Source organism: Eschrichtius robustus, chromosome 15, assembly GCF_028021215.1.
Source record: "Eschrichtius robustus isolate mEscRob2 chromosome 15, mEscRob2.pri, whole genome shotgun sequence".
NCBI lineage: Eukaryota > Metazoa > Chordata > Mammalia > Artiodactyla > Eschrichtiidae > Eschrichtius > Eschrichtius robustus.
The window spans coordinates 61,110,770-61,171,717 of NC_090838.1; the positions used below are offsets into that span (position 1 = coordinate 61,110,770).

Here is a 60,948-nt window from a genome sequence, read left to right on the forward strand (position 1 = left end):
TAGGACACAGACATCCACAAGCTTGATCTTTCCCCCTCCTTAATTCACACTCAGGCTCACATATTGGTCCGTCCATCTCTTGTGTTTCTTTCACACGTCTGGTCATTAAACAAGGATCATGTCACTGTAGAGTTCACTTCTCATTAGTCAACAGGAAGAACATGGAATCCTGCTCCTGAGGGCCCTGCCACTGCTATTCCCTTTGTGTTATTACAATTACACGGATGCGCTCGCCTCCAGTGACCCATAGATGGCACTATTACCTTTGGCTGGGCACAGCAGGACTGTGCTGCTTAGAGTAATATTTTTACTATGGGTGTGAATCTGGTCCTCCTTGCAATTCTGTAGGACAGAGTGATAGATATGAAGGAATCCTGGCTTTCCAGGGATTCCAGACCCCCTCAATAAATGTGGCAAGTAATACTAGTAATCCTATCCCTACCCCTTCCTCCCTAGGCCAGTAAATGGATAAAGACTTCAGTAAATGGATAAAGTTGCCAGATTCTTTGAACAGAGAGACAGGTGCTGGCTTCATGGAAGACAGACAGCTGCGGGCCTTATCCCCACGGAGCAGACACAGAGGATCAGTCGTGGTCTTTGGGACCTAGACAGAGTGGAGGTGGCCCCTTTCCCACAAACTGTTGCATACACCAAGCCCTGACAAGTTAGGTCCTGAGAGTCTAGAACCTCTAGAAACACCAGAGTCCCCTGTTGTGAGGAGGCCCCCCCAAAACAGGAGTCAGGCGGCAGTGGGACTGCACACATCCTTGCTCCACCAAAGTTGTTCTTACCAAGGTCATGGTGAAATGACCATTTTGTTTTTGTTATGGTCTGAATGTTTACGTCCCCCAAAATTCATATGTTGAAATCCTAACCCCAGTGTTACGGTATTAGCAGGTGGGGGCTTTGGGAGGTAATTGGATCACGAGGGTGGAGCCCTCATTAATGGGATTAGTGCCCTTATTAGAAGAAACATGAGAGATGATTTCCCTCTCCACCATGTGAGGGTACAAAGAAACAACAGTTGTCTGTAAACCAGGAAGAGGGCCTTTGCAGAACCAGACTGTGCTGGTACCCTGGTCTCAGCCTCCCAAACTTCAAAACTGTGAGAAATAAATGTTTGCTGTTTAAGCTGCCCAGTCTGTGGTTTTCTGTTATAGATGCCTGAACTAAGACACTTTCCAAATTCAATAGGCACTTTCCTCTCTTTGTCTTTTTTTACCTCTTTGCAGCATTCTATCCAACCCCCACCCCCTTCAAACTCCCTGTGCCCTTGGATTTTGTGGTCCCACATGCTCCTGGTTTTCTCCTATTTCCCTGGCTGCTCCTACTCAGAAACCTTCCTGAGTTCCTTTTCTTCTACCTTTCCCCTAGTGTCGGTCTTCCTTGTAGGTCTAATCTTGATGCTCTTCCCTGCTCTCCACACAAATTCTCCCTGGGTAACCTTCCTTCCCTCCTCACTCCCCGATTCTCTCTCAACCTAAATCAGTCAGCCAGACTCCCCTTCACTTGCTTATCACACAGACTCTTCAAAGGCAGTAAAACCTGAACCAGACCTCAACATCTGTCCACCACAGTTCCTATGCCCTCCCCGGCCCCCAGGTCTGCCCCTGTCTGTGTGTCCCCAAGTCACCTAAACGAGAAACCTGAGTATCACCCTTGACTCCTAGGGCTCCTAGTTTCCTAGGGCTGCTGGAAAAAAGTACCACAAACTGGCTGGCCTAACTTAGAACAACAGAATCTTTTTCCCTCACAGTTCTGGAGCCCAGAAGTCTGAAATCAAGGTGTTGGCAGGGCCACTCCTTCCAAAGGCTATGGGGGAGGATCCTTCCTTACCTCTTCCAGCTTCTTGTGGCTCCATGTGGTCCTCAGCTCGTGGCAATATCACTTCAGTCTCTGCCTCTGTCTTCTCATGGCCTTCTTCTCTGAGTCTCTGTGTGTTGTCTTCTCTTATAGAAAGACTCTCCTTGGGTTTAGGGCCCACCCTAAATCCAGGATGATCTTGTCTTGATCCTTGACTTAATTACATCTCAAAGACGCTGTTTCCAAAGAAGGTCACACGCTGAGGTTCTGGGTGGTCATGAATTTGGTGGGGACATTATTCAACTCACTAAAACTCCTTCACTTCCCTCGACAATCTAACAATTCTACCTGCCTCACACAATGGATCCACTCACTTCTCTTCATCCACATGGTCAGGCCACCACTTCTTGGATCATGGCACCTGGTCCAGGTCTCCAGGCCTCCAGCCCTGCCTTCTATCCACTCCCTACACAGCAGCCAGAACAGGTCAAATCCTGCTCCTTACCTCACAACCTAAAATACACACACACACACACACACACACACACTACACAGTCCCTGGGAGAAAGCTCAAGCTCCTTAGCCAGGACCCCACTCCCTCTGTAAACTGCTTTTGCCTTCCTCTCTGCCTTAGCCTCTAACAACTAACTGTCCACCTGCTCTGTACCTCTCTTCCTCAGGCTCCAAGCTTAACTAGACCAAAAACGCTCACGCTGCCCATGCCCAGGTCTCTGCAGATGATGTTCCCTGTGGCTGAAATGCCTCTTAGCCTTCCCAGACTAACCTCATTGCCCGCCTTCACCACCTCACTGACTCCTCCAAGTCTCAGGTTGGATGCGAATTCCTCTCTTAGATATTCCTGATCCTAGTCACGGCAGATTCCCCTTGGGGCTCTCCCAGCTCCCCAGGCCACCCCCAGCACAGCCCTGGTCCTACTGTACCATGTGTGTTTCCTCAGGCCCTGGGTCATGTTCACCATGCGGCCTCTGCACCTGGCTCAGAGCTGGATGCAACAACAAATAACACATTGTGAGTGCCCAGCCTATGTCAGGGGCTGTCCTCAGCATTTTACTTGCTTTAACTCATTTACTCTTCATAACAGCCCTGTGAAGTGGTTAGTATTATTCCCATTTTTTTAGATGTGGAAACTGAGGTGCAGAGAAAGGAGGTAACTTATTCAAAGTAACAAAGCTAGGGACTTCCCTGGTGGTCCAGCGGTTAAGACTTCACCTTCCAATGCAGGGAGTGTGAGTTCTATCCCTGGTCGGGGAGCTGAGATCCCACATGCCATGGGGCCAAAAAACCAAAACATAAAACAGAAGCAATAGGCTTCCCTGGTGGTGCAGTGGTTGAGAATCTGCCTGCCAATGCAGGGGACACGGGTTCGAGCCCTGGTCTGGGAAGATCCCACATGCCGCGGAGCCAACTAGGCCCATGAGCCGCAATTTACTGAGCCTGTGCGTCTGGAGCCTGTGCTCCGCAACAAGAGAGGCCACGACAGTGAGAGGCCCGCGCACCGCGATGAAGAGTGGCCCCCACTTGCCGCAACTAGAGAAAGCCCTCGCACAGAAACGAAGACCCAACACGGCCATAAATAAATAAATAAATAAACCCAAAAGTTTAAAAAAAAAAAAAAAAGAAGCAATACTGTAACAAATTCAATAAAGACTTTAAAAATGGTCCACATCAGGGCTTCCCAGGGCAGTGGTTAAGAATCCGCCTGCCAATGCAGGGGACACAGGTTCGAGCCCTGGTCCAGGAAGATTCCACATGCCACGGAGCAACTAAGCCCGTGAGCCACAACTACGGAACCTGCTCTCTAGAGCCCGTGAGCCACAACTACTGAAGCCCGCGAGCTTAGAACCTGTGCTCTGCAACAAGATAAGCCACTGCAATGAGTAGCCCATGCACCACAAGTAAGAGTAGCCCCCGCTCACTGCAACTAGAGAAAGCCCATGCGCAGCAACGAAGACCCAATGCAGCCAAAAATAAATGTAAATAAAATAAATAAATTTTATTTATAATAAAATAATACATTTAATATTTTTAAAATAAATAATAATAAATATAAATAAATAATAATTTTAAATTAAATAAATAAATAATAAATTTAATGTTTTTATTTATTTATTTATTCTGTTAGGTCCTCATCAAAAAATCTTAAAAAAAAAAAAGCTATTAAGCAACAAATCCAGTATTCCAACACAGGCAGTCTCGCTCCAGAGTCTACTCTTAACCATTATGCTATAGTCAAATATTTATGGAAATAATTAATTAGTGACTTCATTAGTTAATTCGTTAGTTAATGTAAAATGGAGACACCAAGGTCCAGAAAAGTTAGCTAATTTTTTCCAAGGTCACCTAGGGAGGTCAGAAGTTTGACTTAAGCCCCCAGACTCCTAACCTGCCTGAGTTTTGACAAACCTACCAGAAGAGAGCGAGGGAACCAAGAGGTGCAGGGCTTCTGCAGGTGCAGGATGCCTAGGAGGGTGCCCAAGAAAAGAGGGTCACTCCTCCCTTGATACTCTGACCAGAAGTTCTTATTATAGTCAAGGCAGAAGTCCTCCACCACAAAAGAAAGTCACACAAACAGTAAGTGCCTTCTGGTGCAATGCAAGAGGAAGTACCCAGCACCACTCACAAGCTTCTATTGCCAAAAAAAAAAAAAAAAAAATCAAACCAGAACCTGGTCAGGCCTCCAAATCTAATAGCCAGGTTAAAGGAAGTACAGGGGATACAGCAACATGATGAAAGACACCAGAGGGACCAACAAAATCCAGAGTGGAAAATTCAGAAGACATGTGATCTAGTTCACACACACACACACACACACACACACACACACACAGAGGTAGGTGAACAGTTATAGATTTCAAAAGCCCTAAACATGTATCAAACAAACAGAATGTGTGGAGTTCATTTGGAAGCTGATTAAAGCAAGCTACCTATAGAAAGACACATATGAGATAACACAAAAGATGTGAACAACGACTTGATGAACAATGACTTGATGATGTTAAGAATTAGTACTAATTGTAGTTATAATTATTGTGGTTTTTCTAAAGAGTTCTTACTTCTTAGAGATACATACTGAAGTATTTACAGTAGAAATTATATAATATCTGGGATTTGCTTTAAAACAATTTGAGGAAAAACCATAGGGGTGTAGATCAAATAAGATTGGTCAATTGTTGACGCTGGATAATGGGTGCATGGGGGAGGACATTATACTATTTTCTCTACTTTTGTATTTGCTCAGAAATGCAGAAAAAAAGGCTAAAATAAAAGAGTGCCCAGCACAGTACACGAGGCAGCCACAGTCAACCAGTCAGAGTTAAAATTATAAATCAGCCTTCTCTGGGTGGGAGTGTGGTAATCCTGGGAAGGAGGCTGTGAACCAGGAAAGAACCCAGGGGTCTGGTTAGGGCCAAAAGCCTGACCTTTAGAACCTGGCTATTTTTATAGAATGCATTTTTCCTTCCTTCTTTCCCTTTTTCTTTCTTTCATTTTCTTTTTCTTCTTTTTTTTTTTTTTGCATATATACATATATATATATATATATACATATGAAAACTTTTTATTTTTATAAGGGAAGGATCTCTTCTTTTTTATTTTTTAAATAATTTTTATTGCAGTATAGTTGATTTACAATGTTGTGTTAGTTTCAGGTGTACAGCAAAGTGAATCAGTTATACATATACATATATCCACTCCTTTTTAGATTCTATTCCCATATAGGCCATTACAGAGTAATGAGTAGAGTTCCCTGTGCTATACGGTAGGTTCTTACTAGTTATCTATTTTATATATGGTAGTATGTATATGTCAGTCCCAATCTCCCAATTATCCCTCCACCCCTTTTTCTTTTCTTTTTCTTTCTTTCCTTCCTTCCTTCCTTTTTCTTTCTTTTCTTTCTTTCTTTTCCTTTCTTTCTTCCTTTTCTTCCTTCCTTCCTCCCTCCCTCCCTCTCTCTCTTTCTTTTAATATTTATTTATTTATTTTGCTGCACCAGGTCTTAGTTGTGGCACGAGGGATCTTCATTGGGGCATGAGCGATCTTTTTTTTTTTTTTTAAGTTGCAGCATGCAGACCTAGTTGCGGTATGCAAACTCACTGTTGTGGCATGCATGCAGGATCTAGTTCCCTGACCAGGGATCAAACCCAGGCCCCGTGGAGTCTTACCCACTGGACCACCAGGGAAGTCCCTCCTTCCTGTCTTTCTTTTCTTTTTTTTTTTTTTTTTGTCTTTTTGTTGTTATTGTTATTCTCCTTCAATCTTTGGTAAATTTCTTTCATGAAAATTCGAACTTCCTTCAGCTGTAATTAGTGGAACCAAGGAAAGCTGAGTTGGTTTGCCAAATGTTGGGACCTCCAATTCCCTGTCCAGACCTCTTCTCCTCCTAGCTCCCAGCCTGCTGGCAAACCTGGGCTTTCCCTCAAAGCAGGAGACTGGGAGAACCCTCTCTGGGGAATCTGACCAGCCCAGAAGCAATATCTTCAAGGTGATGAAACCGATAGATTTCTCTGAAGTTTTTAAGAGGAGTTTTGGAGAGTTTGAGGTTGAATATTTTAAAGTACATAGAAAACTAAACAAACAAGAAAGAGAAAACAATTATTAATTTTTAAGTAGTACAGGAAAGGAAAATACACATTGTGACTCAGCTGTGAATAATTTTTACTTATTCGTATTAATACTGAATTGATGTGCCATATGTTATTTACTGGTTTTCAATGATGTCCATTTCTATTCCTGCTATGTTCTCCCCTATGTCGCTGGGAGTGGAAAGCTAGAAACTATATTTCCAGATTTGCATAAAACTTAGGATCTGATTGTAATTTTAGATCTGCCACAGAGACATGATTTTTCATTTTTGGCCTATCAATAATTTAGAAGTGTGCTGAAACCCCCAATAGGGATGATGAATTTGTACATTTCTTCCTGTAATTCCGTCAGTTTTTTCTTTATCACCAGAAGCTATGTTATTAAGTGCATACATGTTTAGAACTGTTATATCTTCTTGGTGAATGTTTTTGTCATTTTCAGTGTCCCTCTCTATCCCTAATAATGCTTGTTGTCTTAAAGTCCCTTTGGTAGGATATTAATATGGCCACACCAGCTGTTTGTTGTTTGCCTGATATATCATTTTCCATCTCTTTACTTTCAGTTTGTCTGTGTCTTTATGCTTTAGGTGTCTGGGGTTTTTTTCTTTTTTTTATTAAAGTCTAGTTGATGTACAATATTACATAAGTTACAGGTATACAACATAGTGATTCACAATTTTTAAGTGTTATATTCCATTAATAGTCACTACAAAATACTGGCTACATTCCCTGTGTTGTACAATCCTTGTAGCTTATTTATTTTATACAGAATATGGTAATTCCCTGGAGGTCCAGTGGTTAGGACTCTGCATTTCCACTGCAGGGGGCATGGGTTTGATTCCAGTCAGGGAACTAAGATCCCGCAAGCCACACAGCATAGCCAAATATAAAATAAAATAAAATAAAAAATAAAAATATTGTATACATAATAGTTTGTAATTCTTAATCCCCTATCTATATCTTGCCCCTCTCCCATTCCCTCTCCCCACTGGTAATCACTAGTTTGTTCTTTATAATGTGTATCTGTTTTAAAAAACATATAATTAGGTTTGTTTCTCCTTTTTTGAATTGTTTCTCCAAAAGTGTTTTCAGTATAGGTCATTCTACAGCATATACTGAGAAAAATATTTATTATGCCCTGATATATATTTTTTTTAATAAATTTATTTATTTATTTATTTATTTTTGGCTGCGTTGGGTCTTCATTGCTGAGCCCGGGCTTTCTTTAGTTGTGTCGAGAGGGTGTTGCTCTTCCTTGAGGTGCGTGGGCTTCTCATTGCGATGGTTTCTCCTGTTGCGGAGCACAGGCTCTAGGCGTGCGGGCTTCAGTAGTTGCAGCACGTGGGGTCAGTAGTTGTGGCACGTGGGCTCTAGAGCTCAGGCTCAGTAGTTGTGGCACACAGGCTTAGTTGCTCCGTGGCATGTGGGATCTTCCCGGACCAGGGCTCGAACCCGTGTCCCCTGAATTGGCAGGCGGATTCTTAACCACTGTGCCACCAGGGAAGCCCATGCCCTGATATTTGAATGACAATCTGCCTACATATAAAATTCTAATTTCAAAATTCTTTCCCTTGGACTTTCCTGGTGGTCCAGTAGTTACAACTCCGCACTCCCAATGCAGGGGGCCCAGGTTCTATCCCTGGTCAGGAAACTAGATCCCACATGCATGCCACAACGAAGAGCCCACATGCCGCAACTAAGACCCAGCGCAGCCAAATAAATAAATAAATTTTAAAAAAATTCTTTCCCTTCAATATTTTAGAAATACTGCTTGATTGTTGTTTGTATCTGGTGTTACTACTGAGAAATCTAATGTCAACCTGACTTGTTTGGAGATCATCTACTCTTACTCTGTGGAAGCTTTCAGAATTTTCTGTCTTTATATTCCTAAATTTTACTATAATGTATCTAGGACTGAGTGCTTCCTTAACACTCCTGCTTGATACTCTGTAAACCCTTTCAAACTGAGGTTGTTCATCTTTTTAACGTTTTAAGAAACATTTCTATTATTTTTTTCAAAGATTTCCTCTTCTGCATATTTAGTTTTCTCTCTGTCTATGACTCCTGTTATCTGGATTCTGGCACTTGTATTTCTACTGCCATATCTCTTTTATTCCAAATTTCCTACCTATTTATCCTTCACAGCTTCCTTCTAGGAGGCTTTCTTAATTTGATCTTCCAACTCACTCATTGTTTGTCAACTGTGACTGTCCTACTATTTATCCCATCTCTTGTGTTCTTTGTTTCAATTATTATATTGTTCACACTTAATATTTCCTCTTGCTTTTCTACAATTCTTTATTCTTACTTCATCTTACTAATACCTTCCCTTGTCTCCTTAAGTATATTTATCAAGCTTATCTTCAATTTTTGGTTGTCCACCTATTCTAATTCTTCAAAAGATGTATTGTCTCATTTGTTATTTTCTTTTAAGATAGTTGTTCTCCTCAGGTTATTTTGGCCTGTGAGCTCATCTCCCCCACAGAATTCCAACTACTCCATCTGATAGTGAGTGTGAGGGAAGGACTGATGCTCAGACCCTAGACCTTGTCAGCCCTGTGAGCACAAAAAAGAAGGAGTGGGGTGAGCCCTGAGTTCTGAGCACCTGAACCACAGGTAATCACACCTGTTTTCTATCACACCACCAGGCAACTTCTCAAGTCAAGGCTTGAACTTTAGACCCCATGGAGAAGCAGCATTGGGCAGAGGTGGTCTCCCTGGAGATCGGGCATATGAAGGAGGAGAAATAGAGGATAAATGCAGGAGTCCAGTCAGTGGCCAATGATTTTCCCAATTACCCCAGCAAGGGCTGTGTTCTGCCCTAATAGTACCCCCATGGACACCTCCCCAAGACATACGGGCCATTTTCACAGACCAAGGGAGCAAACAATGGTGTCCCAAAGCAACAGGGTGGGGGCAGAGCAAATGGAAATTAAAATAATAGTCTGCCCAGGACTTCCCTGGTGGCACAGTGGTTAAGAATCCACCTGCCAATGCAGGGGACACGGGTTCCATCCCTGGTCTGGAAGATCCCACATGCCGCAGGGCAAGTAAGCCCATGTGCCACAACTACTGAGCCTGCGCTCTAGAGCCTGCTCGCAGCAACGAAGACCCAACGAAGCCAAAAATAGTCTGCCCAAAGTTAAATTGACACCTCCACCTCTTTGCAGTTTTTTTTTTTAATTTCTTTTATTTATTTACTATTTTTTTGGCTGTGCCGGGTCTTAGTTGCGGCATAAGGGATCTTCGTTGTGGCATGCAGGCTCATTTGTTGCGGCATGCAGGATCATTTAGTTGTGGCAGGCGGGCTCATAGTTGTGGCATGCAGACTTCTTAGTTGCGGCATGCATGTGGGATCTAGTTCCCTGACCAGGGATCGAACCCAGTCCCTCTGCATTGGGAGCATGGAGTTTTACCCACTGGACCACCAGGGAAGTCCCTCTTTGCAGCTTTTTAATGGCAGGGTTTGAAGGAGCAGTTCCAGGTTCACTTCAAAAATCACAGTCCTGTCCTTGGCTTCAGGGGGAATGCTTCCACTGTTCCTCCAGTAAGCTCAGGGCAGCTCTACGCGTACTGATACAGAACCATCTTCAAAATACGATAAGTGAACAAGCGGGGTACAAAACAGTACGGTATGATGCCGTTTGTGTAAAGAGAGTGGATGTGTGGGTGTGTGTGCATTTACCTGTATATGTACAGGACACCCCTGGAAGGTTACACAAGAAACTAACACTACTGAATGCCTCTGAGGAGAGTGCCTGAGTGACTAAAGACTGGGGTAGGGAATTTAAGCTGTTACACTTTTTTGTAACTCTTGATTTTTAAACATGATTTTTTTAAGTTGATAAATATCTCAAACTTACACGCCGTGTCTTACCTTCAGGTTCCAGGGACCCCACCCAGCTTGCAACTAATGTCTCAATGAATACAACACTTCCCAGGTCATCTCTTTTTCTTTTTTGGCCATGCCACACAGCTTGCGGGATCTCAGTTCCCAGACCAGGGATTGAACCCAGGCCACAGCAGTGAAAGCATGGAGTCCTAACCACTGGACAGCCAGGGAACTCCCAACACTGCCCAAGTCATCTCAGCCTGTTGCAACCCTCCCCATTTTTCACTAGCCATCAAAAACACCACATCTTTCATTCAGCCTTTTCTGAACACCACAAGAAGACTGTCTCCCTCCTTTGAACTCTCAGCTCCCTTTGGGGTCAACTGTTTTAAGGTCCTGGTCACTTTCCACTACCTGTTAGTTACCTGCATATCTGTCATGCCACTGCTCAGTCATTCATTTGGCCTTGAGTAATATTAGCATTCCATTTTATCCTGAAATGGTCCCAGTATCCAAAAACACCACAAATTCCTAGTGGCATCCTCCAGGCCCAGTTTAGATGACTCTCACTCACACAAGCCACACACTTACCCATATCAATGTCCCCTGGTAGCCCCTGTCCTGGTCAGGGGTCTACCACATCCTAGGCCAGTGACCTGAGGACCACCAGGATTCCACATTCAGATAAACCAATGAATTAACGGCCATGGGCCATTTCCTCCAATTTTGCACATACAACAAAACTGAACCACAGAAACCAATAGTCCAACGTGGCCAGATTTAGGGATGAGAGCAGCAGCCTCTGACTCCCCTCTGTGGCTGATCTTCTGGACAACAGTCTTTAGCTAGGGAAATCCTTCCCACAAGACAGAAGAGGGGTCTGGGAAAGGCCTGTCCTCCTGATCCTTAGGGGGACCAACCTTCCCCTGACATATTTCATATTCCTGTTGTCATGTTTTATTTGTTCAGTTAAAGGTAATTATTGTCCTCTTAAGTTGGCAAACACAGTAAAGAACTGTCACCCCATGGTCTTGAAGGACCTAATCTCCCACATTGTGCCAAGAAGTTCAGGAAAGGGACAGGTGCTGCTTGGAACAGAGCAGACCCAGATGCACACATCAGAACTGCTACCCACCATCTCTCTTCCCAGAGCCCTCCTGCATAGGAAAAGTCCACCTGGTGGGCTCCAATAGATGCTACCAAGCTTTGCTCAGGTGCAACCTCTTGGTGACCCCTAACCCTCCTAGCACCAAGCTTGTACTTTATACCCAGAATTATTCTCCTATACGTCATCCTGCATCATTTGCTCCTATGTCTGTCTCCCCTCCTAGACACGCAAAATGGCTTCTAGTCACTAAGAGGAGGAGGGCGGTGACGTCAGGCCACGGGGAGGCCTGGGGTAGGGACTGCCATTGTTCACTACATTAAAGTGGGTGTTTTCATCATCCTTGGACCCTCAGTCCTCGGGACGTACCTCAGGAATGAACATAAGACGCCCCTTGCCCCGGCCACAGTTCTCTGGGCTCCCGGTCCTAATGGCCCTCGCTCCCGCCCCCTTCCTACCCCTCGGGAGGGACCGGGGTTGGGCGAGTGCACTCAGGTAAACCAGAGAAATGACACACGTGACCAGCTGCTCGGCCTCTGTCCGAGACATTTCCCCCGCCCCCCGCCGCTAGCCGGGACCCTGGGCGTGGAGGGGAGTCACGGGGAACCGAGAGGGCCGGCGCCCACCCCCAAGAGCGCATGCGCAGGGAAATGGCAGCTGGGCGAAACCCCCTCGTCGCTGCAAGTCCCTGACTAGCAGGGAGCGGCACGAGGCCGCTTACCTGAAGGTGGAGACAAGTTAGCGGCGTCCGGCTGGAGGACCGGCGGGCACCCGACTGCGGCGGCGGGAGAAGGAGAGAAAGGAGGCCCCCCCCCCGCCTCGCGGTAACATTAGCGGAACGACAGGGACGGGGTAGTAGTGCGCATGCCTGGCGCACGTCCCGCGGTCCCTGACCCCCAGGACGGAGTGGTTACAAGCTCGCCCCGCTGTCACTAACGTACGACATGGGTGGGGTCCTGTGGTGCAGAGGTGAAGGATACGGGCTTTGCCCTGAAACTGAACGAATTTCAGTCTCACTGTTTACTGTGTAACTTTGGGCAAGTTGTCGAACCTGCCTGAGCCTTGCAAGGCTTCCCCGTGTAGTAAATGAGGGTAGTAGAGCCCATCTCTTTGGGTCATTATGGAGCTCATAAGCTCACGACAGGTGCTTAATAAATGTTAGCCCTTATCAGCACTTTTCTTATTGCATCATAACTGCCTGTCTGCGCATCTGTCTCCTCCCCCGCCCCTGCCACTAGACCCACCACAGGCGCTCACACTGTGAGCTCCCCTGGGTAGATAACACGAGTCAGTCATCGTGGTATTACCTGGCCCAGCACCAGCCCTTATAAAAAAATAACTGCTCAGGAAGTGGGTGAGAAGCCAAGCAGCTGAGTTGGGATGAGGCTATGGCGGTTCCACATAGGGCCCTACAGAGTCCTGCCCAGACCTCAGTCCAAATCAGACACTCAGACCCTCCGACTCCAGCCCCACAGAGCTCTGCTCTATCCAGGCAGCCTGGCCTCCCTACCGTGTGAAAGGAAGGACTGTCTCTCTCCCAGTCCCCAGTGGCCCATCTAGCCCACGCTGGCTGTTTAGTCCACCTGAGAGTGCTTTGCCTGCACCTGGGTCTCCATACACTTCCGCCTCTGGCTCCACCTAACTCTACCTGTGCTTGTGTCTGTCACAGGCTGTGGGTTCCAAAAGGAGCAAGAGAGAGCACCATCTCTAATTTCTAACTCAACTGCCAGAAGTTGGTATATCTAATTAGCCCTCCTCAGCTCTCTGCCAAAGAAAGCAAGTTGAAAGCTGAACCCAGCTGCTTCAGCCTGCAGCCTGCGAAAATTCTACTCTTCACTGCACAATCCCACTCAGGCCCCGCTGGGTAGGATCTCCCCAGAGAGCCTGGGCTGCCCTCCCTGGGGGAAGGGAAACATGTCCTCTTCCGGAAGAGATGGCTGGGGAGAGAGAAGTCCTGGGGACCCTCCCCTGAACAATTTCATGAGGCTGGCCTGAGGCCAGGGAGCCCTGGGCACTGGCTCTCTTGGCTCACAGACAGGTCCACCTCTAACCCAAGCAGCACCTCCGTGAAAATGAGCTTAGGCTGGTTTTCAGTTCCCATTCACCTTCTGGGCCAGGCGACCTTGTACGCTGCACAAACTGCCCAACTACGTGGCAGAAAACTGCATCCTGCCAATCCCCATGGAGAGGAGAAATTCAGACTGTGAATATGTCTGTGATCAGCCAGATGGCTACTGTTTCACCTCCACACTCCAGGGCCATGGAGGGGGGAGGGAGGAGGGGAAGACAGTCCTTGTTCCTATGAAAATATAACACTTCTTACTCCCATCAGTGGACCCACAACTCCACATGGCTCCCTCCAGAGCCTCTGACTCTGGACCTGATGGAGTCTACAGGGCAGTTTCAGGAAGCTTGTCAGGGGGCCTCCTCCCCAACTGCCTGGCATAGCCTGGCCAAGATGGTTGACTACTCCTCTGTGCTCAGCTCTATCTCCTGGGCACCACCTTCTACGCCTCTTCACATTTCCAAAACCAGGAGCACTTCTCAGTGATGCCTACTTTCTTCCCAAACTCTTGTGTCTGACTGAGTCCCAAGTCTCCACTACAGACTTGAGGACATTGTTACATGTGACTACATACACTGTCTTCAAATGTACACTCTAAATTAAAGACAACACCTCTAGAAATTCATCTAAAGAGATGTGCAGAGATGTGTGTTCCAGGATGGTTATGGGAGCATTTGTTTGCGAAAACTCCTGAAAGAGCCCAGATGCCCATTAATAGGGAAATGGCTTACTACTTTATAAGTCACCCAAGCTGTGGACTTTCATGCAGCTGATGAAAAGATTTTCAAGACATTTTAAGTGAGGGAGGAAAGTTGGAGAATAATGTGAAGAGTCAGATCCATTTAGGTCTTAAGGAAGGAGAGAACCAACATAGCTAAATGCTTAGGGACAGACCTGGGAAAGCCAAAAGACCACCAAGCACTTGGAGAAATGCTCAAGATTATTAATAATCAGAGATATGAAGATTAAAACAAAATATCCCCTTATGCCTCTTAGACTGGCAACTAGAGAGTCAGACATGCCAGGTTGGGGGCGGAGGGGATACGCAGATACAGAAACCTGTATGCCCTGCTGGTGAGTGTGGACCGGAGCAGCTATCGGACAGCTAGCTGCCAGTGTTTAGGCAAGCTAGACATTTTCATATCGTGTGACCCAGAAATTCTAATCATGGGTATAGAACCCAAAGGTATTTCCCATAGGTGCTTAAGGAAACCTGTACAAGGATGTTCATTGTGGCATTATTTGAGGTGGCAGGGGAGTTGGAGCCACCTGGGTATCTTTCCCCAGAAGAGCAGATAAGTAAAACGTGATGGTCACACACTATGGAGTGTTATACAGCAGTGCGAAGCAACAGATTAGGTGTGCACAGAAAAACAGGGATGGATCTATAAAACCGTAATGTTGCTCTTCCTTCCTGAAAATTCTTCCCAAAAGCCATTACGTGGGGCCAGAAAGGCAAACGTCCACACAAGGGAGCGTGTGCGCCACAGTTATCCAGCAGGGGGGTTGGGATCCAAGTAGGGAGACCCCAGTGGTCCAGTCCTGAGTGTCTGAGCCCCAAGAGGGTGAGAAGGGCCCCTGCATTTGGACCAGGGGGTGGGGGGAGGCACGGCAACAACAGGAAACTGGTTACAGGTCTGAGAAATGATCAAATAAACAGATTGAGGATACTAGGAGCCAGGTTTCTCACTTCAGAGAAGGGAGCTACAAATACAGAAAAGAAGAGCCCTGTGGTGTTGGATTGGAATTGGAGCTATTGGTGTGAACTTATGGGTCTTAATAAATGTAAGTGTAAATGTGTTATAGGTGCATTCACATATTCCCTGGCTCTGTTCACTGAGAGGGTCTTGTAGCTACAACCCCCAACAGCAATGGCCATGGCTAGGACCCAGATCTTCGCTTCTAAAATAACATTTTCCACTAAGAGAACCAGAACTCCTTGGGGAAAATGGCTGACTCAAGAGCTAGAGCATGGAAAGGTACCAGGTGAAATTGAAGCATCTTGTGCCAGAAAGTAAGGAAGTGCTCAAAGAATGATAAGCACATGTCAGAAAGAAACAGGAATTTTTTGACAAGGGTGCCAAGAGAATTCAATGGAGAAAGAATAGTCTTTTCCAAAAATAGTGCTGGAGCAACTGGATATCCACAAGCAAAATAATGAAGTTGGACTCTTCCCTCACACCATATACAAGAATTAGCTCAAAATGAATCAGAGATCTAAATGTAAGGCCTAAAATTATAAACCTCAGAAGAACACATAGGCCTAAATCTTCGACTTTTGATTTGGCAAGGGTTTCTTAGATATAATACCAAAAAGTATAAGCAACAAAAGAAAAAATAGGTAAATTGGACTTCAACAAAAGTAAACACTTTTGTGCTTCACAAGAACACTATCAGAAAAGTGAAAGACAACCCACAGAACTGGAGAAAATATTTGCAAATCATGTATCTGATAAGGGACATATCTAGACTATACAACAACATTTACAATTCAATAATACAAAGATAAGTAACCCAATTTTAAAATGAGCAAAAGATCTGAATGGACATTTCTCCAAAGATATATGAATGGCCAATAAGCACATGAAAAGATAGCATCATTAGTTATTAGGGAAATGAAAACCAAAACCTCAATGAGATACCATTACACACCCACTAGGATGTCTATAATAAAAAAGACAGGTAATTACCAGTATTAGCCGGGATGTGGAAAAACTAGGACCCTCATACACTGCTGGTGGGAATGTAAAATGGTGCAACCACATTGGAAAACAGTGTGGCACGTCCTCAGAAAGTTAAACACAGAGTTAACTGTTTGACACAGCAATTCCACCCCTAAGTATATACGCAAGAGAAATGAAAGCATATAATCACACAAAAACATTTTTTTAATTGAAGTATAGTTGATTTACAATGTTGTGTTAGTTTCTGGTGTACAGCAAAGTGATTCAGTTGTGTGTATATATATATATACTTTTTCAGATTCTTTTCCATCATAGTTTATTAGAAGATATTGAAAATAAAAAACTTTTACAAAAATATTCACAACAGCATTATTCATAATAGCCAAAAAGTGGAAACAATCCAAATGTCCATCAACTGATGAATGAATAAACAAATTGTGGTATGTCCACACAATGGAATATGAATCAGCATTAAAAATGAATGAAGTTTTTACCCAATATCTTGTAATAGCCTATAATGGAATATAATCTGAAAAAAAGAAAAAAGAATCACTATGCTGTACACCTGAAACTAACACAATATTGTAAGTCAACTATACTTCAAAATAAAATAAAATAAAAGCTATGGGACTCCCACCTGGGAGAGGCTTCCTAAAATTTAAATTTAAATTTAAAAAAATTTTTAAATGAGTGAAGTAGTGCTACATGCTACAATATGGATAAACTGTGGAAACACTATGCTAAATGAAAGAAGCCAGTCACAAAAGACTGTACATATTGTACAATTCCATTTATATGAAATTTCCAGAATAGGCAAAGCTATAGAGATAGAAGGTAGATTAATATGCAGTTGCCTGAGTCCTGGCAACATGAGAGGCTTAGGAGTAGATGACTAAAGGGTATGAGGTTTCTTTAGGGAGTGACAAAAATGTTCTAAAATTGATTGTAGGGATGGTTGCACAACTCTGTGACTATACTAAAAACCATTGAATTGTACAGTTTAAGTAGGTGATTTGTGTAGTGTATGAATTATATCTTCATAAAGCTGTGTTGTAAAAAGGCACAGAGGCCAGCTTGACGGGACTCCCACTGACTACACTTGGGACACCTTGAAAGTAAATAATGAAGTAAATAATGATAGTAACAAGTTATAGCCCTACTGAATACAATAGGAATCCACTGGATTTTTTGATATAAACAATGAATAGAGAATTTGATAAGTAGCAGGATATGTACATAGTCTCAAAGTTATTCCCTGAACAATACACATTAATTACAATGGAAAAAATAATTTTACAGGGAGAAATGTAGCAGACACCACCTTATACGATCAAAGTTAACATCACCAGTGATGGGATTAATCAAAATTATACCCCACCTGGTTAAGATACAGTGAGAAGAATTCAACATCACTTCACTGATATTCCTGCCAAAAATGGATAATCTGAATTGAATCGTGAGGAAACATCAGACAAACCCACACTGACAGCCATTCTACAACATGATAACTGGCCATGGAAGTCAAGATGAGACTGCACTGTTACAGACTGAAGGAGACTGAAGGAACAATGACAACTCAAGGCAACACACAATCTTGACGGGATCCTTTTGCCATGGAGATATTGTCAGGACGATTGGTAAAGCTTAATAGGTCTGAGCAGTTGATGGCAATAATGTTGAGTTTATGATTTTGATGATTGTATCGTGATTATTGGGGAGAATGCCCTTGTTTGTTGTAAATACAAAATAAAGCATGTGTCAGCAATTCATGCTCAAGTGGGTCTGGGGTGCTATAAGATCTTTATACTTGACAACTTCTGTGTAAGTTTCACATTGTTTAAAATAAAACAAGAAACCATAACGTGTATAAAACAACTGGTCCCTATTCTTCAGAAAGGTCTATGTTACAAAAGGCAAAGAAAAGTTGATAAATTGTTTCCAGCTAAAGGAGACTAGCAAGAACTTGAAAACAAAATGCAATGAGTGACAGAGGATTAGATCCCGGACCATAAAAAAATAATAATATAAAGAACATTATTGGAATAACTGGCAAATTTTGAATAAGATCTGAAGATTATATAATAGCATTGTATCAATGTTAAATTTCTTGATTTTGATCATTGCACTGAGGTCATATAGGTGAAGGTCTCCTTTCTTAGGAAATACTGAAGTATTTAGGAATAAGGAGGCATAGTGTCACTTATTCTCAAATGTTGCAACAACAATAATTTTAGAAATACATAGGGAAAGAGAAAGATAAAGTAAATGCAGCTAAGAAACGAGTATACTGGAGTTCTTTGTACTATTCTTGCAACTTTTCCATAAATTTGAAATTATTTAAAAATAAACTTTAAAAAATAATGTAAAAAATGAAATATAAAACCCAATGTACATGAGTGAAACACACACAAGAAAAAGACACAATGCATATTTTGTGAGAACATAAAATGACAAAGATATACACAGTAAACAGAACCCAATGGTTCCTTACTGGGCCAGGGAGGAGGATGAAAGTTTGCAGGCTAAAGAGAATAAATAAAACAATTTTTAAAAATTTATTTTATTTATTTATTTTTGGATCTGTTGGGTCTGCGTTGCTGCGTGCGGGCTTTCTCTAGTTGCGGGGAGCGGGGGCTACTCTTCATTGCTGCGCCCGGGCTTCTCATTGCAGTGGCTTCTCTTGTTGCAGAGCACGGGTTCTAGGCACGTGGGCTTCAGTAGTTGTGGAGCGCAGGCTCAGTAGTTGTGGCTCGTGGGCTCTAGAGCGTGGGCTCAGTAGCAGGCTTAGTTGCTCCGCGGCATGTGGGATCTTACCAGAGCAGGGCTCCAACCGGTGTCCCCTGCATTGGCAAGCGGATTCTTAACCATTGCGCCACCAGGAAAGTCCCAACAATTTTTTTTTTTTTTAAGGTTGGAAGGAGGGCTAAAGGAACAACAGCCAAATTTCTCACCTCACACTTTTGAGGAATGGGGTGGGATAGGAGCGGAGGCAAGCATGAAGAGGGGAAACATCAGAAAAAAACCACACTGTTTCATGTTTTATCTTTACATTCTGGAATTGTTTGAATTGTTTTATGATATAAAGGACATTCATGTATTATTTATGTAAATTTTTCAAGAGAGGAAAATATAGTGAAACGTCCATATAATGATATCTAAACAACTATTAAAAATGAGACAGAGTTCCATTCATTGACATGTAAGAATGCCATGGCCTTTTGCTGGTTTTCTCTTTTTAAGGGCAGTTTGTAGAGTAGCAGGGATAATATGAATCATTGTTGCAAAAAACATATAAATAGTTGGCATAAGCAACATTGTAACTATCAGCCATGCTACTTCTGGAGGGAGGATTAAGGCTCGGAACTTGTATACACTTCAGTCTGATTATTTTATAATAATTTTGTTTTAACTTATGATTTTTAATTAACCACATAATACATGAATATATTCTTATTGTGGCAAAAAATCAAGTAATATATGTGTTGCTTTTAAGATACATATTACTGGGGCTTCCCTGGTGGCGCAGCGGTTGAGAATCTGCCTGCCAACGCAGGGGACACGGGTTCGAGCCCTGGTCTGGGAAGATCCCACATGCCGCGGAGCAACTAGGCCCGTGAGCCACAACTACTGAGCCTGCGCGTCTGGAGCCTGTGCTCCGCAGCAAGAGAGGCCGCGATAGTGAGAGGCCCGCGCACCGCGATTAAGAGTGGCCCCGGCTTGCCGCAATTAGCCGCAATTAGAGAAAGCCCTCGCACAGAAACGAAGACCCAACAACAGCCATAAATAAATAAATAAAATTAAAAATTAAAAAAAATTAAAATGAACTAAAATTAAATAAATTTAAAAAAAGATACATATTACTGTAGCTAAGGAAAGGAATTGTTTCTTAAAGGACAATTGGTATTTTTAAATAAGGAAATGTGAGCTCCTTTCAACAAAACGCAATTTTTACAAATAATGACTAAGTATGCCTCTCTTAATATAGCATTCGTTTAAAATAGTGCAAATGCTCAATGATGAGCAAGGTTTCCAATTCCATTGGAGGGGGTGGTGAGTCTCACCTTTCCGGACTCTCCCACCCACGTTCTACACTCCCGCAAAATATAAGCCACTATGCCCTCTCCAAACCCACAAAGCTCTCCCAGTGCCCTGCCGGTGCACGCGAAGGTCACTTTGTCCTTCCCTCAGTTTCTACCTGACAAGCCCTGCCTGAGACTGTCTGCCGTCACCTCCACTTTGAAGCCTGACTAGGCTTTTTCCAGGCAGGGGAGGAACCCCGGCCTTCTCCCTACCCCGGAGCTCCCAAGCCTCGCCTTCCCTCTCCTGGAGAGCCTACCACTTTGCGCAGCAATTCCTGCTGCGGGAGCCTGTCTCAGCAGAGCCTTGGGGCACAGGGAAAAGGCTTTAAGGCCTGACCGCCAGCACCACGCCCAGCCCATAATGACCCGAAAATAAATGCCTGTACAAATTGCTTTGGAAAGTGGTTTGGCAATACATTAAGAGCAGTGAAAATGTCCCTATCCTGTTGTCCCAGTAAGGATCCTAAAGAAATAAACCTCCCCGAAAGAGAAAGCTATATATTTGATCATTTTGGTTTGAGCATTATTTTAATGCTGAAAAACTGGACACACTGGGATATCTAACAATTGAATGGCTCCTTTACACAGTAACATAATATTACCCGGCCATTGAAAAGTATACTTATAGGGACCATAGCACCTGACAAATATGTAGGCGAGACCTGAAGTAGCAAAGGCTGAATACAAAACTACATGTTCACCATGACTAAAATGATGTAAATTAAATGTACAGTGAAAAAACACTGCCTCTTTTCCCTCCTTTTTTAAGGAATGAGGAGGATGATTGTAGGTTTGGGCATAGAGATTTTTTTTCTTCTTTAAATTATATTACCGTTGCTGTAAACTTTTGAACAGTGTGCAGAGGCTGGACGCGGCATTAAGAAGAGTCTCAACATTGTTTATACGATTTAATAACCGAAAGAGGTATCTTCACTTGGAAGAACGCATTTTGCACTTTGACCGGCCAGTGGGGGCCAGGGAGAGGGAATGAGATTCCCAGGGTCTTTCAGAACAGAGCCAGAGTGCACCTGGACGCAGCGGCAGGAAAGGGACCCCTTGCCCACTACCCACCGACCCCGCACCCGCGACCAGAGTCGGGTTGGGCGGAGCTGAATGTCGGTTGGTTGAGTGAGTGGGATTTCTCCAGCGATCGGTCCCTTTAGACCGGCTCCCAGCCTGCTTGTCCCCACCCAGACCAGACGATCTGCCGACCAAATCGAAAGATTCAAGAGAAATTGGGGAAAAGGCGGATCACCGTCGGCGGAGACCCGGCGGCGCTTTGTTTGGGTCGCGCGCGGCCTCCGGCTTTCCGGCCCCGCCCCTTCCCCCTCTCCGCGACCCCGGCTCTCGCTCCCGGGCTCCTGGGACCCAGTTTTCTTGGCTTCTCTCCCCTACCTGCCGGCTTCGTCCCCGCTCTCTTTCCCTTTCTGCCATCTTCACACACCCACCCTCCGCCCTCCGTCTCCACGAAGTCCAGCACCGCCTTCACCATCACCGTTGCCCCAGGACTGGCAGACTTTGCCCCTGAGGAGCGGACTCTTCTGGAGAGTTCTCCGCGGAAAATCAGCAGAACCCAATCCAGAGAGGCCGGTTTTCGTGGAGATCAAGACATATGCCTGAGCCTCCCGGCTCCCTCTCTCCCGACGGCGCCGGCCTCGCCCTTGGGGAAGGGAAGGCGAAAGGCCGAGGCTGGGGAAGGGAGAAGCAGGTCCCTGGGGAAGGAGTGACCGAATGTGGGGACACTGGACATGGCGACCGGGGCGGGGCCACTTCCACCAAGTGACTCTGAGAGCCATCCGTCGTCTGTTTATCTACCACCGCCAGAATTTCGTCACTTCGCATGACGCAATATCCCCAAGTTTATTCTTCACCAGCATCCAGGAGCTCTTTCAGGAGAGCGAACTCAAGTAATATGTAAATACATTCTCATTCTTCTTAAAAAAAAAAAAAAAAAAAAAAAGAGCTTCAAGTCAGGGGCTCCCTGAATGACACACACACCTCCAACACTCACTTCTTTCGGGGAAGAGATGTCTCTCTCCGCTGTCCCTCCAGCTCTCCCTTCATACACTTTCAGGATTCACAGAAGTGTGGGCTGTGGGTGGTGTTTATCTTTACACATAGGTGTGACACTCCGCAATTGTTCCTTAGCAGAGGCCGCAGAAATCTGCCGCGGGAAGAGAGAGAGCCCCGCAAGAAATTCCTTAGCACAGTTCCGAGGAGTTTGTTGAACTATTTGCATAAGAGATGTTCTTACCTTGCCAGAAAGAAAAAGAAAAAATGTTTATTAAAAATGGGGTTAAAATCTAAAAGAAAAGAAAACATCTAAAAGAAAAGTAGGCTAACCCTGTTCCGCAGATACACGTGCGCGCATCGAGAGATCAGATACATTTGCTCTTTATTCATTGAAATTGTCTCGGGCGGGTCTCCGGGCTCACCTCCCTGCCAGCTCATTCCCCGAGGCCGAGCCGCAAGCTCGGCGGGGTGCTAGTCCCGCGGCCGCCCGAAGGCGAGGCCTGCCCCCGGGAGCCCGCCCAGCCCCTCCGCGCCCTCGGACCTCGGGCTTCCCGGTCCAGCCTCCCCGCGATCGCAGTCCCCCCGCTGCCGTTCCCGCGCCCGGCCCGGAGCCCGCCTCTGCGGAGGACCTTGACCTCGCACGGACCTCGTCGCCTCGTTTAGCTCTCCCTGACCTGCTTTTGAACCCGCTAATCCTGTCCCGAACTCTCGCCCCGTGGCGATCCCTCGCCCCTGCCCCGGCGCGCTAATTCCCGCTGACCCCGCCGCCCCGCCGCCACTCTCCGCTCTCCCGCCTTTGAAGCGCGCCGAGGGTTGCGGGTCTCCGAAAGCCGGGCGCTTTGATGCGCTGGTTACCACCGCCCGGCCTCGCCCTGACCCACGCTTACGCGCCCTCCGAACGCAACAGCCGGGTGTTGGCATTCTTTCCTTCTCTTGCTTTCCCTTGTTTCCCCTTAGATTAATTCGTTTCTTTTAGAAATCTATCAGACCCACAAAGATCAAAATTTTAGGTAACACCCTAAACTGGCGACGTTGTGGGGAAGCCACAAGAGGCTGGCAAGCAGTGAGGGCGCAGAAAGGGTAAGGCGGAGGCGGGCTGCCAGGAGCAAGCGCTGGGGCGCGGGCGAAGGAGGAAAAGGCAGGACCAAGAACAGAGGACCGTGTGACTTAATTTCTTTTTTAAGGGGGGGGGGTAGATATTTGTCCGATACGGGACAACAACTTGGGACTTCCAGCGATGGGGCTGAGGGTCTGGAAGACACTCACTTGTCACTTTATAATCCTTTGTGCTGTTTAGAAATTTTTCCCTCAGATGCATGTTTTCCTTTCTGAAGATCAAACTGATTGTTTAAAGAGTTAATGAAATTAGTGCACACCGTATGCACTTACAAACACAAGCCCACATGCACACCCAAGGCGTGGGTCCGCATGTTTGTTTGGGGGGAGGGGGGTTGTTCGTATGCTTGTTTGTTTTGTTTTGTTTCGTTTGTTTTGTCAGCCAACTGAACCAGAAGTGAGACCATGTGTTCCCTTTCTTGGCCCTTAGTTTAGTATAGGGCGGCTGAGGCTGCTCTAAGGCGTCTCTTTAAGGAGAGTTATTTTCAGAGGCGGTTCTCTAGCCAGGAAAACAAATCAGCTGGCATGCGTATCTCTGAACCACCAGGTGGATTGGCCTCGCAAGATCAAACTCCAAGGTCCCCTGTCCTGACCGCGGAGATTTGTGTCTGTTCGTTTCACAACTGTCTCCCAGTGCCTTGCACCGTGCCCGGCATATAGTAGTAGCTCAATAAATATTTGTTGAATGAAAAATATTCCAAAGAGTGTGGCAGCAGCTCCTGGAGAATTGCTCCCAGTAGATATAAATTACTGGCGACATCTCCGGAGTAAGGGGCCAGGCTACCTAAGGGACGATCACGGGATCACGAGGGGGTCTCGGCTACTGGTCAGGGCATTCTCATCATTCCCACAGAGGCCAACAGTTAGCCACCCAACACCCACTGCCAGGCGGCTCCTCCCCTTTCCCTTCGGAAGTCCTTTCCCTGGGTCAGGTGATGGAGAATTCCTCCAGCCTCACCCTACCCCTGTCCCTAGGTAATCCCATCTTTCACCGCACTCCTAACTGGACCCAACCCACCCAGAGAGCAAGGAAGCCTTGGGCCCGCGAGGTAGGGGAGACTCCAGAGCCAAGGTGGCCACGGAAGGGGTGCCAGTGACACCGCTCTTCCTCCCTTCCCTGCCAAGCTCAGTCTGGAACCCCACCTACAGGTGACGCTGATCGCAAATGATCACTTTTTGGGACAACAGGGCCCAAGGCTCGCGGGTTCCCCTGCGCTGGGAACTGGGGATCGGGGTAGCTGGTGACCTTGAATGTGCAGCGTTCCGGAGGGTGCGGCCAAGATAAAAAGGCACCTGTCTACACGATAAGTCGCTGCCGGCCAGCTACCCGAGGCACAAAGTCGGGGAGGGAAGACGAGCAGCTAGCTGCCCTTGATGGAAGCATGGAAACGAAACGCTTCTTCAAACGTATTCTAACATCATTTAAGAAGTTGTTTTTCTAGGTTTGTTTGAATTGAGTCATCCCACAAATTCAAAAGAAATCAAACGGTATAAAAGGCAGTCCCTGGGCCGCTGGCGCTCTCTCCTGGGCGTGCCTCGTGGGAAGTGCCCGGGAAAGGGTGAAAGGCCTGGACCCTGCCCACCGCGAAGCCCCCTGCCTCTAGGCAGGACTGGGAACCTTCCGGGCTCGTGCTGCTGTTCCTCGACGCATCCCTGAGTCGTTCTTCCCTGGGCGTCGGGAAAAGCCGCCGGGAGGCTGGCGATCGGGAGAATCTGGCTTGGGAGCCACACTAGTTTATAGTGGCATGAGTGGCACTATAAACACGCAAAGCTCGGCAGTGTTGGCGCCAGGGCTCCGAGCGGGAGGACTGAAGGCAGGGCTGAGTCCGGGTCTCACCGCTCACTGTCTTCTCTCAATGGCCGCTTTTGAAGGAAGGTTGGACTACAGCAGCAAGATTTCTGTCCCGCGGCTCTGGCAGCGAGTCTGGTTTCTCGTCGGCACCCCGACGCCGACTCCAACCGTGGAAGCTGGGGTTGAGGGCCTGGAATCTGGGCTCACAACCCACAGAGCAGACAACCTCCCCCTGTCCCCCTGGGCAGCCCGAGGAGAAAGACAACTACCAACTAGCGCTCTCGGCTTTAAGCCTTAAACGATAAAAGAAAGTGTCAATATTCTTTCCTCCGGCACCCACGGGGTGCCAGATCCTGGAAAAAGTGCTCTACACAGACTAACTTACTCCTCAGAACAGCTTCAGGTGGTTGGTAGTAATATTATCCCCATTTAAGGGATGAGGACACTGAGGCAGAGAGATGTTAAACAACCCATTAAGAATGAGTTCTCAGTAGAGCCAGGATTCCAACCCTGCCTAGCAGAGAGCCAAGGCTCTGACTCTTTACTCCAGAGTCTATAATTCCTACAAGTCTCCCAGTCCTGCCTTGCCCTCCTCTTTAGACAGAAGTGGAAAGGACGCTTCTGGAAGGTGATCGATTAGCTGGGGACACACAGCCAGTGGATGGCTCTTCCCTGAGCCTCACCAGTCTCCTCCATCTGCTCCCAGAAAACTTCCTCCTTCTTCTGGCCAAGCAGGGCACCCTAGGCCAGGGGAGCACCCACATTCTCACCCAGGTAAAATGGAAACAATCCAGATGTCTATCAGTAATGAATGCATAAACAAATGTGGTATAAACGTACAATGGAATGTTATTTGACCATAAAAAAATGAAGTACTGATACATGCTACAACATGAATGAAACTCAAAACGTTAAGTGAAAGAAGCCAGACACAAAGGTCACATATTATATTATGATTCCATTTATATGAAATTTCCATACTAGCCAATTCCATAGAAACAAAAAGTAGACTTGTGGTTGCTTAGGGCTGAGGGGGGATGGGAAGTTATGGGTGATAGATAAAGGTACAGGTTTCTTTTTTTTTCCATTTTTAAATTGAGATATAATTGACATATAACATATTTGTTTCAGGTGTTCAAGATATGATTCCATATTTGTATATATTGCAAAATGATCACCACAATAAAGTGTAGTTAACATCCATCATAACACATGATTATAATTTCTTTTTCTTGTGATGAAAACTTTTAAGGTTGACCCCCTTAGCAACTTTCAAATATACAATACAGTATCATTAACTATAGTCACCAACAACTTTCTTTTTGAGGTGGTAAAAATGTTCTAAAATTGACTGTGGTGATGTCTGCACTGTATATCTGTGCCTATACTATATATTTTAGTATACCTGTGAATACACAAAAACTATTGAATTGTACACCGTAAAGGTGTGAATTGTATGATACATTAATTATATCTCGATAAAGCTATCACCAAAACAGCAAAAACAAAACACATACACAGGACTTCCCTGGTGGCACAGTGGTTAAGAATCCGCCTGCCAATGCAGGGAATACGGGTTCGAGCCCTGGCCTAGGAAGATCCCACATGCCGCGGAGCAACTAAGCCCGTGCACCACAACTACTGAGCCCACGTGCCACAACTACTGAAGCCTGTGTGCCTAGGGCCCCTGCTCCGCAACAAGAGAAGCCACCGCAATAAGCCCGCGCACCGCAATGAAGAGTAGCCCCCACTTGCCGCAACTAGAGAAAGCCGGCGCCCAGCAATGAAGACCCAACGCAGCCAAAAATAATAAAGAAATTAAAAAAAAAAAAACACATACACAGTTCTAGGAGGTCAGTTCACTGTCCACATCAACCCAGGCTCTGCTCTGCCAGAGTCTACATCCTCCAAGTCCAGATTTCCTTCAGTCACCACAGAGGCTACAGCTCCCTGCGAGGGTGCTTTGCCCCTCAGTCCAAAAGCCCCTCCCCAAAGCTCTGGCCCAGGTGTACTTTCCTGTGTTTGGGAGGGAGCCGGGTTCTCAGAGTGAAGGAAGAGTGAGGGCAAGAGATTTTTGCCTTGGCTGAGCCCCAAGATCTGGCGCCCAGGTTTGAATCCACTGTTTGACCTTGGTCTAGGTTTCCTTCTCTGCAAAATGGAGCAACTGAGTCACCACCCTAAGACTTGTGACTATTTCATGAAATTATGAGCCTAGCACAGCTTCGGACAGTTAGCCACATATCCCCTGGTAGAAAAAAAAATGAAGGTGCAATCGTTTTAGGGGATGATCCAAATAAAATCAGAATGTGGTAGGAGTGAAGGGGTTTTGTTAAGAAAGAAGGAAAATGTTTTAGAAGATTCTCTCATGTCACTGGTGTCTTTTCATTGATTTTAACTCCGCGTGCGTGTCAGGATCGTAATTTCCAAAGACAGACAAGTAGAAGAGGGCACTCCTGCTGCAGCAGGGAGAGGGCTGAAGAGAAGACGGAAAATAAGGGCTTGTGAGAGGCAGAGGGGGTGGGAGAGAGGATGGGGAGGAGGATGGAGGGAGACTGCCATGGTCCAGAGGCTGGCCTGGTGGGGAGGACAACAGTGCAGGGAACTGATGACCCAGAGAAGGGAGGAAAGCTGAAGAACCTGAAGGAGAAAAGAAGCAAATGGAGAAGGAAGAGGCGGCAAAATCATCAGAGGAGGGGGAGCAAGGAAGATTCACAGAGAACTATGTGGGGAAGAGAAGCAGGAAGCCAAGAAACTTTTCTCGTGGAATCTGTCTGGAGGAAAGCAGATGGGAAGAGAAGATCGCCAAATCCTGAGTCACCAAGCTCCTGTCCTAGAACCTAGGGACACCCACCTAGCCCTACCTGGCCTTTTCCCTCACCCTTGGGTGGCCTCTACCCAAGAGAATCCTGAGTCCTATCGGGGGGAGTTTTCAGATCAAGTTGGACACTTCGAGTTGGGTCCAGTTGTGTCCTGCCCAGGCCTATTCACCCTCTCTGATGCCCCTCCATGAAATTGCCCCCACCTTCCAGCCCCAAGCATGCTGGCTTCCCCTCCCCCACTCCACCCAAGGTCTTGGCTGAAACAACCATTTCTCATTCCCTGACCTGCCACATCCAGACCTTTACGCCCACCTTTCTCTCAGCCAGCAATGCCTGCTTCCCCCACTCTTGGCCCAGTTCAGTGGTTTCCAACCAGGCTTCACCTGGAAGCCTTTCAAACATGGGGAGCCCTATCACAACCAGATTTTAAGCCACTTGGTCTGTGGCCAAGCAGAAATTTTATTCTCTGAATTCTCCAGGTAATTTAATACATGGCAGGTGTTGAGAACTCCTTTGTGTCCTCCCTTAAGCCTTCTTGGCCCTGGGCCAAGGCCAGAGTCAAGGCACAAGCCACCCACTGTGTGGTAGGTATCTGGAGAATCTCATCAGACCTGATGAGGGTCACTCCAAGGGGCTCCTCCTTACATTCTGGCCAAACCCCCAGCTTCCCCTGAGCAGCCCTCCCAGACAGAACCCTGGACTCACAGGCTCAGGAAAGGCATCAGCAAGTTCTACCACGACCAGGGTGGGTGGCAGAACTTGATGGTCCTGGAGCTCAAGACAGCCCAGCTGGGATCCCTGCCCAAGCAGAGGAGGGGATAGAGCCAAGCAGGAGAGCTCTGCCTTGGGGAGGGTCCAGGCTGTGCCTAGGAGGTGGCTTTGGGAGTCCAGACCATACCCCAGGACTCAGAACTGGACAAGGTGGGGTGGGGAAAAGGATTCAGCAACCACCCAAGCTACCTAGAAGAGGGAGCAACCAGGTGCCGGAGAGGAAATGCCAGGCAGCTGGACAGGCAGCCCCAGGAGGTGGTGCAGCAGCAGGTGGTGCGGCAGGAGGTGGTCCCCCATCTCACCTGTACCACGGCCCTGGCCCAGCCCACCGGGTTCCCTGCTCTCCCGACAGGGGTGACCTCCACCCCCATGGTGGGCACCTCTAGCACCCCAAGCATCCTGCTCCCTGCAGAATTCTCAGAGTGCAACACTGGCATCCAGCACAGACAAGCCTCAGTCATCTTGCGTTGCCTGAAATAAGACAATGACACTGCAGTGACTGAGCCTGTGGGCAGCTACCGATCTAGGAGTGGCCTAAGCACTGGAATTTGAAGAGCCTCACTCTGGCCCTAGCACCTCTCCCAACATCCCGTCATTAGAACTACCCTCCTTGGGTTTCAGCACTGCTGATGTTTCAGAAACAGAAACATTTGATTGTGTTTTACAAAAATAATAATGCTCATTATAAACAACAACAACAACATCCCACCTCCTTTTAAAATGCCAACCCCTCCCTACCTGGGGGTGGGACAGTGGCTCCCTCCCTAATGTGCCAGGGCAGGGATCCAGCTCCCAGGCATGTGGGGTGGGGCACAGGTGGGTTGAGGGAAGGAAGTGATGAATGGGCTATTTCTACAAGCTGGGTCTTGTGCCCCCCAGCTGAGTGTGTCCTTCCCTGTTCACCCCAAATTCCCAGTGCCCTTCAGCTACGGGGAAACCCCCATCCCAGCAGTGATGGCTGAGCAGATTCAGTTACCTGGGGGAACTAGATTCCCTGGGGGCAGAGCAAATGCTGCCCAGGATCTCCCACGGACATTTGGGTAGGGCCCCAAAACCAGCAGGAAGAAAGGTGGACAGGAGATCCAGAGAGGGGGTGAATCAGGGCAGAGGAAGACAGACCCCCTGAGCCTGTGGGCACCGGGAATGGGCTGGAGAGATGCACAGGCTGAGAGAGGGAAGTGGCACGGTAGAGACAGAGAGGCCAAGAGGGAGGACAGGAAAGAAAAGGAAGTCATCTGGGGAAGGCATCTGAACTGGCTGTAAGCTCAACCCAGGCTCACCAGCAGTCGTGGGGGAGTGGCCCGGCCCCAGCCTCAGCAAGGACAAGAGGCATAAGGAGTGGGTTGAGCTGGGACCAGAGGTCCAGGTCTGGAGACCTGGTCTGGTACGCCTGCCAGAGCACCCAAGGGATTTGAAAGATGGAAGAATAACCAGACACAGGACCAGACCTTTGAGGTTCCAGGTTCTGAGCACCAGAAGAGGATGCTGAAGGCTCCTGCCAGAGGCCAGAGCTGCAGGCCAACTGGCAGTGGAGGACTTGAGGGCTGGGCAGGCAGGTATAGGTAGCTCCTGGGGGAACCCAGGCTCTGACTCCCATCCACCCACATACACACCTTGGCTCCCCTAGAACCCCACTTCTGATCCTAGAAAGCCCTGATGCTGGGTGTGAGAGGGGGCTGCTATTTACCTGCAGGTGGCCGGGACTCAGCTCTCAGCAGCCCAGCGGCTCAGGAAGTCAATCTCACCCACTGAGGCACCAAAAGGCATGGAGAAGGTGGGTGGGGAGGGACTGAAAGGTTCTTGGAGAAAGAGTGGAATAGGCTTACTCCCTGGCAAAGTGGCAGGAGTTGGAAGGAACTGGAGACTTATGGTACTGAGACAGGCAAGGGGGTTCTTTCCCCAACTCAGGGGGCTCCTTGAAGAAATTCTCTGGAAACCTAGTCCTAAGGGGCATCTGAGGGGAGCTGGGGTTGGTGGCCCCTTCCTGATGACCCTCTCCCCACTTCATCTGCTGTGAGTGGAGAACCTGGACCACCACGTGTCCGAGGAACTCCTAGTGGCAAAGTGTCACCCGACTCCAGCCCAGGACTCAGCAGCTCTCTGTGCCCAGACCCGCTCATCCCCTAATGCCCAAGGCCACTAATTCCCGGGGACCTGCTGAGGCCGGAAGGGAGATTGATAGCGCAGATCGAGCTGGGCCTCGAACTGCCAGGGCCCTCCGGAACCCCGGAAGGGACGCATCAGTACCTGGGGTTTGTCTACACTCAGCCACCTCGGGACCAGAGCCACTGAAAAAGCAGTTTAGGTTATCGCCCCGCCCCCTATTCGGCTGGGATCGCCCCACATCTCCCAAGCTAAGGTTCTTCAATCACTTTACAAAAAGGGTAAGGGTGTGGGTGGGGGCAGAGAAGCAGAGGAAATTCTCGGGGTTCCTAGCGCCTTGGCCGGGTCGACATGTGTCAGATGGCGGTTGGAGACTGGCGGTGAGGGTGAGGGCAGCAGGCATAGGCCAAGGGCCCTCTGGTCCCCGCTGCCGGGTGAGGAATCCCGGATCCACCCGGATCCCCGAAAATTCGCTCCAGGCGGACTCAGGACATCTGGAGCTCTGCGTCCCACTTACCCTCCTGGGCGCGAGGGTCCCGGCAGAGCCAAACAGCGTTCCAACCTATCCGCAGGCGCGCACGCACGCGCACACACACACGCACACACACTCAACAAGACCGATCCTACACATCCCTGCCACGTGGCCATACAGAGCACTGGCGCTCCCAGCCTTCCTCAGCCGGGACTCAGAGGATGTAGTCCGGCAGGGCACGGGTGGGAGCCCAGTGGACTCGCTTCCTGGACGGGGAACTGGGCAGCCTAGGCAGTGTGCCCCAGGAGGGTTCAAGAGCCTGGGTTTAAGTGTCGCCCAGGCTCCCGGATCGGCTTGGTCAAGGTCTCTGCTGGGCCAGAGTGGGATATTGACGAGGAGCCCCAGCCCACCACCATCCCCAGGCTTACACACACGCACACCACAAACTCCGCCTCAGGGAGCAGAAGCCCTGCGTTCCTCACTGGATCCCCGCTCGCACAATCACGGAGGCCGCGATCCCATTTCCCAGGCCTGCAGAGTAGAGAGAGCCGGGACTTCTGCGGGACGCCAAATCCCTTACTGCCAAGAGAGAAGGAGAGGAAAGAAGAAAGGGCGCGGGAGGAAGACTGGGAACTCCCAAGAGTCAACCTGGGGCTGGCCTGTAGCCCCCTCCCGTGCTCCCTGCCGGGCTCTCCCAGCAGACAGGAAAGGGGAGGCGGCCCCAACTTCCCAGGTCACGGTTCCACGGGACACTGCGGAGGCCACCGGCGTCTCTAGGAGAACGGCCCGGCTCCTCCGGAAGTGTGCGCCTGCCCGGAAGCCCATCGACTGACTTTGGAAGAGGACGCCTGGACGTAGACCTGAGTTCCTGACACGTAAGCCATCATTCATAAAATGAAATTTTAGAGGGGTGAAAACAAACAAAACCTGGTAGCGTTCAGCAGGTGCTGTTCTAGAAACCCGGGCCTCCCATGTGGTCGACGGAACAGCGAGGACTTGGGGGCCGGGGAGATTCCAGCCGAATGTTTGCTTTCTGCTTAGAATTTTTCTACACCAGACACGTCTTACTTGAATAATAAAAATAAACTTGAGAGAGCCAGAGAGGAAAGACTGAAGTGCAGAGCGAAGATGACGGGCTGGATCAAGCGTCCAGCGTCCTACTGGGCTGGAGTGGAGGGCGGGCGCCCTGGCCCATTGAGGCGGGGGGGAGGTTCACAGAGGAGTTCGGCATCCCCTCCAGGCACCAGGCTCCGAGGGACCAAATGCAAGTGCAGGGCTCACGGTGCCACGCGGCATGGGTCCTTCCAGCCGAGCTGGGTCCCTCTGGGTTACACTCCCTAGAGCCCTTCTGTAACTATAGCCCTCCTTTTTTCCCTCTGAGAGTTAGGGCGCCACAAATTCTCAGGCCCCGCAGCTGGTCCGCGCTGCTCGCACTCTGCACACCCTGCCCTACACCCTGGGCGCGATCCTGCCGCTCCCCTCCCCCACCCAAACTACCCTGCGGCCGTTTCCTTCCTTTCTCCCTCTCTCCCTCCCTCCCTCCCTCCCTTCCTTCCTTCCTTCCTTCCTTCCCTCCTTTCCATTAGTACGGACCAGCAGGCCTCCTCCCCTGCCCCCTTTACCCTCCCTTTTTCCCGTCCCCAACCCTGTGGGGAGGCGCCATTAGTCACCCAATTAAATAATTGGTGCGTCCCTCCCACTTCGCCTTCAGTTGGGGACATTTGAGATTGGACACATACACACGCTCAACCGCGCACATGCACACTGGACACCCACTAAGGCACTGACTCACACGCTCACTCATTTACCCGCTCCTCCGACTCAGGGAGTCATGGAGGCTGCACCAGCAACGCACTTTGCCACCCCACAGCCACTGGCACCCAGCACAGCCATGGGCCCTTCCCCCAGACACTCTCGATCGGACCCTCGGACACACCGAAGCACCCTCGCTCGCTAGCATGCGGCGCAGAAAAGGGAAGCCAAGTCTGAAGCTATAGCGTTTTAGGGAAGGGCGTCACGGGCCCTCCCGCGCGCACACACAGGTTTGCACACACGTCTTCGCTGGGGTCTCTCGATCTTTCTTCCAAGCCCCTTTCTGAGTCAAAGGAAGGGAAATCCGGGCCTGGCCTCTCCAGGCGCTGTCCAAGGAGAAGCTCGACTCAGGAGAACGCTGGGATCCTCATAAAGTGCTTGGGATTCGGAGGGCCCAGGGACCCCACTGCTCAGCTTCAAAACCCAGCTCGGCTTCCAGCCGCGCTCACCACCGCCCTTCCCCTCTCCCCAGCCCGGGGCCGGGAGTGGGGTGGGGGAGACAGGGAGATTTTCACCTTCTATCTCAGTCTGAGATCCCCCGTGTGAAGGCCTCAGAGCCGCAGGGGACCTGGGCGTTTGCAGCCTACCACAGTCTCGGCCTCACTCGACCCTCTCGGCTCCCGGACCCGGCTATCCTTCTGCAAATCTGTCTTCTCACCCCGGCGAGTGCGGGTCATTCCTTCAGTACCCATGCCTCACTGTCTCGGGCTCTTTTTACCACAGTCTTGGCCTTGCCCTGCAAGGAGCGCCGGGAGGGCCTGCCTTCTGTGTTCCTGAGTGTGGGCAGAGGTATGAGTCTGGAGGCGAGGGCGGCCACTGAACCCCAGGCCTGAGCCGCAGCCCCAGCCCCCGACCCCGCCAAGCGCCCGAGCAAGACCAGCTTCCGGTTTTCTGCTCGGTCTCGTAGGTGTCGCCTTCCTGGAACACTTGGGTTATTGATCCCGCTGAAAGAGCCGGAGTGCGGAGACAGCGCTTCCCTGGGGATGAAGGGAGTGGGGAGGGGAGTAGGCTGGTGGTCGGGGGAGGGAGTTGATAAAATTTAGGAGAGGATGTAGGGCCTCCCTGGCCTCCCTCTGCCGGGCTGAATGTGGGGCTAGACTAGGGGTGGAGGAGCAGGGCCAACGAACCCCCATCCCCAGGCGCAGCTCCCTCGCGCACCGCCGGGAGTCGGAGAACCCCGACTCGAGACCAATCAGCAGGGAGGGGTGGAGCGGCCGGGCGGGGGCGGGGCCGGAGGAAGAGGAGGCGGGCGGGGGGCGCGGGGGGCGAGGGGGGGTGAGGGGGGCAGGGGGCGCGAGGGGCGGGGAGGCGCGGGCTTGGCCGGCGCAGGCTGGGCAGGCGGTGGTTAAGGCGAAGGTGGCGGCCGGCATGGGCGATGGGGGCGCCGAGTGCGACCGCGGCACCTCACGCCCGGAGTCGCGGAGCGGGCGCGGCGGAGCGGAGGACTCGAGTGCTGATGCCGGCGGCCGCAGCCCAAAGGAGACTGCCGGGACCTCCGCCTCCAGCCCCGCGGGCTCCATGGAGAGCGGCGCCGACAGCGACGGGCAGCCGGGGCTCGGAGAGGCAGACCACTGCCGCCGCATCCTGGTGCGAGGTAAGAGGACAGCTCGAAGCCCTGGCCCACCGGACGCCCCTCCCATCCCCTACTGGCGCCTCCGACCTTCCTGCAGCCTCCACCTCCCGATTCATATATTCATTCATTCAGTCATCATTCAGTCATTCATTCAGCAAACATTGTTTTGAGCGTCTATTGTGTGCTGGACATTGAGCTGAGTGCAGGGGACAAAGCGGCGCCCGGTACCGAAGAAATTCCCATTTCACTGCCTTACGATTCTCAGCTTCCCAGGCCCATGCGGGCGGGTTACTGTGGTGGGGGCGGAGTTGCGAGTGCGGGATGCGGAGAGCCGAGCCCCCGCCCCGCGGCCCTCGCGGCAGGTGCGGAGAAAAGCGTCACGAGCGCTCCGCGGGGTCAGCACGAGGAGGCACCAGCGTCCGGAGCCGTGGGAGGAAGAGGCCAGGCTCCGCTCAGCAGCCGGGGCGCTCCCCCGCCCCCTGCCCAGCCCTGTCTCCCGTTCCCAGCCACGCAGACGCACCAGGCTGCTCCCGGGAGAGGGTACCGGGACGCGGAGGGCGGCGTGCGCCCCGCTCGCCCGCCTGGGCTTCGCTGTCTCAGTTCCCACTTCCTCGCGGCGCCTGGGCCCAGCCGGCTCTCGGCGCGGCCTTCTCCCGGCCGGGCCTTTTGCGTCTCTCCCGTTCTCCCTCACCCTTCGCCCTCCTCTCTTCTTTCCTGGCTATTTCTCTCCGCCGAGCTCGCATTCCCTTCCTGCAAGCGTCCGAGTGCCCAGCTCTGCCTGGCTTCCTCGCCGCGAGGCTGAGGCTACCCCGGCCCCCAAAGCCAGCCTCACGCGAAGCTCTAGGCTCGCCTTTCGCCGGACCCGGGCCTGGCCTAGCGAGATGGGAGAAGAAAGGGAATCCCGGAGTCTTGCCTTCAGCCCGTCCCTAGGCCGTGGTCGGAACCTGAGGTCTGTTTCCCCCATCATCCCGGAGTCCCAGGACCGGGAGACCCAGCGCCTAGAAGAGGCCACTCGAGAGTAACGGCTGCCCCGGCCTCCTCCTCCAACTCGCTCCCGGCTTCCTCCCGCTGCCTTTTTCTTGCCCCTTCTTTTTGAGCACCTCTCCTGCAAGCCTAAGGGCCTAGAAAGAAATCAGCCAGAGCTGATTTCCTCGGCCACCGCCTAGGAAAGGGAAACCAGCCTGACTGACACTGGCTCGAGCTCGCTCCAGCGCCAGGACCCCGAGTTTGTCTGATCTGGGCTGGGCTGTGTGTGAGCTACCCACGCACAGACTGGGACACCTTGGCCTGGTCGGGCACAGCCTCCTCACAGCCGCTGGGTTTGGGTGGCTCTGGGAAAAGGGGCTAAGGTAGAGTATGGAGGCGGCCCAATGTGAAGTTGACTGATGACCATCTTGGACACAGACTCAGGGACCCTGGTCTTCAGAAAACACAGGAAACTCCAGGCCAGGTATGGTCACCCAGCGCTGTTCTGGGTCAGGCTTGGGTCAAAGGACAGGGCGTGGGGAGGTGGTCCCCACCCAACAGGGATTCCAACCGGTATGTGGACCTGTTGGGCACCTGGGATTAAATTAGATCTCATTCCATAGACTGTGGGATGTCCTGGGTACAAGGCGTTAGCAGCCAACTTGGAGTTCCGTTAAGGAAATCTGCAGGGCTTCCGGAAACAGAGAAATCAGCCCCCTAAGCCCACACTCCCAAATTTAGGACCTCAAGTCCCTGCAGGACACTCACCACCTCACAATCCATCTATGGGTAGTCATTTTCTTCTGCCTGGACAATTGTGAGTTCTGTGTCTACCTACCATCCCTTCTGCTCTACTAACTCCACATGTAGATGGAATAGATTTTGTGTATAGATGTCAGTCAAATAACTCCCAGTTGTAGACTCACAAAAGGTAGGAGTAAAAAATTACCCTCCAAGAGACCACCCACTCTAGGAGCAATCCACAGCCTGGAAGAGATTGACCCCCCACTGTATGTGGGGCAGCTTGTGTACATTGTCAGGTGTACTTTTACAAATGTGTGTAGGAAATACAGCAGTGCCATTACACTTATACAGTATAAAGGAAATAGAGCACAGAGGAGGTATTTACGCACCTAAAAGAAATAAAAGGTAAACAGGGCCCTCATAAATCCCTCTGTCCTTTCCATTTAATGACAAGGAGATTATTACAGGCCTGAGATACCAGGGACATCATTTACCGCTAATCCCTCCTAGCCAGGGTCACCTGTGTCACTCCGGCCCCACTGGGCCCAGGGCGGAGGCTCTGACAGATGAAAGGCCCTGCACTGGTGAAGGGAAGTCTGCAGCGTCTTGGCCCCTGGCTGAATGTCCCTCCAGTAAGCTCTAAGCGAAGAGTACATTTTACCCTTGACCTCCAAGGACACATCCTCCCAAAGTACCCTTGGAGGAAACCATAAAAAGGGGGAAGGTAGGCGGTTAGCATCTCAGCTGTCAGGTTGCTGGTGGGGTGAAGATTCTGGGAAAGAGCCCCACTCTCTCTGGGTCTTTCTTTCTGTCTCTTTTCCACTCAGCACTTGCTCCCTTGAGGGCTCTACCCCAGGATAGCAGATCTGCTGGGGGAGCCCCAAGGTGCAGGGGAAGAAGAGGAAAGCCTGGTGCTGGAATTAAGCAACGTTGGTTTGGAATACAGGCCTTACTACAGCCCTTTGAACTTGAACTAGTTTCTTTGCCTCTCCGTGCCCCAGTTTTCCTCATCTGTACAAAGAAAGCATAGTGCTTCCCTTGAAGGGCTATGCTAAGGGTCGGAGATGGTGTCTATAAAACTGCAAACAACCAACAGGATCTCCATAAATATTCCATTGAATGAAAGGGGGGAGAACTCTGAGGAGACTCAAACTGCTTCAGGTGGTGGGCCTCCCTCCTCAGAGGCCTCCCCAACTGCACCCCCTGGGCCCAGAGGCTGTGTTCAGTGTTGGGAGGTGAACGGCCAAGGGGTCAAGGACCGGCTGATGAAAGGAGGCCCAGTGCCACCTTGCAGACCACACAGTGCGGCCTTCCCCAATCCCCTTTGAGGAACCCTCGCTCAACCAATCACTCAAGTTTCCCTGCCTCTGCAAAATGTGGGTCAGGGAGCCAGGGAGGCCGACCTTGCTGCATCCCCTGCCTCAAAATGGAGGCTGCTTCGTGCCACACATGGGCACAAACAAGGCCACTGGGATGATGGATGTACACGCAACAGGCACCCCACACACCCCACCGAGGACACAGCTAGGCTTCCACAGGGACTTTAGAGCCGCCTAGGCTGCCCCACACCTCTGCTTGCACAGCCCGTTGACTGATGAGGAGAAGGGGTGGGAGATCCTTTTGTTTTATGTTTGGAAAGGACAAGCCGCGGGCAGGAAGCAGATGGAAGGAGAGCCATGGGTCTAAGTTAGCTGCAGCCTTGGGTGCTATGGCTTTTTCGGTGGAGCCGGGATCCCTGCAATCAGAAGAGGTGGGACAACTCTCACCCCAAAACTCCCAAACCTCACAGTCTACGCACACTCAGATGCACCTACGTGATTCTCAAATTAATCCAGAGTCAAATTCAACAACCCCTCTGGATAGAGCCGGGAATCGCTGTCTGCCAGCGTCACCCCACCCAGCAGATGTTATGAACAATGCCTAGCGCTGGTCCCAGCTCACCCAAAGCGTGCCTCTGACCTGCCAATCTCAAAACCCCAATTGGGCCTCACCAACTCTGTGCTGCCACTTTGGCCTGAGTGGACCAGGATTTAGAGGCTGCCGGCCAGGCGCTCCCGCATCTTGAGGCCTGCGGCACTCCAGGCCTGGCTCAGCACCCCTCTTTCTGGGAGCAGGGGGACAGGAAAACTGTGGAATCCTTTGACTGAGTGAATGGCTACCCCCCTCACCCCGTAGCACCAACACCCACTAGCGGAAATGCTTTCATCTGGGAGCCTGATGTATGTGACCAGTGGCTGGGGATGTGGGGGGACACAGGAAGGCCAGGGCCTCTGGCTGTGGCTGAACAATTCCCTCTGTGGATGTGGGTTTGGGGCAGGGGGTCATTGAATTCAGTGGGGTGCAGCCCCCTGAGAATCTGAGTGCAGTGCTGGACCCGCGCTGCAGAAATGCATTGGCCGAAACACAGACAGCACAATGGTGTACACCAGGCAGGGCGCTGGATGGATGCTGCAGACATGTCTGAGGACGCTGGGCAAGGAGCCAAGCCTTCCGGGGCTTGAGCTAGTAGCGACCCATGGGAACAGACAACCCCCTTCTGCAGCCAGGTCTGGGCTCAGCGTTGACCAGCGTCGCCTCCCTTTCTACTTGGATTTACAGCAGCCCCTGGACATAGGAGGACTCTGCCCAGACCTAGCAGTCCTCCCCCGGCAGGTCGTGGCAGCTCCACAAGGGCACACCTGCCATCTTCCTGATGGGGTGTTTTGGCAGTGGAGTCGGTGAGGCAGAGTGTTGTATTGGAAGGAGCACTGGATTGCGAGTCGCAGCGCCTGGGCCCTCCAGACACCGGACCTTGGGACTATAGCCTCGATATAAGTCTGTTAAGAGAGGAGATAACCCAGGACCAGCCCGCCAGGCAGTGGTTGAAAGGTTTAAATGATTCATACAGGGGATTGCACTTTGGGGTTTTGGGTTTCAGTTTTAGTTTTGGGGCTTGTGGGGGGTATTAGGTTTATTTTATATTTTCCTGGGATTGTTTTTGTTTTATGTTTATGCTTTGTTTTTGGCAGAAGGACCCACATTCTCGGGCAGGTCTGTGCTGAGCCCTTTCATTTTTGCTCTTTATTTTTCTCCTTTATATCCATGCCCCCACCCCACACCCAACACACACAAGCAGAAGCAGACCTGCAGCCAAATGCATACATAGTCTTGCTGATGTGACTTGCGTGCACCGTTTCATTTTCAGGGAACTGTGCAGGGCGTTTGGCGGCTCCTTATGTTCTCAGCTCTTGCTGCCGCCCTGGGTGGTCTCTTGAACTCGGGTGCCGGTGGACCTGCTGCCGCATCCCGCTCGCGTGCGCACACCTGAAAGGTCTGAGCTTCCAGGTGGCCCACAGGTGACCCAGCCGGGCAGGGAGGCTGGGACTGCACGTGGGCACTCGGAACTGGAGGGGAGGGAACGGACTGCAGCAGCGTGTGTCCCTGGGCCTTTGTACGGTGACACCAAACAGATTGGGTCTCCGCACACTGTGCACCCGCTGTGGCGACAGAGGGCTTCTAAGGCTCCTGTTGGCCCTACGCTCTTTCCTCAATTACGCCGGACTCAAGTCTGGGGCCGTAGTAAACAACCCAAGCTTCCTCTCAGTTCGCAGTTTCTTTGATTTGTATTTTAAATGGGCGTGGGGCCGGCGGGGTCGGTATAGGGAAAAGCATGTGAATTTTGCCTTTTATTTCCTGTTTGCTTAATATAAACTAAAGATCGGCCTGACTCTTCGGAAAGCGGGTAGCGGATTGCTCTCAGTGCATCGGCTGAGTTGCGTACCCCAGTTTGAACATGTCTGAGAGAGGACGCCGAGGCAGAGTAGGCCTGCCCAGGGATCCCCGGGACCAGGGGTGGTCAATGCCCCCCACCCCGCGCCCATCCAGGAGGGAGGTTGGAGGGTCTCGGCTAGGGGTGCCGGGGTGGCAGTGGACACTACGGAAAAAGGTGGCGGTGCCAGGACCAAATCTGGCCTACAAAGCCGAGGAGTGGGCGGACCCGGAAAAGCCAGGGCTGCGAGCGCGGCCGGGGGGTGGGGGCGACCGTCGGATGCTGCTTGCCACCCCTCCCCCCAGGCCCAGTAAAGTCCCCCGAACCAACTCTCCCACGTTCTCCCATGATCTTGCCCTTCGCTTGCTAGTTGATTCATTCTACAAACATTAATGAGTACCTACCTACTACGTGCCAGACCGACCCGGTGGGGCTGCTGGTGCTCAGCTTACCAACCGAGAGACCGCCTCGCAAGCGGGGACTTGCCGGGGTCCTGACCCGCCCCGGCGGCGCGGCCCGGGTGGCGAGGGAGCGATGTCGGCGCTGAACGCAAGGGAAGCGGGCGCCGGAGCCCGGTTCCCTTGATGCCCCGCGGGGACCACGTAGGAGGTAGTCACCGCACTCGCCAAACCCACGCGATCTCCCCAGACGCGTTCCGCACGCATACAGTAGGCACTCAGTAAATATTTGCCGAATGAATGAGAGGAGGCGAAACCATCCACATCTCGTGTTTCACTAGGTAGGAGGCCGCAGCGCCCTTCCCTGGGAAGAACGTCTGTTGTGAAGTGACCTCCTTATTTTTTGACGTTACAGAGTCGTTCCTTACATGAAATGGTGATGATGCCAGAGCACAGAATAATTGTTAAAATATAAAGTTGACGACGCCATATTTCTGGAATTTTGTGCAATCCTCAACTTGGGAACCACTGAAATACAAAACCTGAAGAAGCTCAAATATGGTTTCTTTTACTGGTTCCTTGGATCCCCAAGGCCGGGGAGGCCCCCCCAGAGGAGCAGGAGGCCGAGGGAAGCACAGGGCCGGAAGGGCGGTAGTGAGTCTCCCGGCTGTCTGCAGCTGCTTAGGGTGAGGGTCCACCCGCAAAGCCAACCAGGTAAATAACTAGATAAATCCGCGCTCCTCCTCGCCGCCCAATTCACACGTCTCCAGTCCTCTGCTGGAGCTTGAAATAACCGGGTATTTACAGTCACGGTTTGTTCTGTGTTTTGCTTGTCCCGCCGCCCACGGCGGAGCTGCGGGGAGCCAGGGCGCGGCGGGTGGAGGACCCCCCCACCCCCGGAGGAATGTTAAGGCCACGCTCACAATGTAGACAGGAAGATAGAGAAATTAAATTCAAAAAGCAATACGTGCTCAAGGTAAAAACAAACAAACAAACCGAAGTGGTAGAAGCCAGCATTCCCAGTTTCAGGTGTGTTTCAGGAGATTTCCTCGCTCTCCTATATAGACAATAGCGAAAGCGGAATCATATTACATAAGCTGTCTTGCGACTTACCATTTTAAAAAAATTCAGTCCGCAGGGGTCATCTCTTTGGCCCAGCCATTTCACACAGTTCCGTGACTGTACAGTAAGTACTCCTCTGGTGGGGGAATGCTGGATTCTCCTATCCTCTGGGAGGATATTCCTGTTATTTTTCCCTGGTACAGTGAAGCATTGTTTGTAATTGTGAAAAAGTAGAACCAATCTAAATATCCATCAGCAACGGACTGGTTAAATTAAATTTTATTATATCTGCTTAATGCAGTACTGTGCAGTGGTTAGAGCACTTCTAGATACAAAGATTTATTAAATAAATTTTACCAAATAAAAAAAGTAGTTTACAAAAAAATCTTACTTTTGTAATATATAACTTACATATTTATGTTTTTGAATTACTAGGGAAGGTCTGGGAGATTGCGAAATGAGCTCCCAATGCCCGGGTCTTTGCGCCCTTGAGTGTTTCCAAAGGATAAATTCCTAGCAGTGGAATTGCTGCTTCAAAAGGTTTACACACACTAAAAAATTTTTTAATGTGTTTCCTTTAATTTTAAAATAGTAATTATTTCATTTGATTCAAACATCAAAAAGTCGTTTTAAGCACACAGTGAAAAATCTCTCTCCCATCCGTGTCCCCTATCCTTCAGTTCCCACCCGGCTCAAAGGCAGCCATTATTTACTGCTTTCCAGTATGTTCTTCGGAACAATTTCTATGCTTATGCAAGTCAGTGCAGCTATATTGCTTTTTTTCCTTTTGTTTTTTACTCATATGGTGACATCTCTATATATTTTTTCGCACCTTGTTATTTTCACTTACCAGTGTATCTTGGGATGTTAAGAACTTCTTGTTAGTTTTTTTACAGATGCATAGTATTCCATTTATAGAGACTGGATGGACCATAATGTATATTATATAACCCATGCCCTCATGGCAGACATTTAGCTTTTTTCTTATCTTCTGTTATTATATACAATGCTGCAATAAATAAACTTGTTCCTTGGTCATTTCCACATGTGTGGGTATATCTGTCAGAGAAGTTCCTGAAAGTAGGTTACTGGGTCAAAGAATATCTGTGTTTGTAATTTGAAAGACAGTGCCCAGGAGCCCTCCACAAGATGGTACCCACCCACTGCCCAGCAATGCCTGAAAGTGCTTGTATCCCCAAATCTTGCTATCACAGTTCACACTTTATATCTCGATGGATGTTAAATTGTTCTTCCAGGGGAAAAAAATGTTTAGCAATTTATACCCCCGCCTTTTGCCCTTTCCCCATATTGGACATTGTATATCTTACATACCTTTGCTAAGAAGTACCTCACTGACATTTTAATTTTTATTTCTTTGATTATTAGTGAAGTTGAGCATTTTTGCATTTTTATTGGCCAGTTGTATTTCTTCTGCTATCTATTAATTCATTTCATTTGACCATTTTAATTTTCAAATATTCCTTTCCTTACTGATATGTAGAAATTACGTATTATGGACAGTAGCTCATTGCTTTCAATATATGTTGCAATTATTTTTTCGTTTATAAATTGTTCTCTAATTTTGTTTCTGATGTCTTTCGTTTTCTGAAATACAAAATATCTTTCTAATTACAAAACCAATCTGTGCTGTTTTGCTGTATCATGTAAAAATGGAAAGTTCTTCATTTCTTCCACATAATACACTTCTACTCCCAATATGCAATCTCCGAAACTTTCCCTAGTAATTGGAAAACATAAATATGTAAATTATATATTACAAAAGTGAGAGTTTTGGCAAACTGCTTTTCTTCATTTAATAAACATTCATTTAATAAATATCTTTCTATCTAGAACTGCCTCATTATTTTTAACAGCTGCATAGTACTACATTATGCAGATATAATAAACTTTTATCTAACCAGTCCCTTGTTGATGGATTTATGTTGGTTCTATATTTTCACACTTACAAACAGTGCTTCAGTGAACATCTTTGTATCCTAATTTGAACAGATTTTTTTAAAAGTCTCATTTATGAGACAATGTGAAAAATATGTAAACAGGTGAGACATTTTATTATATTAAGGAATGGGTGGTAATGTTTCTAATTGTGACAATAGTATTGTGATTGTTTTTTTAAAGGAGTCTTTAGAGATACATATAAAAATGTTTCTGGATGAAATGATATGATGTCTGGGATTTGCTTAAAATTACAGGGATATAGAAGAAATAGGATTGTTCCTGAGTTTATAATTGTTGAAGTTGAGCGATAGGTATATCAGAATTCATTATGCTACTCTCTTTTATTTTGTATGTTTGAAATTTCTCATGATAAAATTTTTAAAATAATAAATATCATTTCACATATGTCTGGTATGCATATAATTACAGGATAAAGTCCTAGAAGTGAAATTTTAAAGTACAAGTATATATGCTTAAAACTGTGATTATTTCTAAATGCCAAAAATGTATGAATTTATACTCCCAAAAATTGTGTATAAATGTGCCATTTCTCCACATCCTCCCAACCCAGGATATACTCAATCTTTTAGAGTAAAATCTTTTCAAGTGAAAAAAAATCTTATTTTATTTGGCATTTTTAATTACTAGTGAGGTTAAACATATTTTCATATACTTATTTTTCATTTTTATTTCCTCTTCTGTAATTTTTCATTCATATACTTAGCCATTGGTTTGCTCATTGTTTTCTTATAGTAGTAAACATTATTTATACATATTTATCTATCAATATATGTTATATAAATATACTTATGTAAACATACAAACATATACATATTTTAAAATATTTTATAGAAGGGAAATGATCCCTTTTTCTGTGACGTGTTGCAAACATCCCCAGATCTTTTTCTTTTTCTTTTTTTTTTTTTTCTTTTGACTTTGCTGTGAGTTGGGGGGTTTTTCTGAACTCAAATTTAAACTTTAATCACATCTAATGGTCATTTCCTTTTGGGCCTCTACATTTTAGTTCTCAGCTAGAAAGTTCTTCTCCAACAAAAGGTAACAATATTATATATATTATATATAATGTATATCTTATATATATTTATAATACAATACTCTTAAATTTTGTTACAAAAAATTCAGTATGCATTACAATTTTTTCAGTTTATAATTTATCTTTTATTTTTCTTTCTAATGTCTCTTCATTTTTGAAGTATAAAATATCCATTAAAAATTTTTTTTATTTTATATTGGAGTATAGTTGATTAACAATGTGTTAGTTTCAGGTGTTCAGCTAAGTGATTCAGTTATACACATACATGTATCTATTCTTCTTCAAATTATTTTCCCCTTTAGGTTGTTACATAATATTGAGCAGATACTAGGGAGTTTGGGATTGACATGTACACGCTGCTATATTTAAAATGGATAACCAACAAAGACCTACTGTATAGCACAGGGAACTCTGCTCAATATTGTGTAAAATATCCTTTTAATTACAAAACCAATCCATGCTGAAATCATGTGAAAGTTGAAAATTTTTCATTTCCCTCACACGATACACTTCCACTCCCAAGACGTAACCTCCCAAACTTTCCCTAGTAATTGAAAAACATAAATATGTAAGTTATATATTACAAAAGTGGGATATTTTTGCACACTGCTAAAATAGTCTGTTCACAGACTGTGATAGTCTTTGCAACAAACCAAATAATAAAGAAGTGCAAAAAAAAAAAAAAAGAAGTGCATAAAGTAAGATGGGAGAAATCTTTTCTCCCTGACCAGCTCCCACTCCACAGAGCAAACAGAAAAGAGAGGTGTTCAACCTGCCAGACTTAATTCTATGTAGGTACAAGCACGCACACACACAAAGTTTAGTTTTACATTTTGTTCTTTATAAAACTAGGTTTGTACACATGTACTTGTTGTTTTCACGTAGCAGGTTTTAATGGACATCCGTTCAGGTCAGTATATGAAGATGTACCTCATTCTTGTTAATGTCTACATAACAGCCAAAGGCATGACCATACTGTGACTTCATCAACAGTATTCCTGTTGATAAACATTCAGCTTTTTCTTTTTTTTTTTTTCCTCTTACAAACTGCTACAAACAGTGAGTCTATCTTTATGAAGGTATACCAATATTTCTCTGGGGTAGAAACCTCTATAAAACTTCTGAAACAAAGGAACTATGCATTTCTTAATTTAGCTAGGCATTGTGAAATTACCCTCCAAGAAAAGCTTATTTTGTATTAATTTGTATTCTCACCAATAGAGCTTGAGAAACCTATTTTCCCTCACATTTGCCAGCACAACTTTCCCAGCCTGATAGATAAAATATGATAACTGAAAAAAATTTATCTCATTGCTGTTCTAACTTTCATTTTCTCTAAGTCCCTCTGAGCTTGAGTATTTTTTCATATATTTTAGCCATTAGTATTTCTTCTCCTCTGAATAACCCTTTCTTTTAATTTGTTAAGTTTCCCACTGGACTGCTTGACTTTATTTATTACACTATAGAGGCTGTGTGTGTACTAGACATTAAGACTGTTATGCATGTATTATTAACATTTTCTCCCAATCTGTCACTTGTCTTTTAACTGTCTCTCATCCTGCAGAAGATTTGATTTCTAGGTACTCAAATCTGCCATTTATTTTTTTAAATTCTTCAGAGTTTTTATTCCATTTTTAGAGCTTTGTTTTTTACATCTAAAGTTTTAATCCATCTTGTGTATATTTTTGCATGCAGTGTGAGATAAATTACTTTATTCCAGATAATGAGCTAATCGTCCAAAAGCCAGGTCTTTAATAATCTTGTCTTTCCTCCAACTAATTTGAAATATCTTTATAATATACCAATTCCTCATATAGGCATGGATTTGCTTCATAACTCTTGTGTCATCATCATACCATTTTAGTTGCTGTAGATATGTAATATATTTTGCTGTAATGGTAATACAAGTATTCTCTCCTCATTCTTTACATTTTTTCTCAACTATTCTTCCATTTTAAATTGCCCCAATAAACTTGAGAATGAATTTTTTATAAGGAATTTTTATAGTGATCACATTATATTTGTTAAGGCAAGAAGGACCTTGTCACACTTAAAAATCAGCACAGGACTTCCCTGGTGGCACAGTGGTTAAGAATCCGCCTGCCAATGCTGGGGACACGGGTTCGATCCCTGGTCTGGGAAGGTCCCGCATGCCATGGAGCAACTAAGCCCGTGCACCACAACTACTGAGCCTGCGCTCTAGAGCCCGTGAGCCACAACTACTGAGCCCGTGTGCCACAACTACTGGAACCCATGCACCTAGAGCCTGTGCTCCGCAACAAGAGAAGCCACTGCAGTGAGAAGCCCGCTCACCTCAACAAAGAGTAGCCCGGCTCCTTGCAAATAGAGAAAGTCCGTGCACATCAACGAAGACCCAATGCAGCCAAAAAAAAAAAAAAAAAAAATCAGCATGTTAACAGCTTATCATGTAAAGAAACTACCTGGGTGCTACCTGGATGAAGTCGGGTAGGACTATGAGGGGGTCTTTTGGGAGAGGTAGGTGGAGAGGGTAATTTTTGGTCCTGGAGGTCAAGAGCATTAGCTATCTATTATCAAGCAGGGGTCGTCACCTCTCCCGTGGCAAAGGCTCTTTGGATGGAACTCACTCTCCCCTGTACCCCTAGGGCTCACCCCTCTTTGAGGAGATCTGAGGGACAGCAAAACTCAGCCTTCATTCCAGTTAGACTCATGCATTTCACCCTAACAAAACCCTACCCACAAAGAGGCTCTGCAGTTAAGCTGCCCCTCCTTCCCGGTGCTTCCCCTGCAACCCCACTTAGAAAAGGAACAATTCCGGGAAGGGGGCTCTGTCAGTAGGATGGACTAGATTTTGCTGCAGAGACAACCCAAAACTTCAGAGGTTTAGCAAAACACAAGTATATTTCTAACTCACTTGATAAGTCCATCACAAGTGGGCAGGGGCTGGTCTTGGTACTCAGAAACCCACGCTCCAGCTTGACTCCTGCCTCTATGACCATCACAGTAGGGGGAAGGCGGTGTGGCAAATCACGAACCAGCTTTTGACATGTTCTCCTGAAAGTGCCCGCATCCTTTCCTCTTGACTAAAACAAATCATATGGCCACATCTGATTGCAAAGGGCAGAAAATTAGTGCAACCCTACCATGTGCCTGGAAGGTGTTGGAAACACTGGCGGACAGCATTCATGGCTTATACATTAACTTGACTTTGATGAGTGGCCTTCTCTGCCACTCCTGGCTAAAATAGCAAATACAAAAACACACACTATGACTTTTTTTTTTTTTTTTGGCTGCCTCGGGTCTTCGTTGCTGTGCTTGGGCTTTCTCTAGTTGTGGTGAGTGGGGGCTACTCTTCGTTGCGGTGCTCAGGCTCTAAGCTCACAGGCTTCGGTAGTTGCAGTGCTCAGGCTCAGTAGTTGTGGCTCGCAGGCTCTAGAGCCCAGGCTCAGTAGTTGTGGCACACGGGCTTAGTTGCTCCGCGGCATTTGGGATCTTCCCCGACCAGGGATTGAACCCACGTCTCCTGCATTGGCAGGTGGACTCTTAACCACTGCGCCACCAGGGAAGTCCCACACACTATGACTCTTGTATGTTAGCTATTTGGAGAGGGTCAGTAATATCCCCTTATCTTGTTTTATTTTCTTCACAGCATTTATCAGTACCTTTCATATTAGTTTTTAAATTTATTATGTCTTTCTCCCTAACACAAGGCCTATGGGAACAGGGACCTTGTCAATTTTGCTCATTTCTATATCCTCAGACCTGAGAATACTATTTGGCACATAGTAGGCGCTTATTAAATTTATTTGGAATGGTTGAATAGACACAGGTGTTTTATTTACATAAATGGGGTAATACTACTTACTTTCTTTCACTTAATGTCAGTTCATATAGATATTGCCTCATTCTTTTAAATTGCTACATGGTATTTTATAAAATATGAATGGTATGAATGTACCACAGTTTGTTCAGCCATTTCCCTTACAGGGAACACTCAGGATGCTTTCAAATTTTCAACATTTTGAACAATGCTGCAGCAAACATCCTTATATATACCTTGGAGCACATGAGCCTGTGCTTTTCTGGATAAATACCTACTAAAATAAAATTGCTGGGGCAGTAGTTGTGTGCATCTTTAAACTTGACAAATGCAGCCTTAAACGTTGTGACAATTTATGGTTCTACCAGCAGTGAATGGGAGTGTGGATTCCCCAACAGTGCATCATTGCTTTATTAATCATCTGCTAATGTCTTTCCAATCTTAAGGGAGATAAATGATTATCCATTGTTGCTTGAACTTGCATTATCCTGATTACTGTGAAGCTGTGCTCATCTTTTCATATATTTATTGTCCATTTGGATATCTTTTCTGTGAATGGCTCACATAAATTACTTGACCATTTTTTCTGTTAGATTATTGCCCTTTTTAAAAAATTTGTGTATTCATAATTGCATTTTATATATTCTGGATATTATTTCTTTGCCTTTAAAAAAAAGATTTTCTTCAATTCTGTCTTTCGTATTTTATCTTGGTTTTGGTGCCTTTGCCATACAAAAGTTTTCAGCTTTAATGTAGTCAAATACATCCTTTATTTTTCCTTTACAGTACAGGTTTGCATTTTGCTTGGAAAGCTCTTCCCAAGCTTAGGATTCTAAAAATAGCCTCCTATATTTTCTTGTAATCCCTTTATCATATTATAGTCTATGATTTGCTCTCTAATCCATTTGAAACATTGTTCTTTATGGCGTGAGATGTGAATTTAACTTGATTTTATTCCAAACGGATAATTTATGGTCATCAGTCTACTTAACTCCACTGATAGACTAGACCAACCCGTCCCCATTGAGAATGTTCCCTTTATCATAAACTCTGTCACTATATGTACATGGCTCTATTGTGTACTCCTTATTCCATTTTGTTTCCCAATATTCACTTATTTGAATACCAACTTTACCATTTCTATTATATCCATGTTTCATTTATTTACTTAATATTTTAGCATAATATATTTTAAAATGAAATACCTACTTTAGCTTCATGCTAAGCATATAAAATCATAGATTTAAATTTTTTCTAGTAAACCGTAAAAGAAGTGCATATCTTTTGAAATGGCAAAGGTTTATTTATGTACCATTTTAAATCATCTTACAAACCCAAGTGAAATGCAAAGGCATTTGGGGAAACACTATTGTATTCTTTCCACTAATGGATTTGTCAGTTTCTGTGACAAAACATCATTCTAGCTTCATGGCATGTTTTGTTGTTATTGTTGTTGTTAATGTTTTATTTTGAAATAGCTGGAGAATCACAAGAAGTTGCAAAAATGGTAGGGAAATTCCATGTATCTACAACCTAGCTTCTCACAATGGTGACATCCTATATAACTATAATAATGATCAAAATCTGGAAATTGACATTACTACAATGTAATTAACTAGACCACTGACCTTCCTCAGATTTCACCCATTTTTTGCATGCACTTTTTTCTTTGTATATAGTACTATGACATTTTATCACAGTTATAGATCCATATAACAACCACCCCAGTCAAGATACAGAACTGTTCTGTCACCACCAAGAAACCCCTATATAGTCACAGCCTCCCTTCCCTAACCCCTGGCAAGCACAGATCTGTTCTCCACCTCTGTAACTTTGTCATTTTGATAATGTAATATAAATGGAATCATACAGTACATAATCTGAAGGACTGCCTTCGTTTTTTTCACTCAGTATAATTTCCCTGGAGATGTATCCAATTTGTTGTGTCTATCAATCAATAGTCATTGTTGTACCACGGTTTGTTTATCCATTCACCTGTTGAGGGACATCTGGATTGTTTCCATTTGGGAGCTACCACAAATAATGCTACTATGAACATCCCCGTGTAGGTTTTGATGTGAACCTAATATTTCATTTCTCTGGGATAAATGCCCAGGAATGAGGTCACGGGGTGGCTAATATAGGTTTAACTGCCAGGTCAGTTTCCAGAGTGGCTGCACCACTTTACATTCCCACCAACAATGAGTGAGAGATCTAGTTTCTTGGCATCCTCACCAGCCTTTTGGCACCCTTTTTTTTTTAATTGAGATGCGATTCACGTAACATAAAACTTGACTTTTTTTTTTTTTTTTTTTTTTTGCTGCGTTGGGTCTTCGTTGCTGCATGCAGGCTTTCTCCCATTGCGGCGAGCGGGGGCTACTCTTCGTTGCGGTGTGTGGGTTTCTCATTACAGTGGCTTTTCTTGTTGCAGAGCACGGGCTCTAGGCACGTGGGCTTCAGTAGTTGTGGCTCACGGGCTTCAGTGGTTGTGGCGCACGAGCTTAGTTGCTCCACAGCATGTGGGATCTTCCTGGAGCAGGGCTCGAACCCCTGTCTCCTGCATTGGCAGGCAGATTCTTAACCACTGCGCCATCAGGGAAGTCCCTCAGTCTTTTAATTTTTGCTACTCTGATACGTATTTCTCCTGGTTTTCATTTGTTTTCCCCTAATGGCTAGTGATGTTGAACATCTTTTCATGTGCTGATTTGTAGGGCCTGTTTGGGTATCTGGGGACAAGTCTGAGGTACCTTTGTTCCATGCTCCTGCCTCTCCTGGCCCTGAGGAGGTGGGCTGCCCTTGGCTGCTCCAAGGCAGGAATGCTCCTCTTAGCTCCTCTACAAAGAGGAAAGGTGGGGGGGGGGGCCTATATGGTTTGACCTCAGTGGTCAAGAGCACAGGCTCAGAGCTTCAGGTGGGCTCCAGGTGGCTTACCCGGAAGAGGATATGAAGCTTGCAGCACCACGTATGACACCCCTCACCTTGTCTCCTGTTCACACCCCCCAAGACACTTTTAATAAAATCAGTGCCTTTGGAGCTGGGCTCACTTGAGTGTCGTGAGGAAAGTTCTGAGACTGGTTTCACAGTTGTAGACAGTAGAACCTGTGCAAAGGCGACCCAGTCACAATGGGGTCACAAATATTACGCCACTATTTTAAAATGTAGAAAGTATCGGGGTGGGGGGGAAGCTTGAGTTGTCCCCAAAGGCCTATGGTTCTACCAAGCCTCCAAGAGCAGGGCTCCCATCTGTGTGCTGTGCTCTGCCCAGCGCCCTGGCAAGACTAGCCCAGTGGTCGGGGAGGGCAGCCTCTGGGCCATGACTCTGTCCCCCACCCAGGCTCACCTTCTCCCCAAGGGTTGACTGAGAACACGAAGGTGCTCGAACCTCTGAGATCGGGAGCAGGACCTTCGAGCTAGGAGCCCATGAAGAGCTGAAGTGCACCCTGGAGGAGTGAACATTAGCTGGCCCTAGCAGGAGGCAGGAAGAACCGGTCTCATAAAATACACTGAGGGACTTGGAGGGAGAGGTCCCAGGTTCACCCTCTAGAGTAGGGATTCTAAAAGTAGGCTCTACAGTCCTGTGGCTCAGAAGGAGCCTCTTAACAAACAGCACATCCCAAATGCAATTCCTTTCCTGCATCTTCCAGGGCAATGATGAACCCATTCAGAAGATTCCATTTTCTACCCATGACCAAAGTTTTCTTCACTATAACCTATCAATTGAATCACTAAGGGTTACTAAAAGAGGGTATTCATCAAGTAAAATGAGGGTGTTTCTAGACCTTATTAAACACTGTCAGTATGAACTTGGGTAAGTGACTTAAAATTTGTCCCTCCATTTCCCCATCTGTAAAATGGGGATAATAACAGTTCCAACTTCACTGAGACATGGGGAGGGTTTAAGTACTTAAAACGGTGCCTGGCCCAGAGCAAGCATTGCAGAGATGTCAGCTATTATTATGAGCGGCCAAGGCCACTAATGCTTCTGATCGCATTGCAAACTTCGACTATGCATGCCCCCTGGAGATGGGCGGAGCTCCGGCAAGCTTGGAGGTTTGCTTTGTTACCTGTGCTTGGTAACAAGTGCTGCCTTGAGTTGGTAAGTTTCCCAGTGACACTAACCTTCCTATGTAACAGCAAGTTACTCTTAGTTTAGCTTTATCGTTATTAACAGCACGTGTTGGGAGAGGTTTGGTAAATCCTACAGAATATGATGCTGCATATTTCCACACTTTAATTTTTTTTTTAAAGGCACTTTATTTATTTATTTATTTATTTATTTATTTATTTATTTATGTCTGTGTTGGGTCTTCGTTTCTGTGCGAGGGCTCTCTCCAGTTGCAGCAAGCGGGGGCCACTCTTCATCGCGGTGCGCGGGCCTCCCACTATCGCGGCCTCTCTTGTTGCGGAGCACAGGCTCCAGATGCGCAGGCTCAGTAGTTGTGGCTCACGGGCCCAGCCGTTCCGTGGCATGTGGGATCCTCCCAGACCAGGGCTTGAACCCGTGTCCCCTGCATTGGCAGGCAGATTCCCAACCACTGCACCACCAGGGAAGCCCCCACACTTTAATTTTTGAAATAAAACTTTTCTAATAACTAGATTTCAAGCCATCAGTGTATGTGGTTCAAACGTGGATCATCTTTGCCCCTATACTTAAAGCTGATGTGTATATATATAAAACCCCCCACTCCAAGAAATTTTGCTTTTGCTGAGTTCTTTCAGTGGGACTATCTGGTGAATGTGGGCTACAGATTTTTCAACCTTTCCTAAGTAGGCTCCAAAATATTAGAGACCCCATGCATGGAGGGCATCAGACCAGGGCCCAGGAGGGTGGCCCTGCTGTTCAGGACTAGGCACACGAGGAGTGGCAGAAGTTCCCCCTCTCAAAGGCACCCCAGAAGCTTGATACAGTGGCAATGGTCCTCGGGCTCCTCCTGGGGATCCCAGCTCTACCCCACACCAGCAAGCCTCTTCATGGACCCCAGGAGGGTCTGTGGACAGAGACTGCACCCATACACACTAGACACACACACACACACACACACACACACACACACACACACACACACACACATAGGGCTTAAGACCTGGCTCTGGACATTTCCTCTGGTAAGCCTTACCTGATTGATCATATCCAATTCTAACCCATCTTTTCCTCTGCACTTGAGGACTTGGTATTTCTCTTTCCATTTGTTTCTTATTCTGCTGAGGGAAGACAATCCTGACTGGGTCAGACTGAGTCCTTTCTGACCAGGCTATGATGGTAGACCTGACATTTGTGCTGAGACCCATTCGCATACATACATTAGATACAACATACTGCATTGGGTGATTAAGGAGGTAAGGACCAGAGAGGGTAAGCAACTTGTCAGAGGTCGCACAGCCAGGCCCAGACATGAGGAGCTCCCCATCAGATCATGCTGCCTCTCATTAAGATGCTCATTGGTGGCTTAAATCCTTAACTAGTGAACTAACTTGCCTCTTTTCATGACCCCTGCAGACACCAAAGGAACCATCCGGGAAATTGTCCTGCCCAAGGGCCTGGACCTGGACCGGCCCAAGCGGAGCCGCACATCCTTCACAGCTAAGCAGCTGTACCGCCTGGAGATGGAGTTCCAGCGCTGCCAGTATGTGGTGGGCCGTGAGCGCACTGAGCTGGCCCGTCAGCTGAACCTCTCGGAGACCCAGGTAAAAGGGCAGGGCCAGGCCACTCCATCCCTGCCCTGGCAGCCCGGAAAGTCCTTGGGGTGTGAGGCCTGTGGGCTGCTGCTCAGAGACCCAGATTTGGAGTTCAGACATGTACTAGGGAAAGGCTTAAAGTTACAGATAAACCAGAGCAAATATATATAGTTCTGACAAGAGAAAGTTGGTATATACCAACAGGGTGGGGGTGAGGGAGTCGGGGTGGGGGGGCTTCTGGATGTATCAGGTGCTACTTCTGGTGGAGTATGGGAATAGGAGGAAGGGTCATTCAAGTTGCAGGGGGGTGTTTGTTGGTGCAGGAGGGAGCCTGCAGGAAGGCATGGTGAGGGGTGGGCTTGCTGGGAGCAAAGATTCAGCGGCGAGATGAGGCATTACAAAATTGGGTTGGGGACCTCTCATTTCCCCATTCTGGGCCTTTTCCCATCCTCCCTTCATCCCAGTGTGCCTCTGAACCTCAGGGGTCTGAATGCCCCCTTCACCCAGGAAGGGCTTAGCACATAGCACTGAGCACCTACTCTGTGTGAATGGAGGTATTTCAAGCTGGTAATAGAGCTAAATAATAATAATAGTAATAGTAATAATAATAATATTGGGCTGGCCAATAAGTTCGTTCGGGTTTTTCCATAACATCTTAGGGAAAAACCTGAACAAAATTTTTGGCCAACCCAAAAATACTTCCCCAGTACTTACTGTGCTAAGGCACTGTTCTGAGTTAGCTGTTAGTTTACTAATCCCTCCCAACAACCCTATGATGTAGCTACCAATATTATCCCATTTTACAGATCAGGAGAGGTTATGCCCAAGGTCATACAACGACTAAGTTCCAGAAGTAGGATTTAGACAAGCAGTCCGGCCTCTTTATGCTGCCTGTAAACTGGGTAACCACCCTGGAGCTTGTCAAAAAAGACTTAGACACTCTTAAGTCCAGCTACAGGTAAACGGCCGAGGGAGGTCAGTCAATAAATGTATGGAAAGGGCCAAACCAGGACACATGAAGGGAAGGGGAGAGGAAGGAGAGGAGAAGGAAGCAGACAGTCTGGGGAAAGCTGCCAGAGGATCTGTGAGGCTCTCCGAGCACCGCCCGCCGCCGCCCTGGCCCTGGCCTTGGTACCGCCGTCCCGCGGCAGTGAGGTCAGGATCATGGGCTGCTGGGAGCAGCTGCTATCCTGCAGGCCGGGGCATCTCCGCCTGGACTGCTTTCCTCCAGCTGCCCCTGTAGAGCCCCAAACAACCCGGCAGATGGCCTGGGGCAGCTGGGCCCTAGGTCCAGCTGAGTCACTGGGGCTGGAAACCAGGCTGTGTTCAGGGGGCCTGCAGTGGCCAGGCGGGGCCAGAGCTCCGGGTGGGGAGTCAGGGAGACCCCCTCAGACCCTCAGGTCTAGGCACAGAGTCACCCTTCCTCTTTGCCCTAATTTCCCTCTGCCTTGCCTAGCTTTATCCCCAAAGTCTCCCCTGAAACTTTCTTTCCAAGGGCACCTCAGATGCCCAGAACAGAAGCTCCTTCTCAGTGGTCATCCTTCCCCTGCCCTGCCTGCAGTACAGGCTACATTTATCTGCCCTTGAAGGTCAAGGCCAAGCCCCTCCTCCCCCAGGAAGCCTTCCCTAAGGCTTCTTGACTTTGCTGCAAGACCTATTCCACATGGCTAGACCTGTAAAGTGTGGTGTGTGTGTGTGTGTGTGTGTGTGTGTGTGTGTGTGTGATGTGGCAGGCACCAACCAGTATGCACTTCCCAAAAGCAAGAATGTATTTGAAAGCCACATCTGCTCTTCAGGCCTCCCTGGGGAGCCCAGCACACAGCTGGGCACACAGTGGGCCCTCAGTGAATCCTCGACTAACTATTGCTTACCACCCTCCTTCTTCTTTCCCCAGTCCTGGGGTTTTGCAGATAATTTACAGTGTAACTAACACTTACTGAGAGCTTCTGTGCACCAAGCACTGTTCTAAGTGCTAGATGTGTTCTAACTGGTTTAGTCTTCACCACAGCCTCGTGGGATAGGTGTGCAGTTTTTCTTCTGACACCACTTCTCACATCAAATATGTGGTGCTTTCCCACACCAACAGCAACCAATTCTCCAATACCAGCTGGGTTTCCAGCAATGCAACTCCATTCAGTTCTGACCCTAACTCCTGGAGTTAACACAGACACTACAGCCTCATGGGACAGTCCCACATCAGATGCCAGTAGCAAGTCCCAGGGCCACCCATACTTCTGACCAGCTATAAATGGGGGGGTTCCCACACCCCCCTCCTTAGGCTTGATAATTTCCTAGAATGACTCACAGAACTCAGGAAAACACTTTACACTGTATTTACTTTTACGGATTTATTATAAAGAATACAACTCAGAAATAGGCAGATGGAAGAGATGCATAGAGCCAGGTATAGTGGGGAGAGTTCATGGAGCGAACCTCATTGTTCAAGAGACTTTATAACCCGGTCTCCAGCCCCCTCCGCTCCCTGGAGGGGTGGGGCTGAAAGTTCCAACCCTCTAGTCACAGGTCTGGTCTTTCTGCGACCAACCCCCATTCTGAAACTAGGGGTCCACCCTGAGTCACCTCATTAGCATAAACTCAGGTGTGCTCAGAAGGAGCTGGTTATGGATGACAAAAAGCTCTGGGCCAAGAACCAGGTACAAAGACCAGGTGTATTTTTTCAGTACACCAGAATGATGGCTCTTTATTATTTTTACGTTAAAGAGAAGGAAACTGAGGCACGCAGAAATTAAATAACATGCTCAAAATGTAAAGCAGGCACATTCATTAGCTCTTCTAATCTTTATAAAGAGATGACTTTCAGGACTTCCCTGGTGGTCCAGTGATTAAGACTCTGCGCTTCCAACGCAGGGGGTGCAGGGAACTAAGATCCCACATGCCGTGTGGCATGGCCAAAAAATTAAAAAAAAAAAAAAAGATGACTTTATGGGTAATATTATCCCCATTTCAGAGAGGCTGATTAACTTGCCCAAGTTTATGTGGCTAGAATTTTGTGGAATTCTCAGTATATTCACCCATACTTTGGGGTGAATATATTATTGAACGCCTGCTATGTACCAGGTGCTGTTCTAGGCATGCCCTCCCCTCTCTGTTACACCCAGAGCTGCAGCAGGACTGCACGGGTAGGAGATCACCGGTGAAATCTTCCCTCATCATTGGTGGCACCCCTGTTACTGCCACTCCCTTTGTACCTATTTGCCCTCCGTTTGCTGGGAGCGATCAGTGCCACTCTCCACTACATCCTCAGTTTCCTGAGGCAAGGAACCATGACTTCTGAGTCTGTCCTCTCCCTCTAGTTCAGAAGTAGGAACAGAGAAAGTGAGCAATAAACAATACCTCACACTGAATGTGGGCCAGGCTAAGCCCTCTACAGGGATTTCCTATTTGATCCCTGCCACAGCCCAGGTTTTTTGTTTTGTTTTGTTTTTGGCTGCGTTGGGTCTTCATTGCTGCGCAACTCTTCGTTGCGGTGCACGGGCTTCTCATTGTGGTGGCTTCTCTTGTTGTGGAACACGGGCTCTAAGCGCACAGTCTTCAGTAGTTGTGGCACACGGGCTCAGTATTTGTGGCTCGCAGGCTCCAGAGCGCAGGCTCAGTAGTTGTGGCGCACGGGCTTAGTTGCTCCGCGGCATGTGGGATCTTCCCAGACCAGGGCTCGAACCCATATCTCCTGCACTGGCAGGCAGATTCTTAACCACTGCGCCACCAGGGAAGTCCAGCCCAGGTATTTTTATCCTCATTATAGAGATGAGAAACTGAGACTCAGGGGTTCTTGGGGGTGGTGCCTGGCCTGAGGTAGGCACGAGCCTGGCCGAGAACCCAGGAGGCTTCCCAGCAGGGGAAAGGATTGCAGTGACACGCAGAGCCACGGTCCCCATGGATCTGGTGGGACCACTTCCTGGAGCAATCAAATTCCAGAGTGACTAATAGTCACCTCCTTCAGCCAGACTTGGTTGAATCTTCCTTGACCATCCCTTACCGATATCACCTTCAAACGTCACCTCTTCAGAGGTGCTGTGTTTGCCACCCCACTGATAAGATAGTCACCTCCCCGCTTCTCCCCTCCTTATTGTGCCCCCAAAGTGCCAGCCCACAAACTGTTATCTGTACATGCCAAGTACAGAAATGGAGAATAAGTGTTTAGAAATACACATAGCAATTTTTCTAGTAACTCATTTTAATTTATTTTACAAAAGTATCGGTCCACGACGGATTGGAAACTTAAATAAAAAGTGGTTCCTCACCACGAATAATTTGAGAGACACTGCTCAAAGCACTTATTGCCACCCGACAGCCACGCCTGTTTGTTTTTATCGGTTGTTTTTCTTCTATCTCCCCCTCTCCCCGTCCATTCCACACGGCAAGGATTTGCTCTGCTTTGTGCACTGCTGATTCCGCCCACCTAGAACAGCGCCTGGCACAGAGTGGGCACTCGATACCTATCTGCTGAATGATGAGTGAGTGAGTGAATGCAGCAATCAACCTCAAGCAGATCCCGTAACTCCCTGGTTACTTCCAGTTATTGGAACTCAATCCAATCCCGTTGAAAACACCCAACTCACATCTGTTTCAAATCTTTTCTTCCCTCCCCCTTCGCCCACTCAGAACAGGTCTGACTCACTGCTGGAGGGACCTGCAGGGGAAGAGCCCCTCCCATCACGGCCGCTAGAAGGGAGCGTGCTCTGTCTGAGCCCCCTGCTCACCCTCGCCCCCCAGCGACCTCCCCCAGGGTAGGAGGGCAAGCAGAGTGGCACCTTCTGGCCTGAGGAGCCTCATGGCTGGAGGCCTTTGCTAGAGGGCCAGTTGCTCCCACAGGTGGCATGGTAGGCATGGCCCCAGGCAGCCTTAGCTCTGCCCTCGTCCTGCCCAGGCCAGCCTCCGCCCGTGCTCCTTCTCTCCACCTCTCCTTCACCCGGGGCCACATGAGTTGCAGCTTCCCTTACGTCCTCCGAGTTTGGAGGGAAACAGCGGGTCTCCCCATGCTTTTCTTTCTGGGCCCTCCACTCCGTGGTCCCTCCTCGTCCTGCTGGCACAGACTACCCAGCCAGCTGCCAGCCTCCGGAAACCTCCGGGCCAGAAGCAGGGCCAGCCTCTGTGCTCCTGGGGACACGGTTCTGGGTGCTGCAGTGATTGACAGGTTTTCCAGCTGGGGAGCAACTGTCAGCCTCTCCTTCTCTCAGGCATTTGCAGGCCCTGCAAGTGATTCAGGACCCCCAAGCTGCCTCCTGAGGGGAGCACCCTGTCCTTCCCAGAGAGGGGAGAAAATCCCATCACTGTTAGGGGGCTCGCAGAACTGACCACTGAGCTCCTCCCCGACCCCCAGCCTTCCTTTCCTTCTACAGACTAGGACGGGGTTGGAGTGCTGGGTGCCAGGTGCCGGGTGCTGGCAGAAGGCAAGTTCTCCTCCTCTCAAAGGCCTTGAAAAAGGTCTCTGCCCTTTGGTTGGTGGCTCCATTTAGGATGTCCCCAGCTTTGGGTGTGTGGCCGTTGGAAGTGTCCCTCACCATCCTGACACATCTTCTTACACTTGGTATCACGTTGAGAAGCCCTTATAGGTGATGGGGTGGGAGGGAACTGCTGAGAGTTTCAAACAGGGGGATGGCCAGATGGGCTAAGGAGCTCCCTTCAGAGGCAGCATGGGGGCCGAGACAGGAGGAGGCGGGTGGCTAGGAGTGGAAGGAGTGTGGGCCAAGAGGGGAACTCATCTGTGCCCTCCCACCTCCACCCTCCAGCTGCCAATCCCCCCCTCCATCCTAGGGTCAGCGTAGCAGTGGAGGGGTGCCCATGATTTGGGGGGCAAGTGTCTCTTATCAGTTCCCCCAGTCAGCCTGATTATGGGAAGATCTTAATGACAGTCTGATTGCTCTTCTTTCCTCTCTCACTGCACCCCTGCTCCCCCCTCCCCACTCCCCTGCCCCTTCCTTTCCTCGCCCCCACCCCTGCCGCCACTTTGCTCTGCTTTTCCACTCTCCCTCGCTGACACCCCTCCCCTTCCTCCACCCCAAGGTGAAGGTCTGGTTCCAGAACCGCCGCACCAAGCAGAAGAAAGACCAGAGCAGAGACCTGGAGAAGCGGGCGTCCTCCTCCGCCTCCAAGGCCTTCGCCACGCCCGACATCCTGCGGCTGCTGGAGCAGGGCCGGCTGCTGTCCCCGCCCAGCGCCCCCAGCCTTCTGACGCTGACCCCCGGCCCGCCGCGCCTGCCTGCCAGCCACAGGGGCGCCTCCTTGGGTGACCCCAGGACCTCGTCCCCGCACCTCACCCCGCTGACCTCAGCCTCAGCGTCGCCCCCGCTGCCGCCCCCTCCGCCCGCCCTCTGCTTCTGCACCGCCCCACTCCCGGACCTGCCTGCCGCCTACGAACTGGGATCCTCGGCCTTCGAGCCCTACAGCCGGCTGGACGGGAGAGTAGGCAGCCCCGGCGGCGGCAAGAAGGCCAGCGCTTAAGTCTCCACCCCCCGTGCGACACTGAGTCCCCAAGCACAGCACCACCCCTGCCTCCTGGGCCCAGAGACGAGAAGGGGCGGCCACACACCCTGCCCCGCCCACCCTGCAGCTCAGAGACTCTCCAGTGGATGACGTTGGTACCGCAGCTTGTGTGTGTGAGTGCAGTGTGTGTGCGTGTGCCTCTAACTGAAATAAAAGGAAAACAATGACAAGAAGGGAAACGGAGTCCCCACAGCACTGCCACTGTCCCTCCATCCCCTCTCCCTCTCCTCACTGGGAAGGCAAAGGGGCTACAGTCAGGGGGACCTCTGATGGGAGAGGCGGAAGCTGGGGCCACGTTCGCAACTGGGGGGATCGGGGTACCCACCTGACGCCCGCTGCCAGTTAGAGCTCCGACCCGGGCGTTACACGTCCCATGGTACCACCATCGATGCTTTCGT

General features: G+C 48.3%; 1 protein-coding gene across 1 annotated transcript; it reads left to right on the forward strand.

The window, feature by feature from the left end:
* Positions 1 to 34,435: 34,435 nt before the first annotated feature.
* On the forward strand, positions 34,436 to 60,508 carry VAX2 (ventral anterior homeobox 2). The gene is made up of 3 exons (XM_068563978.1): positions 34,436 to 34,661; positions 53,868 to 54,055; positions 60,071 to 60,508. Exons 1-3 carry the CDS (start codon positions 34,436 to 34,438, stop codon positions 60,506 to 60,508), a joined length of 852 nt encoding a protein of 283 aa, XP_068420079.1.
* The last annotated feature ends 440 nt before the right edge of the window (positions 60,509 to 60,948 follow it).

What these genes read in the sequence shown, in the direction of transcription:
- VAX2 (XM_068563978.1), top strand. Translation starts at nt 34,436, where the DNA reads ATGGGCGATGGGGGCGCCGAGTGCGACCGCGGCACCTCACGCCCGGAG. An exon ending in CCGCCGCATCCTGGTGCGAG is followed by an intron (nt 34,662 to 53,867) that starts GTAAGAGGACAG and finishes TGACCCCTGCAG; the next exon opens with ACACCAAAGGAACCATCCGG. An exon ending in TGAACCTCTCGGAGACCCAG is followed by an intron (nt 54,056 to 60,070) that starts GTAAAAGGGCAG and finishes CTCCACCCCAAG; the next exon opens with GTGAAGGTCTGGTTCCAGAA.